This window comes from Fulmarus glacialis, unplaced genomic scaffold (genome assembly GCF_000690835.1).
Source record: "Fulmarus glacialis isolate BGI_N327 unplaced genomic scaffold, ASM69083v1 scaffold1398, whole genome shotgun sequence".
Lineage (NCBI taxonomy): Eukaryota > Metazoa > Chordata > Aves > Procellariiformes > Procellariidae > Fulmarus > Fulmarus glacialis.
In genome coordinates this window covers 1-72,089 of record NW_009227384.1, presented here as the reverse complement: position 1 = coordinate 72,089, position 72,089 = coordinate 1, and the positions used below count along the sequence as shown (strand labels likewise).

The window sequence follows — 72,089 nt, the reverse complement described above, 5'->3', positions numbered from 1 at the left end:
AACAGAATGGTGTGTGAAAGTTCATAATGTCAGCAAATATCCATGACGGTATTGGTTTTCTCACCTTTTATTTTCAGAAAAGCTTCACAGATGTTTCCTCATCCCACAAGAGTCATGTTGCTGATTCATCAGCATCCTTTTACCCCTGCATCCCTCCTGCTGCCTCCTGTGGTGCCACTGTAGAGCCCATGCTAATAAGCCCAGCAGACTTATTAGCCTGGGCTTTGCTACATATCCAGCTTCCTCTGTGGGTGTGTACCACCAGGCTGGCATGCAGTCCCAACTGGGAATGGGTGAACAACACAAAAGTTTGAGTCAGCTCATCAAGTTATTTTTTTCTATGACATCATAACTGAGCCTCCATATTTTCTGACTCTAAACCTCAAAGATTACAGTCATGGTTCTACAACCTTTAATACCACGTCTGCATATTCCCAGTCTACCCAGCAGTACAATTTGCTCTAACTAGAAGAAAAGCATACAATTGTATTTCTCTTGACCTCGCTAAATCACTAAATAGAGTGTTCATGCTGGCATTTCTGTGAATGCTAGGAAGACTGATTATACTCGATCTAGTTGAAAAAGCCTACAAAGGCAAATTAGCCCTTCACGTATCTTAAACAAACATGAACTGGCAGAATGGCTTGACGTCATTTCACTGATTTGCACCATTTACCTGGTGTTTTTCATTTGGTTCTAGATGGTCTTAAAACAAATTTACCGATTTGTGAAACCATTACCTGATGCTCTTTTTTACTTGGTGCTCCCCCTCGAAAGGAACACTTTCGATATTGAAAGATCCCAGTTCAGAAATCACTGAGGTACATGCTCAACATTTTAAAGTCCAACTACAAACTCCAACGAGTGCTTAATATAAGTCCATGCTTTAGTAGCCTGAGGTATAAAAAATAAGTAGTGCCTTATTGAGTCATGCAGAGTCTGCTTCACTAAGAAAATACTATAAAAGCAACTGGCTTTTATTCCTCTACCTCTCAAACATGCTTATGCTAAGTAGAGAATGGGAACACCAGGAACACAAGATACTCCAATGTGAAACTGTTACAGAGCCACAAGATAAGACAACTACAGAGGCAGTGCATACATATCCCTGGTTTCATCTGTTCAATGGAAACGAAAAACGTGAGCTCACACAGACAGAGGTTCAAGTACTTTAGCTCACATACAATTCCAGCAACATACGCAGATCCAAAGGCACCACCTTGCAGCAGGCTGATAGAATGATTTATTGTCTCTCTTGAATTGTCTTGGGAACCTGACTGCTGTCATTGAGAGAGGTACCAAATATATAGTACAGCATATTTCATTTTTTTAAAAACTACATTAAAATTAGTTGGGTTATCTGGTTAAAGCACCCAAAACTAGGGCAACAAAAGATTTGAACTTCAGCTATCAAGACCCCTCTGTTCATAATACTTGGAGCAGTCTTTAAAACCACATTCTGTTTTGTACAGGTGCATTATTATATGAAACATTTCTCTCCACAGCTGTCCTGCAGAGGACAAGGGTGATCAGATCACTGTTCATTTTCTGCATATCAGTTTTACATTGAAGGTAGATCACGACAGCAACTTATTTGACCCTACAGAATTAAATCAGGGGAAGCTGTAAGGTGCAAGAAGCAGGAAACAAAACAGAGTTAAGGTGTTATCAGAAAGAACATCAGGTTCTTTAGCAGAACAAGAGAAAAGAGGAGCTACCTACTGAAGAAATGCCAGTCTCCTCAGATGCGGCTTCTTTTCCTCGACAAATCCAGAATGTAGGATGCAGGGGAAGCCAATGCATGAAAGCCCTCAAGCTAGAGAGAGAGCCAGAGACAAATGGCAGCAGCTGCCTGAGCAAGATCCTAATATCATCACATGAACAGTGCAGCAGCTTGGACTGTGTCTTATGAGTAGGAAGATAAGCCGCTAACTTTAAAAGATTTGCAAGGAAAGGAGATCTCAGTAAGAATACAGTTAGAGACCTTTTGCTGTTTTATCTCCTTTTTTGCTATGTGAATGAACAATATACGTGTTCTTAATGGATACTTCTGGGTCACAGTCAACGTATGCTCACAGTGGGAAGATGCTTCTCTGGTGCCTAATACAACCAAGATGTCCCTCTATCGCAGGCAGCAGCAGCGAGGCCTCGATCCAAGGAGCACCCCTAGGCGGGGTTGAACCATAGGATCCCACCTGGACACAGGTTAATGATGTTTTCCACCATGCTTATGAGTCACCTGACACTGGGCATTTCATGACAGACAACTGCCCTCAGCACCTCTCACTGCAGATTTTAAGTATTATTTTCTTCTTTCCCCCGACTCCAACTCTGCAGTTCCTCCTCTTCTCTAGCACTGACTTTGGTGCTTGCTCAACTCATGCTCACCAGCACACCTAACTAAACCCAGTCAACAGCTTTCTGCTAACACAGCTCAATGCTAAGGCAGCAGCCATTACAAAGAGAAATGAACACAGTACTTTGCACTTCCAACCAACTATTCTGTGATTTCTTTCTTCTTTAAAAGACTCATTACCCTGAAACAAATACAGTTTTTATTATTTATGGCTTGGCTGTTCATGAATTTGTGGGTTTTCTGCAGGCATCTAAAACTAATCTTTGGACACCCTCTGGACATAGAGAAGATTCTTTCCAAACCATCGCTTGACACTGAATCAAATGCTTATTTTGATTATTTCGATGGTGGCTGAAATGGGGTGGTATACGCTGCTGTGCCAACACTGGCACATTGTGGAAGTATTCCATCACCATCTATGGATGGAAAACAGCACAAAGTAGCAGCATGCTGGAATTTTTTTGCCATTTTACGCCTATTCTTTAAAAACTCAGATGACTACTTCAGACATTCCATTCCAGACACTATTTATCCTTACAAATATGACATGTTTTTCACAGTCTTTTTTTTTTTTTTTTTGGGGGGGGGAGGGCAGACATTATATATACATTGAAATATGTCCTTTCTTTGTCAAGAGAATTAGCCATTTTTCTGCAAAGTGACTTCACAAACCAGTCAGGTTTCACTGTCTCGTACTTAGTCGTTTTAGTTTTAAAGATCAAAGGTCACTGACTAAAAACTATGATGACTGCATATGGCATACATACCACCATGGGACATGCAAAGAAGCATGAATCAGTTTCTGCTGTTAATTAAAGTGAAAATTTCAACTTTTTAAGGTATAATTGCAGCTTTCTCTTCAGATGCAATAAAAACAGGTCTAAACATTACCCTTCATCTGTCTTTCTCTTCTTTGCTCCAGAAACCACATTTCTATTGCTCACAAAGTAGTGACAACCCAACCTGATTACTTCATCTTACTGCAGGTTTGTCATGACGTTTAGGGATAAGAAATATTTAACCTGTAACCAGCTTCTCAGTGCCGTTTTCTCCAGCTGACATGACATTTGCAACAGAATTATTAATTAGTTTCATGACCCAGCCAGAACTAGAGGACGCAGTAAGTCTCACACAATTTTTGCAACACTGTTTAGGAATTTAGTTTCCAAAAGTGGTTTCTTATTCCCTTTAAGAAATGGTTACATAAGTAATTTTTGTGTTGGGACTGAAATGGTTGGAGGAGGAAGCCCAGTAAATTACTTTCAAACAAATATCCTGTACAACAAAAGGACAAGCTATCCAGGGTGTTTCGAGCACCATTTAATTTCTTTGCATATCATTCAGACTGGTAAGCCCTGAACCCCCAGCTGTTTCCACTCTGAAATGTTGCTAAAAGAGGCAGCACGAAGTTCCTTTTTCACTGTCTTTCAATTATCCTGAGCAAATTAACCCTGCTTTCAAATTCACAAGATTTTATTCTCCTATTGCCAATCCAAAATGCTCAAGCTGAAAGAAAACTGTGTCCTTTCTGACTCACTTGTTCAGTGCCAAGGGGAGCTCTGGTGTAGGTGAGCTGCCTTGTGCCTCCTGCCTTCGTGCAAAGAATGCATGCACAGCTCTCTGCTTCCTGGAGGAAAACAGGAATGCGTGGGCCAAAGAAACTCTCTCTCCCATGACTTTATGGGTTCTGTAATGCTAATGGGACTTAAAAGTAGTAAAAACATATTTCTTTCTTTACAGCTAATGGCTTTAATTTGGAATACACACAAAGAGCAAGCACTGATAAAGAGGAAGTCCAGCAAGAATATAGTTTGATATAGTTTGTTAATGTAAAGCACAGTCTACCTTACTCATATGGGACAGAGAATCAGCCTGTTGTTACTTAACATGATAAATATATTGATGATGACTTCAAAAATAAGTGACTATCACATATGGCAAACAATAGTACTCTCGAACACAATTGCTGTGCAAATCTGAAACTTGTCATTTGGTGTAAGTTACAATTTTTTAAGACCATCAAAAACTGCAGGCTCCACAATTACAAAAAATTATTGTACATTTGTAAACTGATAGAAAAGGGCCAAACAGCCCTTTTCTACAGTCATCTCCCATTTAGCGACTTGCAAATCTGTTGATTCTGGGAGGAAAAATGACCTTTAAAATAACAAGATGTTTGACTAAATACTCATACTTTGCCTTAATTTTCATTTCAGCTGACTAAACAGCAAGAGCCTCGCCCACAAAACTGGAATTGAGTTCCCAATGTAGCAGAAGACTTAATAGTTTTAGTCTTAATACCAAGCTACTGCATTTTTAAAAAGCAAGGAATGTTCAACCACTCAGCAGTTCTGGCCATGGTTTCTTGCTGCTCAGTAAGTCACCTCCCAGCTGTGAGGGAAGCTCTGCTGAAAGCCATGCTGATACAGATAGCGCTTCCTAGAAGAGTTGTAAAAGTCAGATAGGGGTCTGTCAGTTAGTAGAACAACGATGCACAATTAATGTATTAACAACAAGGGTAGAACTATATAATCATACACAAATAGCACTCCATTTACCATACACTAGCCCACAGGCAGACAGATGGCAATAAATCCATAGCATTTTTCAGATCTTATCTGCAGAACTAGAATGCATACAGGGAGGCCCCAGACGGGTAGTGCAGAGCCATGAATTGGTAAAATTTCATATTTCAACAATAAAAAGATGAATAAATAAATAGCAAACAGATAAGATGACACATCAGCGAAATGCTAAACAAAGTACTATTTATATTTGTACTATTTATATTTAAATACATACACATTCTTTTTTTTCCCTAGACAAAAAAAACACCCTAGGGATGTTAGGGCTGAGATTCTTCAGTGCTGAGCTGATACTAAAACCAGAAGGAAATTAAGAATGACCTTGTACAAGTGAACCAGCAAATGATGCTCATTAACAACCAGCCCTAGTAAGGCAGTGTTGGAGGTAACCTAATGTACAGTGAGTAAGGGTTACCATGGCCACTGGTTCAGGGACATTTAGGAGGAGCATAAGAACAGCAAAGAGAATTGTGTCAACAGCATTAAATACATGTGATGAAAATCATGTATTAAGAAAACACTGAGCTAACATTCATTTAACAGAGAAAGGCACTCCACTAATGCTATTCAGAAACGGTTTGTGCATAAAAGTATTGATTTGATACTACTGATTAGGTAACTCCTTCCCCTCCAGTTGTCAATAAAGATCATAACGCAAAGGCTTTGAGTACAAATGGTGCCAGAAAACTCTGTAGCAGATTGATTTTCTCTCTTTCTCACTGACAGATTATGTCAACTGAAATACCTCTTAATAATTTTAATTAGTTTCTTTCCTTTTTTTAGGTCAATTGAAATTTAATTAAAATTATCTCTGTAAAGGAATGAGGCTTGCCTAATGGTGTTCAGCACCATTTATTCAGAGCAAGCTGCACTCAGATGACTGTCCAGTGGCCCATGACATTGTGTACAATTTGTAATCCAAATGCCAAAAAGAAAAAGAGAGAAAGAAAATAAATTTGATTTTAATAGGAATATGGAGTTAATGAGTACGAATTCTTCTTATGTTATTATCTAAACTACCTTGTCTGGCATCCAGTTAATTATCAGCTATAGCCTCAGAGAGTGTTCTTTTACAATGTTTCTGTGAAGTTAAAGCCTTCTTTCTCTGCAAGTAAAGAAAAACTTATTCCATGTAGGTTAAAACAGAAAGATGAAGCCCTTGGCTAAGAGGTTACCTTATCCAAAGCAGTGCAATATCTGTTGATGTTACTTTAAAAGTGATAAATATCACCTAACAGCTATCAGACACGTTACAAAGAACGTGACCCAGCTTCCATCTTATTAAAGACTTTTATTGGTTTCGGTGGGAACTGGATCACTCTGTAATACCTGTCCACGTACTGCCAAAAATAATCTGTGATATTTGTTCAATTAAAAATTCTGAATTTAGTCTAATAAGTAAACCAAAATTTACTCACTTTTCACAGAAGCAAAATGCATTTGTTCACACCCACGCCCCCAGCATAAGCACATATACCAATATGTAAACCTAAGTTTACTTAATTGCTGAAAGGTTCATGTAAAAGGTGCTTCTGAGTTGATGTTCATCCAGGTCAAAGACCAGAAGTAATGCCTGAACACACTAGCTGGGCTACCACACTAAAGGATGTTTTGCCATTTACAAACTATGAGATTCAAAGATGATTGAATCAGCCTCTTCATCCTGATGATCAAAACTCCAGGATGATAATTCATATGTAATAATGTCTGTGCTTGCACCAGTATACTATGCAGAGAGAAAAGAAATTTTGTCCTAGTTTTTTAATTATCCTGACATCAGAAGTCTAGGGCCACATTCTTGAAATGATTCAAAAACCTTCAAATAAAACCAAAAATAATCAAACAGAAATACTAAAGCCAGTAATACCTTTTTTCTATAAAGAAAACACATTCCCATACTAAACAGTTATTTGTGAAAACGAACTACAATGTGCATTTTTTTTTTTAAATTTCAGCATTTTCATATTTTTTAAGAGTGCAGCTGATACAGCTTTCAGGAATATCTCTATATGCATATGCTACAAAGAGATTAAAAGAAATAGCTTTAGAAGGGCTACACGGCATATTTACTTTTTCAGGTTGAGGTTAGAGTAATATACATTTTTATTGCAACTCTTGAAGTACAGAGCCCAGATGGAACATTTCTGCTCTTTTCTTTCGGAGACAAGTACAGAATACCATTGGACAAACTGCACATTTATTCCAGAGGTACAATTTTGTCCACAGCTATATTTAAAAGACAAAAGCCTTTTACCACAAGTATTAGTTTTCTTGATTTTACTTGGGAAACATTAAGAATGAAGATTTATGATGATTAAAGAAGATTAAAATTGAACCCATGTACAATTTTGAGCTGATTACTGATTATTTTAATTCATTCAGTTGAAAAAGAAGGGACAGATATTGAATAGGCAACTGGGGAGCTGGCGAAATAATCAAAAACATCTCAGAACTGATTGACTAACTTGCATGTTTCACATCCTTTTAAGTTCAGAAAACCTGTCTTTACAGGAGGTTTTCTGAATCATGAACTACTAATAGCAGGGCAACGACGGCAATAATGCAAGACCAGTATGAAGTTCAGCAGCAAGAGAGACACATGCAATTTGGCATGTGAACTGAGGTAATACCAAGGAAGGACTTAATCATTTCATTGACTCCTCATTGATTCCAGCAGCAGAGCCCACAGCGTGGTGAATGAGCCATAATGATAAACTGCATTTTACATCACCTTTCCATTGTTAGATGGCAGTGTCATTAGTCGCCTTGTTTGGCCACAGTACCCTTTTGTAACAATCAGTATTGCTGTTCATGGATTAAGAAACAACAGGCAAACAGGTCTGCCCTCTTGTTAGGTTAAAACTTGACCAGTGAAGCTGATGGCAAAACTCCTATCAATATCAAAATAGGGTAAGATTTTGTCTGCTAATTATTATTATTAATAATTTATAATTGACATCTCCCTTGGCCTCTACTCCACATACTACACACAGTAAGAATTTAGAATAGCTCTGATGTTCTGACACAGGCCCAGTAGCACCCTCTTGCACTTCTGCCGAGGTCATGAGGAGTGTGGAAGGCACTCTGCCAACTGGGTAATGCAGGGAGGGACCAGAGGGAGGCGAAGTGGAGGACAACATTTGGAAACATGAGAGGAGCATAACAGCCTTGCTAAAGATAGGCTTGATACTTCTGAGGTGCTTCAGTTCATTAGATTTATTAAAAACGGAAATGATGAAAGGCTTTGCACCGTTTCTAGGTTCAAAACTGACAAACTGTTTGACAGGCAAATATTTTTCTTTCTGAACCTTTGAATGAGGTTGCTCATATTACAGGTAAGTAGAAGCCATATTTATTACCACAGCGGGGGAAAAAAACATAAACAAAAAATATCCCCCCATCATCCTGAGTGGTGTGGCACTGAGGTGCTGAGCTTGCTAAAAGATGGAGTGTATAGCAGAGAGCGCACCTGGCTGACTCCCCTTCCTCAGAACCTGTTAGTAAAAGGCAATCACAGCTAGCAAAACACTGCAAGCCTATCAATTTGCATTTTAAACATTACAGTTTGTGTTTCAGATTCCTCTTGCCACACTAAGACAGTCTGCAATTTGTGTAGTTCCCAGTCAGTGCAGACCAATTACGCTTGGTTTGTTCTCGGCAGGTCATCTAACTAGCGTCACGCTGATGCAAAGTCAGCATTCAGTACAGGAGACTTCTGTTGGGAAAGCTTTTTTTAAAAAAAAAAAAAAAAAAAAATTATTTTCATCAGATGAGGTAGGCAAGGACTAGAGAGGAAGGTGGAAGAAAGGGATTGTTTCCATTACTGCTTATCCCCTTTGTGTTAGTCGGTGCAACTGAAATGCTTAAGGGATATTAAAACATGATGTTGGAAGTTAGTCAGAAGTAAATTACAAGCTTCTAAATCTGACCTAGAATAAGGGCGTAGAAAGGAAGGAATTGTGCCCTAAAGGAATCTCCATAGCTCTCCCAAGCTCAATTTCACTCAAGTTTATCCTAGGGCAACACTTCTTGTAGCTGTTCTCAAAGTGATGAAGCTTAAATACCATGTCTTACTCAGACCAACGTCTTTCCACAGACTTAAATGGTGCGTTAGTAGTAAAAGGTACTATTTAATGCAAATAAAAAGTGGCAGTAACCAAATATTTAGATATATGATTTTTTCTATTTTTTTAGTGCAACTGGTATGTCCTTGTTCAGCAGAAACTTTCTATACAAATAGCATCACTCAGAAAGAAAGAAAAGAAGTCAAATGGTCAAATATCAAGCACTGTGCATCATGGCAATAGGTGGAAGAGTGCGATCCATAATTTTACAACTGAGAATCTGTGCAATTAAGAGACATTTAGAAAAACATTCTTGCAAACTGAGTATTTCATAAATTTTAACGTAAATGCCTATTCACTGAAAAGCACATACACTGCTCCACTGTTCCTCAGAGTGCACGGCTTCTCAGCTCGGCTCTTTCTCCTGGCCCCATCCCTGACTCACAGTTACAACTTCCTTGCTGCTTCTGCAAGATGCGCCCACCATCCTCTCACCCTCCCCCAGCCTACATTCAGTGCCTCCCCATTTTGAGATCTGCTGGTTTATACACCCAGAAAAGAGCATCATGATCACCACGGTTGCTCTCTCATATAACAGGCCACAGATCTGCATTCCACATTTATAGAAATCACCATTAATAAGCTTTTACCAGTCTTCAGTCTGCAAAGGTTAATTGCCCTCATAGTAAAGATCTTATTTCAACTCTGAGCCTTTCTTTATTTCCCAGCCATTGCCTCTCTTTACACACCCAATAGACTTAAGAGTCCTCAACTACCAAATTTCACATCAATGCAATTATATTTAATCAACTCTACTTGATATTTCTTTTTGATGAGATTACAAGTCATTTTGACAAGAGCTATTTTCCATAAGTTCATGTTGATTGGCATTAATTATATTGCCTTCTTTTAATTCTTTATTAATTAATCTTTATTAATTTCAATATGCTGCTCTGTTTTACAGGGTGCATAACTGGATCTCCATGAGCAACAGTGTGCTTTCAAAATGGTAGAGAAGTTTGAAAAAAACAGCAAAGAACTGCATTGTAGAAGCTGCAGGTCAAAACCAAACATCATCTACCCTTAAGCTCACTGTTCAGTCTGACAAAGCAAGTCAAACCCCCCTGGCAGAGCAGAGAACTTCTTGAAGAAATGGCTGCTGGGTGGACAGAGCTGGGGGGAAGATGCAAAACAGGAGTGACAAGCCTCACAGCACCTGAGGAACAGGCAAGTGTCCCTCACCAAGGTAAGGGTGGTGAATCCCCACCAGCCTGCAGAATGCCTGAAGTGCACCCATGTCCCTGAGGACTCGGGGGCACAACCTGCATTGATGTTCCCTGGCCGCGTCCCTGCAGAAAAAACTCCACCAGAATACTGAGCACATGCACAATTTGACCTGAAGGACTCCATTGCCATATACGTCCACCTTCTTAGCAAGCTTTGCTATTGCTGGATAGAACCCTACTGAATTTGAGGAGGAAGGGAAAAAGAAAAAAAAAAAAAATCAGAAAGAAGGAAAAGACTCTTTTCTGGTGCTAAATGATAGGAAAATTGATCCCACAGAACACTCAGTGCCACTCTGAACACCTCCTGTGGCTACCTAGGCTTATCACAGGAATCATTTCAAATACTGCTTTTTCAGCAACAATCAGGGTAACACTGTCTTGACTGGTGAATTAAAAAACTCAAAACTCAACGTTTGACATATATACAATTTATAATGACTAATTCAATAAGCTCCATGAACATTTGTATGAAGGTATTAGCTCACTCTTCTCTCTCACCAGCCATCATTTAGAGACTTGTTTGCTAACCATAATTTGCACATATTTAGAAACCTTAAATTGTAACAAGACCATGAGAATTTACATATGACTGAAAGCACCAGTTCTCAAGCTTTTACTGTTTACAGTGGTTTACAAATTCTTTTGAACAGAGCCAAGATAGCCTTTCTGTACAGATACACAAATTATCAGGTATTGTGGGATTCAAATCTCAGTTACTTTATGATCTAGACAAACCCAAATCTTAAACTGGAGGTTGGCAATTGGCTAACATCCTTTCTTGTGCAGCTTGCATCAACAATTTAACAACAAGTGATTTTTTTTTATTACAGTTCAGTACTTAAACAAGTAGCATTTATGTTTTGAGACATACAAATAGCCACCCAAATGTTTGTGTTGCTTTTACGAAACAATACATGTTTTGGCATGCGGTACCTCTCCATCTTCATGCCTTAGAAGGTAAAACAGTATAACTCAGGATGGAGTTAGAGATAACACCCCTTCTTTTCTCCTACAAGATTCTCATTTTAGCCCCTACCACAACCTTTTGCCCCTTTCAGCTGTACTGAAACAACCATTTGTAGTACAGTGCTGTAAACAAAATCACTGGATGATTCAGGTTAAAAAAAACCTTAACATTGCTGGAGGGCTATTTTTAACGTTGGTCATTCAATAGTGTAGCATGTTGGGCCGGCCCACAGTTTCATCAGCACAATCAAAGGGAAGGTGTAGAGCCAAGCCAAGGCAAGAGTAAGCATCTGGGGAAGATGAGGGATAGGAATCTCTTAACTTGATCACACAGCAAAAATGGATTCTCAGTGTCCTAAAGTTAATGAACTAAGAGCCATATGGAAATAAATACCAATGGAGAAGGAGCCAAGAACAGTAACAGCAGAACACGAGCAAATAGTAAGATGAGTTGGGAGACATCACTGGGGAACCACAAAAGGTTGAAAAATCCCCACAGGCCATAAGAAACCTTCAGAGGTGGGAAATCCTTTCCGAGGAGGAAGATTTATGTAATGAGAGCATCATATGAATCAGAAAAGGTCAAACTGTTAGACATCTGTACTGGGCTCTAATGAAATGCTGTTGGCCATATCACTACGAACACTATGAACTTCAAGTCACTGTACTGAAAGTGGTGCAGAAGCACCAACGAAAACATCATTCTCTGCCTATCAAAGCACAGAGGAAAGAGTTGGAGACAAAAGAGCTCTTTTGCCCTTGAATCCCCAAGACCTAGCTTATATAGGGGAGCACAAAATATCACATCCTCTGTTTGCTGCTAAGGATGTTTAAAGCTGTCCTTTACTTGACCATGCTTTGTTCTTCTATTAGACTTTTTAGTAAAATACAGGGAATATCATGGCCAGAAGACTACAATTTCTCAGGAGCTGTATCGACACTGGTGGGAAGGGAGTGAGAATCAGAACATCCCCTGCACATTTCCAGAGAATACTTACATTACAGGATACCGGACTCTAGTCCTCGCACAGCTGAGCACAGCTCCTCTGCTGATTCACCTGGCCGCCAAGCCAGGTAGCTCTCACTAACTCAGCAGTTCATCTCTCCAACTGTCTCAGCCCTTTGTGCTGGCATCCAGACCAGGGGCCTGGTGGGAGCACTCTGTGTTCCTTTCTTCCTGAGAAACCAGGGCATAGGGAGTAGGTGGTGCCAGCCAGGTCTCATGGGCACATGTACAACTTACCAGGTGCTGCAACATCAACTTTGAAGCAACAGACTGAAGAGAGAGAAGACAACTTTTTCCCTTCACGGAAAAATTCTAAATAATAACATTATCCCCACTATTGTCCATAGTAAAATTCCAGCTCAAGGTGGGGCACTGACTAAAGACTTGTGAGCTCATAAAGATGTAAAAGCAAGTGCCAGAAGACAGCAGCCTCCCCAAAGTAGGGAAGAAGAGAATTGAGGGTGAACAGGGATGCTCTGTGAGCACTGTACCACTTTGCATTTATTTTCCTGTGCTTGCCAGGCCAGAATGTATCGGGTAAAACTAGGCAGATCCAGCTAGTCAAAAGAGACCCACTGAGCAAGTTAAACAACCTCCTATTCTGTTACCCATCCTAAGGAGGAAAGTCTGAAGTCAATTTATAGACAAGTATGTATTTGCATGCTCCAATATCATCTCTGTGTCTCCAACTATGTGGGTGTGGAGGGAATTTGCTGTTTGCAAACAGACACATAAAGAGGAAATGCTCAACTTAAAAACCATAATTAGCACTTGCTGCTGTTTTTCTGTGGCTTGTGTGCAAAATGAATTGTGCCTGGGCTGAATTTCCTGACTCTTCTCTATTCCCCCTTTCACTAGTACTGAAGCAATAAGAAGACTAGAGTGGTACTAGTTAGTTGCCAATGCAGTAAGGTTCATGGAGATGAATGTCACTCCTGTATTCATCTCTGCTTTGGCTCCACAGTGGGAGTCAAAGAAGTTTGAAATTATACTAGTTCCAGTGTAAAAAGTAAAAGAGTGCTGAACAAACTAAGCAGCCCAACAAAAATTACAGTTCAGACAGGTCTAATTATTGGCCTGTTTCTCATATGCTACAGACACAGGATTGAGATCTGCCCTGAGAATCTTATAGATGCTTACAGTCTGGTAATTTTTGCAGGCAATGAAGCAATTCCTCCCCTTCCCTGTATTAATTGGATTCTCAGCCAAATTTTTCTGCTAATCACGGAGGGAGAAATCTTTTTGCAGGCTGCTCTGTGATTTTGCAGCCCCTTTTCAGCCCCATGCCAGATGCAGCCCTAGGCTTTCGCCTTCTAACCCTAATCCTAGGCCTTGGCTAAGCTTTAGCTCCCCCAGTGCCGTGACCCACATGAACAAGCTCACAGGGGATAAACCTTTTCACAGCTTGCACTGTTGTTTCGCACCCCCTTGCCAGCCTCACACCCACTGCAGGTCTGGGCTTTGCCCTTCTCCTAACCCCAGCCCCAACTCTAGGTCTGTCAGGGCCCTGAGGGCACCCACAGGCCTTACAGGTCCTGCCCAGCCCCCTTGGAGCTCCCCCCCTGCCCACGGCCCAAGACCCCATGTCAGCCATCACTCCCTGCCCCGGCAATGCCACAGCAGGGCCAGCCTCCAGCTCTCCACAGCCCTGTCCTGCCGGGGGCCCTGCTGAGCTGGGCCTACCCATGGGCCCACGCCCTGGCCTGGCCTCAGCCTGTCCCCAGGGAGAAGCCCAATGCACAGGGCTGCCTTGGTGTCCCTGGCTGCTCCTGGCTGGGCGGTGGGACAGGCCCTGGCTGCCCGGCCCTGCCCTGCCACCCGCCAGGGGAGCCCCTGACAAGACCCTGGCATTGGCTGAGCCTCATCCCCCCCTTAGCCCTCAGCAGCAGCCCGCACAAAAAAGCTCTCCAGGGAGAAACTCTTTTGCAGCCTGCACAATCATCTGGTGCCCAAATTGGCACAGTCCGCGATGATGGCTTTTTCCATGAAACATCAATGTTTAATAGTTCCTGAGTATGTGAAACAGAGGCTCGGGCTGTCAATGCTCTTTGACTCCCAGCCAAAGACTTTGCAAAGCAAATACGAATGAACCGCCATGGGTGTTCCACAGTATTACCCATATTCACTACAAGAAGAGAGGAGAAAACATCAGCTATAGAAATTACTACATCTAAAATCTGAAATCACACATCTTCGTACCAATTACATGATCAGTTCAGTCTCTCCTGACTATTATTGCTCAGGTAAAAACAATGGAAAATATAGTTAGCATCAGAGATTAAAACCTGAATCTTAAAGTTCAGATTTTGAGCATGACCTCTAAGTCCAGTCCCAGCAAAAGCTGAATTGCGCAATAATCAGATTTCCTATATAAGCAGTTTATATTTCTAGAACAGTATCTCACTGAAGGCGTATCTCCATGATCTTCTCTCCAGTGAGACAATGATCTCTTTGTCCACTGAGATGAACACCCAGGATGGTCAGGGGCTGGAGCATGTAATGTATAAGGAGACGCTGAGACAACTGGATTTATTTAGCCTTGGGTAGATGAAGGGGAGCTCTTAGTGCTGTCTACAACTGATGAAAGGATTTAGAGAAGATAGGGCCACACTCACTCTTGGAGATGCACAGGGACAGAGGAGAGGCAAAAGACACAAATTGCAACATGGGAAATTCCAATTACACATAAAGATTTTTTTCCATCATGAGCATGGCCAACCATTGGAACAGGGAGTCAGAAGTTGTAGAAGCTCCATCCAGAGATATTCAAAGCTCCATGAGACACAGCCCTGAGCAACCTGATGTAACTGGACCTGCTCTGAGCAGGGAGTTGGACTAGATGACCTCCAGGTGTTTCTTCCAATCTGAATTATTCTGTGATTTTACAAACATCAGCTTTTAAGAGGCATGCAAAATACTACCGTAGCATATCTGCGTATAAGACTTTAAACATTTGTGTGTTTGACAAATACAAAGCCAGCAAGGGATAAAACCAGATTCTGCTGTAAATTAAAGAGGAATTTTGTTTCCATGAACATCTGGGATATGTGTGTGCAATTGCCATACTGCTAAACAAAGAGCTGGCATGAAAAAAAAGAAAAGGATCTGTTTTCATTTAGGATATTGTCCCTTGGAGCTAACATTGTATAATGTGTTTGGGGTTTAAGTGTAGTTATTTGTTAGGAATTAAATAATAAACTTAACTTTCAAAATTGAAGAATAGTGCTTTACGGCAGAACCAGAGATAATTCTGAATCAGAACACAGCTATAAAATCTGCCTCCTGGAAGTTCTGAAAAAGTACTGAAAAATCACTTCAGAGGTACAATTTCAGAAGCTACCTAGATGTGCAGGAATCTAGATTCCAGTGGTAGTCACTGTTATTTAAGCTCGTAAGCACTTCAATAATTTCTGAAAATGGGACCTAGGCTCCTGAATCATTCCCATCTCAGTGCTCTTGGAAAACTGGTCTCTTCAGCAATTTTGAATTTTTTATTCTAGGAATATTGTTCTTGTATTCACAATGTACTTGTTATTTTTAATGCAAATTAAACCTGAAACTTTTAGTCTGAACATACCCTGCAGATTCAGCTGTAAACTTCAGTCTAGATCCATGCTATCCTTAGGCATGGCAATTTCTTAGCAACTCTATTAACGGGGAAGTCAAAACCTCCGGTTAGGTACCAAATTTCTATACACAGAGTATAGTAAGATTGAGGCACTTGGCTCAACATCAGCCCAGCTTGGCATGCTGCAAACATATAAGCTAAACCATAGGAAGTGCTGAAGACAGACATTTCTGAAATAATGTCTCTTTCCTAGACCACAGCACTTTTGTAGCACAGAGCTAGGCACCTGTGTGGATAAGGGAGTCACAGCCCCAAATTTCTTTCTGGGTGTAGTCATAAAGTCACGCATAATGACTGGCATCTCTCTTTTCTTTTAGATATCGCTGCTGGAGGAAGAGAACGACAGCTACACCACCTGCCCAGCCCTGCTCTCCAGGGAAGGGCTTGCTTGCTCCCTTGATCATCTTGCCAGTGGCCCTGAGGATCCCACACTCCTCCCTACACAGTGGAGCATCCTCAGATGACATTATTGGAGCGAGGATCTATTCCACCCTCACATATTATTTAGAGACATTCCTTTGGGTTGCATGAGCTGTCATTTTTTATTCTTTTTAGGTTCAGGGATGCCTAGAACCCAGTTCTCCAGTTTCCTGGAGAAATGCACTGACCTCTAGGTTATTATACAAAAGTCAAGCATATTCACACAGTACAATGGTGGTTCTCTGAGGCACAAAGGATATCCGCTATCACCTCTTCTGTATATATATGTGCATAAGCAGGTGTTCTGGCATGAAGGTAAGCTTCATTCAAGCACAGAGTTGTACTTAAATGCATTTCGGTTTTGACTCTTATTGAGGTTGAGTCCATCTCCAGCCATAAGAGAAGCAAAATTTTTATATGTCCTTTCTATTTGCTCTATCATACTACCCTTTAAGCAAAAACAATGTGCTGAGCACAAAATAAGCCAAAAAATCAGTGCTGCGCCCATGTTCAAGGCATCCTGAAGATTTTGCTTTCTGTGGTACCAGATGTCAATAATGTGTAACAAACCTTACCATGATGTAATATAATTTCACATAAGATAGCAATGTGACTACTTCTTACACACAAATCCTGTTTATAGAAAGGATAAGGCATTAGAACAACAAATGTGATGAGCCAGAAATAACTGAGACAAATTCTGCTTTCCTTTGTCATTCAACAGTTACTAAATCCAATGTGATTGTTCATAAAAGGCCCTTTATATTTCCTGCTCAAATTTGTTGACAATTGTTTACCAATCCCATTGTTTGAACCCTCTGTGAGGGATATAGCCTCTGTGAAAACCCACGGACTCCTCTTGCCTTAGGTATGCCTTACTTACCTTCTCTGACTGATTAATCCTATTGACTCAGGTGTTGCTAGCTTATCAGTCCACTCTTCACAGGTGAACAAAGGAAATTTTATGCAAGGGCTGCTCCTATTGCTTATGTTAATCAAACTTTACTGATTTAGATTTTGCCTTCTCCCAGCAAACCCCGACATCTTTCCAGCTTGCAGACAATTACATTACGTACTGCACACTTGTCTGAAGCGTTTATCTGCGTTGTAAAACTTCTCTGCAGCAGACAGCATGTCGGTGCCTGTGGATTCTCTGAATTCCCAGAGATGGGAACCAGATGCTACCATAACTACACATACAAAAAATAGTCTCTCCCTATAAAAAAAGCCCTTGAAGGACTTTATTCAGATTTTATGAGCCATCAAGTGGAACAGCTAGGATTTTTTTTGGTTGGTTGTTTTTTTGGGGTTTGTTTTTTGTTTTTGCTTTTTGCATTGGTTTCATCAATTCAGTAATTTTAAAGCACAGACATTTGCCCCAAAGCCTTTGCCTTCAGATACAATATGTTTTTTATTTCAGCTTTGGCTGCTAAATTCTCCTCTTAATTTATATGTCAAAATATTAGGATGCTCTTTTCCCACTCATATGATTTTTACTGATCTACTTGTGTCAGCCCACCACCTTTGCTGACTGACATCCTCAACCCAAGAGGCAAAGGAAAAAGTAAAGCATTTATAACTTTAGGAAGGCTTTTTTGGTTTTGGTTTTTTTTTTTTTTAATGATATATACTGATGTACTTTCTGAAACCGACAAGAAATGGATGGAATCTCAAAAGAACAAGAAAACAATGTACCAGTACAGCAGATGTGTGCCCAGAGAAGCTATGAAAAAAACAAAAATTCCCACATCTTGTTGCATAAAGAAGCAAAAATGAAAATTCCAGATACTGGCAGTTTAAAAACAAACAAACCAACCAATCCAAAAACCTCAGAAGTTCATCTGCAAAAAACACATCAATTAAAAGACTTACTTGGTAATCACTCCTAGCTAAATTAAGAAAATGAATAGTTTACTTCTTTCTTCATGGCAAGTTTTTCTTGTGCTTTGTTACAGCATTGCTGTCTGAAAGAGGAGCAGAAATACTGTTCCTTGTTGCTGCACCTTCACACACGAGTATATCTTCCCAGATTGTTAAGTGAGACTATTATGACTCTCTAATGTAACTTCCAACATAGCAAAAGCAATGGATCTTCCCTATATTAAATCTCTTAAAGCCCCCCAAACTGTGGTTAACTACAGCCTTTTTTGTTCAAATATCAATTTTAACTTAAAAAACATACACTAAAAGAGAACTCTCTGCTACTCTTGTTCATTTCAGCAGGTCATTGCCCTTTCCTAAACATGCTTCCTAACCATGCACATTTCATTACAATTCTGAGCTTGTCTAGATTTAACTTCCTGCCATTACATCTTGACATGCTTTTGTCTGCTAGACTGGAGTCCTCTAGTATCACGTTTCTGTTCCCTGCAGAGGTTCCCTGCACACTGTCAACACATCTCTCTCTAAATCTGTTTGATAAACTAAAGTCAAGCTGTTGGAAGGAATGTTTTCCAAGCTTTTAATCATCTTAATGTCTCTTCTCTGAGGCTTCTTATTTTTTCAGCATCTTTCTTGACTGTGGACATCAGAACTAGACAGAGTATTCTAGCAGTGGCCATATCTATTCCTAATGCAGAGTTAAAGCAAATTGCCAGTCTCTCTTCATATGTTATTTTTCTTGCAGATATTCAAGAGTTGCATTTGCCCTCCTGGCCACAGTGTCCCACTGTGTGCTCATATGCAACTAATTAACCATGACACACAGATCCTTTCCAGTAAGCGCTTCTCAGTACATAGGCCCCTATTCTGTGGTCTACATTCCTTACTATTGGATTTATGATATTACATTTGACACGGATGTAACACCTATTGTTGGCCCAGATGACTAAGCAATCTGTTACTAACAACGTTCCCAACCCCACCTGAAAGGTTTAACAATATTTTTCCAGTTAGTGCCCTATGGCATTCTGTATCTCTACAGAATCCCAACAGGCACAGAGTTATTTAACATAATACATAATTTCATCTAGTTTAGTCTATTTAATGCATTTCCAATTTGTTTCGCATTACTGTAAAGTATTAATCAAGAATTCACAGGGTGTTAACCCAAATAGCTCAGTGAAATCCACAGATATTGTATTGTATCAGTTGTATTTTATTAACTAAACATGTAATCACCTCAGGAAAAACACTTCAAGCCAGTATGACCAACACCTGTTTTCCATAATCCTAAACTCACTGGCAATATTTTAATTTTTTTTTTTTAATTGTATCCCATCACAGGTATTTTCCTGTTTGCCCTGGATCAGTGTCATGTCCAATATTGTTCCTGGAGACCTGGATTGTTCCACTAAACCCTTAAATAGTGGCATATTAGCTCACTGATGCTCCCAGAATTTCATGACTTAGTGAAATACTTCTATTTCCTTTTCAGAGTTTTATTTTGTTTTCCTTCCTTCTAGTCCCATTCCCATGCATAGCTTGATTCAGAAGATATACGTATTCCTCATTCCTATCAGTTCTCAACATTATTTCCTGAGTTCTGTAATACAAAATGTTTCTCTTCAACTTGTAGAATCATACGACTATTCTTCTCAGCTTTCATTATGGAAGTCCACTTCTGACCTTCATGCATGCAGAGAGGAAAAAAAACCACCAACCAAGAATCTGAGTATGTGAAACCTAAAGATTCTTACAACTCAAAGATCCAAGAAATTATCTTTTGTTTTATCTCATGATGGTTTGTGTCTCACTCGTGACAGGTAATAGTTGGGGCCGACAGAAATGCCAGCTTTGGAGCACACACCCTATTGCGTAGTGTCCTATGGAGACAACCAAAACAAATCAGAATAAGCAGGGTTCAAACAGGAAGTCCAAGGCTAATTAACTGACCTGAACTAAAGGCCATGGGGCTCTTGGGAATCTCTGAACAGTGCTATCTTGGCACATTTTAGAACTACATAGTTGGACATAACTCACGACATCTTTCACCTTGCACAACTAGTCAGATATTTTCACAGCATCACATAGCAGAATTAAATTAGTTCTGCCTTAATAAAAGGTTGATGCTGCTGTGGGAAGGGACAAACATGATGGACGAGGAGAGCTGGAAAAGAAACAGCTATTGCAATGAGAAAGCTTAGATTCACATTAATTTGTTTCTCTTTCAGTAATAAAAAGCAAGAGGAGGAATAGGCAACTTTGAACTTTCATACAGTGCTGATATGCTCCATCCTGGACAGGTTAGTAACTCAGTTTGCTTACAGATGGCTTGAACAAGAGACATAATGCTGTCCAATTTCTCTCTGTGTACTTTTTCCTTTCTAATGAACGGCTGACTGATTTCTCCCTGTATTTGCATACAAAGAGGTATTCAGAAAAGAAACAGAAAAAATTTCTGCTAATATTGTCTTTTCTGTCTTTGCCTAGATCTCCACAGTTTTCACTTATTCAGCATTCTTTCTTAGATTCAAAGAGATTATTGCTGTAATTCTCACAACAGAGTAACTAGCTTGGTTCCTTTCTCTCATGACTGTTGGGATAGTAAAACCAAAGATTGCTTCACTAGTTATCAGCAATAGTTTTTAGCCTGGTTATTCAAAGAAATGAGGATGACTAATATACAATCTATGAGAATCTCTCTGACTATACCCTAGAAGGACATTTGAATCCATTGACCAATTTTAACCAGAAGAATAGAGATCTTAAAGAAATGAAGTCTCTATTGATTTCCTGAAAATAGACAGCTGAATAGAAGAGGCAGACCCTGTCAACACTTTGACTGAAGAAATCGCTGCCAATTCTTTATTAAACAACAGAAAATGCACTTGAGGAAAAAGCCTCTAGAACTCCCCAATCATAAGAAAACTTCTAAAGCCATACCCCAAAGTCATGAAATCTCAAGAAATGCATTCACAGGGAAAATTGTCTCTGTTAGCTGCAATGTTCCTGTAATTACTTATTTCCTAAATGTGTACATTCATTTCTTGTTTTATCATTTAACAGGTCTGTCTCCTGAAAGGCAACTAGTAGAGTCAAATCAAGATGCGTGGTAGAAAGCTCTGGAGCCCCTGTCCTGCATGCAATGCATGCATGTAATCCTGAACTTGAGTTACTTGGAAGAGACCAAACCAATAGTTTGACTGAAATATGCCAATGGACAGCAGCTCTAAGATGGGCATCATGTTCGATCTACAGCTGAGCAAAGAGGTGAGGATCTAAATCTCTATTTGCTACAGTCCACCTAGTCATGCGTACAGGTGTACCGTGGTCTTATCATATTTTATAACCACATCACAGGGATGCATATATAAAAGCTCAACTGGCAGTTGTCTACCTAATGTTAAATTATTTGGCAAAAAACCAAATACTTCAACATTTCAACCCATTTTCTTGTTGGAGTTTTGATTCTATAAGCAAGGAAAACTGAAATGGTCTGTATTCATTGGTAATTGTAAGGAAAAGCCATTCAGCGGTTGAATAGATAGCTCTCAAGGTTAAGAAAACACTGACTCTCTGAGCAGGCGGTGGAGAACTCTACAGACAGGGTAAATCACAGCTGGAATTTCAAGGCTGCTGGGGCAGCACTGTAACAGTACTTCTTGTAATAGGAAAGCAGAATAAAAAGTTTGCCATTCTGAACTTCCAGGTGTTTAGGAAAAAGTCTTGTTACAATGGATTTATGATCTCTTTGAGCGAAGGTTAGTTTGATGGTGTTAAAAACAGAGGCGAAAAAACAACTGGTGGTGCACATAATTTTCTGCTATAGACAGTGCAACTACATCAATTCATCTTTCTCTCTCCGCAAGCCAAGATAGAGACACTATAAATCAGAACTCTTATGTCAAGGTTTAAGGGAAGAAAGAAGTATGCAAAACAGTAAATCAACATGAGGTTTGCTATACTATAGTTAGCAGTCACAACTATACTAGAAGTCAGAAGATTAATGCTGACCATTTTTATTTCCACTGCCCTAACAGTAAAAGGCAAGATTAAACACCAGGAGTCTTTGGTAACAGGTGCTGAGGGATTACTGCATATGCTGCTAGCAATTTTTCTCAATGTACATGTCAGGTGCAGGGAAAGGCAGTGCCGAGGGAAGGAAATAGCCTCAGTTCCTTTTAAGTTTTCCTAAATCAGTGGGGAGCAGGTGTTCATGTAGCAAGTACTCTGGCACCTCAAAAGCCCTCTTAGAAATTAGAAGGCCAAAGCTACCTTTAGTTAGCCTCCCCCTTTGCGATCTATTGAAAACAGCAGGAAATCACAAGATGTGGCGAGAAGTAAAGAAGTTACCTCTGGTTTAGCATAGTGTATGGAGAGCAGCAGGAGTTCAGCTTCCATACACCTAGGTACTTTTACACTGAATGCTTGAAATCACTTAGGAGAATTAGGAATACAAATCCATGAAAAATTGCCTCCTTCCTTAGCAAACCACCAAAATAATCAGTGCGTCAGTGCCATATCATCAGCATCCAATATTCTTCCCAGCAATGCAAAGCATTTATCAGTACACAACATCTAAGACATGAAAGTTGCAGCAAGAATAGGGCCAGCAGAGTCATTTACAGGTCTAAAGCTTCTTATCTGTAATAGCAGCAATCAGTGAGGTACAAACAGAGAAAGCAAACTTTAAGCTAAGGTAACATCTCAGAAATGTCGGACAAAGGCCATTGCTAACTACCGAAGACAGGAAGTGTCTTGGTTACCTCCTTCTGCCTTGACAGAGGCTACGTAACACTTAGAGCTTCTACAAAGCATGTACATTGCATGAAGTAGATTAAGTAAGTGTTTGCATTACTGGCCCTTTTCATTGTAATATAATCAGTTATTGACTCTAGGATCTGAGAGAGATGACAGTGTTTGCTTACTAGCTAATGGAGTCTCTGGTTACCATAAATTTTCATGGAGTTGTACTTGAGAAAATAAGCAGACAGAAAAAAGGCGGGAAAAGCATATATAAATGTATTGTATTCCCAGATGATTTTTTTTAATTTAAAAATTGAACACAACTGATCATGTAAAAATTAATAGGGCAAATGAATTCTAGACACAAGTTCACAAACTTGTGTACATAAAAAAGTAAAAATGAAAATGATGCAAAGCACTCACATTTACAGAAACAAAAAATTGTAACTAAACATCACAGATTCTTACAGGAATCAAAAACTTTCAGATTCTGATTTTCAGACAATATATATTAGAAACAATTAATATAATGAGACAAGACATCCATTTTAAAATAATCTCTTAAGCAGAAAAACTTTCATGGTATGTGTCCTTTGCTTTACAGAACCAGATATTCGTAAGATGGAATTGGGGATTGCATCACAGAAAAACAACACAGTATCTCAAAACTTGCCAAAGAAAAAGGGAGGAAAGGGGACCTTTACTTAGAAAATTATCAAGATTTCTCAAGACTGTGAAAGGCTAGTTACACAGGAAACTCCAAATCTTGATGACCATTTCAATAATGACATTATTCAGTGATTGCCATTACCGTCAATACAAAACATACCATATGTGCGGCAAATGCAGATCAGAAAACACTCGCCTTGTGCAGTGCATGGAAGCAGGTGTAGCATATTTCAATACAGACATAACATCAAAGTAGCATACCTTTCGTGGATTGGAATTTTAATTTCTCTGTTCAATGGTCAATAAATTGTTCCTGGATAGTAATCTTTTACTTTAGATTGTTCTAAATAATTAGTTTTCAAACATGCTTAGTCCAGAAAACTGTATTTCTTAACTTAAGGTAAGCGCCCCTTACATCTAAAGTGGATTATTTTGATACTAGGAACATGAGGAGGATTTACATCCTTTTTATCAGTTATGTGCTTTGAGGCTAAGCAGATGGCATGCCCCTGCAAGTATAGTATTCTACGATAATCTAAGGGTAATTTTAGCTTATTTCTTTTAATAGCTCCATGGATCACTCCCAAAATCCTGTTTAGAAATCAAGGTCCATTATCTGTATTTTAAGCTGTGAATGAAAGCTATTAATCTGCAGCCAACATATAGTGGATCTAATTGGCGTGAAGGTTCAAATTATTTCTGTTTACAGCCCAATGCCAAATTAAACATATCACAACTAGTTTTCCAACCCAGGTCTAAAAGTGCATACATTTTCTTAAGTTTTTGTTTAAATAACGGCAGCATGCAAGTACCCAAAGATTCAGACACCATGGATTCGGACATGTACCCTACACACTTCCTGTTAGAAATGGACCTAGTCTGGAATCTTGTTGCTAAACTTTTTTGTAATCAAAAGATATGAACTGATTCAAACAAAAGTGCCACGGGGAATGTGTCAGCTCTGGGAAAAAAAAAAACATCACTGGAAATTGTTTGGGACCCAAGATAGAACTACCATGCAAAATCAGAAATCATTCAAATACCTTTGCTTTCCCTCATCCAGATGTGGCACTTAAGTCCTAATTTTTTTATTGCATATCAGATCATTGTGTCCACTACTAGGCACTGGCTATTCTTGCATGTAGGTCACACAGCCTTTCCTGCCAGCACATTTTTATTTTGTTTACATTGAACCATAGAAAAGAGTATTCTTTATACCCCCACTGCCAGCCACCTTTGGCTCAGGAGAGTCAAGATTCCCTTTTGATTGGCATTTACTTTATACACATGAAATAACACCAATAACAGGAAGTAGAAACGGCCTTTTATTTAGGGCTTTCACAGCAATGGGGAGCACAGAAAAGCAGTGACTATGAACATAGATCTCCTACATTTCTGATGAATGTTGAGCAAGTATGAAAAACAGCCCCTGAAGTTGTGCACTCAAACCTAGGTGCCAATTTTAAATATTTGTTTCATGGTCTTTCAGGTTGACTGAGATCATTGTGATTGAAGTTTCCCCTACTAATCAGCCCCAAGACAGGCTTTGAAGGTACAAATATTTGTGAAAATGATTTACAGATGTTTTAAAACTTGCTGCCAGCATTCCTATTGAAAGACAGTCTATGGATGTTTTATCTTAACATTCTTCTTTTTACGTATTTCTTATGCAGTATATGATAAGGATGAGGGAAAAGAGTAGAAATTCTGATCAGAGTTGTTAATATACAGTTCTTCAAAATGTCTGAGAGACTGACCACAATTTAACCATTAAATTTAGTTTGTTCAGCTAATGAAAGAAAATCCTGTTAGGTTCTGCATAGTTTAGACAGCAAGAAACCAAAAATATGTTTTCACCTAAGTCTCATAAAATAATTTTCTCTTAGGGATGTTGAGGTCACCACAATTTGACATCAAGGACTTCTCAAGCAGTCCCTAAACTAGGGAACCACTGCATGGCTTGAAAGAGCAGTTGCATCCACCACTCTTCAGTATGAAGAAACACTGTCATGTGAGTCACCTGCAGTTCAGACCATTTAAAAACATTCAAAACTTCAACAGAACTTTCTTCAGAAAGGCACAGAGCGTGGGACAAGCAACTTTTGCTCTCTGACAATGTTCACAGGCTCTTTCCTAAGAGGTGTCTCAGGCCTTGGCAGCACCGATGCCCGGGGTATGTCTACACAGCCTGCTGTGCACCTGCACAAAGAGATTCCTGACCTGGCTACACAACTGCTAGTGTAATGCTTCAGCTACGCCAGTTACAGCCGGACTACTGACACAAATTAAATGTCTCTCCCGTGGAGCTTCCCAAGCCAAAGCTAGGCTCTGTGGCACAGGAATACCCACTCCAACCCATTTCCTTCTCTACTAGCTGCTGCCTCTGTTTCTTACCTGTTTTTGCTGTGCATGTTCTGACAAACCCTCTGTTGCAATGCTAGGAAAAGTTTGTTTTTGTGAACTTCCCCCAGACCTCCAAAAAATTCAAGCCAGGACCTCCACATGGTATGATTAATTTAAAACAATACACAGTCTTTAAGGAAAAGTCCTAGTGTTCCTGGATTCTAAGCCTTTGGGCTTTAAAAATTTTCCCCATAAGCAGAAAGATTGTGCAGACTAGCTCCTTACTTTAAGTTTCAACAAAAGTCACATAATATTGCACCTATAAGGAAAAACAGCAAACATCAAAAAGTTGTGCGATAAGCTGATAGTTTATCACGTGTCTGCAAAAAACAGCGAGGTATGAGATCCTGGGGTCTCTGGCGTGCTAAGTCATCGAAACAGCACAGTGGCTTTAACAAAAGGGTCCCACAAATAGTGTCCTCATATAAGCTTTGTAGTTCATGCAATATGTACCAGAATTTTTAAAAAGATTCAAAAAGGATTCTCAGGAGTGGAAGGGAAATGTGTGGAGCATTCAGCAGCGTTTTGAACACAACACTCACAATACCTCTCGGTAGTAAGGTACTGCCTCATCTCTTCCTCCCCCAACTGCCAAACTACACAGGGATGGTGAATGAGCATGGAAAGGGTCATCAGCAGTTTTTCCAAGAATGGAGGTAACTGTAACTAGAGCTTATCCCATGCTGAGTAGCTGCATGTCAGTTATACGTGAAGCTAAGGTTTTCTATTTTTAGTTTGTCTCAAAATAAGAAGTTTTTTAAAAATCTGGACATTTCTGCATTTCATTTGAAAAACATGCCTCGCTACATCTACAAAGTAGCATTGTGTGGCCCTGCTTAGTATTTAAGCTGTATAAATACAGGGAAAATGATCCCTAGAACAGATTTTTCAGCCTAATTTCAAGATTATCTATATTCCCATTAGGCTCAATTAATCCAAATACAACTATGTCTGATTTCAGACTGAGGTGGGCTTTTGTTCAAGATACACTGTTACACTCCCTGACCAGCAACAGGAAACAACTTTCAAGACTACCATTTAAAAATATCTCTTCCTCAAAAATTTTTACCTTTTTTGAGGTCCAAAGTGAAATGGGCTTTTATGTTTCTCCTTTGTTCTGATGCAATAAAAGTTTTTCTTCTCAAGAAAGCAAGCTTACTGTGACAGGGCAAACAAGGAACAGTATCAAGATCCCAAAGACCTCTAGGTATTGTAAGGACAACTGAAAGGCTCTGGTCCAGTTTTGACTTCTAGTTCGTGCACCGTGCTATCACCCTTTGAGAGACTATTGAAACTCTACAACCCAGTCACAACAGAGCAGTTTTATTCAGAAGAGCAGGTTTATTTATGGAGTCATCAGGCCAAAGCTGAAGTCAGGAGTCCCAGAAATTTTCTCCATGTAGAAACCAACATAGATAGGAACAAGGTTCAGTACAATGCCCCTTGACCTGCTAGAGCTTCACAGAGACACCAGGGAGACAAGCAACAGAAGGTCCTTCCCTCAGTTCTTTGGCAGCATCAGCATCGGTATATACTTCTCCCTTAACTGGAGGTGGCACACTCCTACATTGTGCTTGGAGGACACAAGGCAAGAGGCTAATACACCTTAGACTGTGATGGCCCAAAAATGGAGTGCTTTTTATGACAAAGATCCAAACTGGAGGCAAAAGTTCTGTCCCATGGGAATCCTGACATATCATAGGTTCTCTTGCAGCGATATCCTGACAAATGACAATTCACAGAAGTTGCAGCCCTTTTAGCTGGCTTTGAAATCTGTCAGTTATAGATCATGAAACAGAACAGTCAAGTATTGAGACAACTGATAAGTCTCCTGGCTTTTCAAAAGATTGAGAGTCACCATGGCCTTCAGACACTTCTCCGTGGCTCAATGCCAGCTGTAGGCCAGTCAAGTGAGTATCCCTGTTGGACTAATAGTGCCTGAGAACAGAAAAATTATGAGCTCCCAGTATTCCACTCCTGATGTTTCTCAAGTAATTACAACCAAAAGTTCCCATAGATGCCTTGACATTTCCTCCATACTATAGTATTTTATTTAATTGGGGTTTTTTCCTGATGATGGATGACTTTTATATCTGAGCCTCATCCGAGGTTTGCTTTGCTTGTTAGGGAACTTAGAGTGAAATACTGTGGGATATTATTCAAATTCCAAAAGAATATTTTCTACTTTTCTACTTCCAACTTCAGCTTCACATTAGCAAATTTCCCTGGCTGTGTAATAATTTCTTACTTACTGACCATGAAAACATCGTATGTGACACACGTTCAAAAAAAAAAAACAGGCACAGCTGGTAGTCACCACTCCGTGTGCCACTTACAATCAGAAAAAGCAAGTTTAGAATTCATATGCCTGATACGAATGACTGTTTCATATTGTAAACAGTGCACCATGTTAATGAGTTTGACAACCACTGCCGCCTTCTTCGTACTTTGTAATACGCATACATGTGGGTTCTTACGCTTCTTACCCCAACTTTACAAAAACGCAAATAGACACATAAGATGCAAAACACAAATTAATAAGAGATCCGCATTTTGAAAACAAGTTGTGGATTTTCTTGTTAAAAGGTCAAGCAGTGAACAACTGACTTGGATTTGCTGCTTAAACTGTCAGCAGATGATAAAACTCGAAGTGCAAAACTGACTTATATAAGTGATATTAATCTAATTATGTAAAACCCCAAACTAAATCAGGCATTTTTGTCTTGCTAAATACAGTTTAAAAATAAACAGCCTAAACATGAGATCTCTGCTGGGCCAAGCATACCCAAGAATTCACACCATCAGCTAGAAACTAACAGAGTTCTAGTTAAAATGCTGTGATTTACACTAGGGATTTTGAGTAAATTTAATTAGTTTCCTACATTTGAACAGAGTATATTAAGAGCAAATGAATTCTTTCAGCCTAAACAGTGAAACAATGAAGAACAAATGAATTAAGCCAGCTTCATAAATCAATACATGCTAAAATATGTGCTAATCCCAATCTGCACTCCGGTTAGATATTACCATATGAGTACATTCAGCAATTTTAATTTAAACTGCCTGCAGTTAAACGGAAAAGGGCAGCAAATCAAGACCACTGTCATCATTCACATTTGCTATTGCAGCATCACATCTGTAAAGAAAAAGTGGCAGAGCTGCCCCAAACAATGTTCACTGGGTCTTCTGAAATGCTACCATTAATCCTCTTACACGATTCACTTATTGTGTGACACTGAACATATGCAGTCCTCATGTTTGTGAGGAGAAATAGAGAGGAAAATCTTCTTTCCAGATTTACAGAGTCCAACAACTTTGTAAGTTTTCCATTTACCTTTAAAATAAAACAGAATCATGTGGAATTCCTAATAGTTGGCTCTCTAAAGGGCAGGAAGTTAATATGAATATGCCTGAGGCGTTCACTCAAAAGTTCACTCCATGTTTTGAAATTCAGATCTCTCACTAGAGTGGATTGCAAGTGCTGTAAAAACAGCTTATTCTCTTGCTATTTCATTACTTTCACAACTCTTCCCAAGTCAATCTTCTAATTATTGAAAAGCATTAAAAGACAAGGATTATTTCAACTTCTTCAGTTACATAAGGATTCAAGTGGGCTAAAAAGATTATGTTCTGCAAAAAGCATATTTCTGCACAAAAAAATATTTCTGTTGTTGATAATGGATATTTCACTTATTAGCTGCTATGCCCATTTAACAAACCATTTTTACTAAGAAATTAATAAAGATAGCCAGAAGATTTTTTTAATGAAACTTTATCTCATTGAGATTTTTTGAAACATTGGCTGAATATTCAACAGAAAGGGTGTTCTAAGGCTGAGTTTAGACCCTCAGGTCAATTCAACGGCATGACAGGGCCAGAAACTGAAATGAGAAACCTTAACTTTTCAGTCTGAAAGTGGAAATCTTGATAATTTCCTTAGATGGAAGTACAATTCAATTAAGAAGCCTGAAGGTTGCCTGCCAAACAGAACTATCCACCTCCAGTTAGCTCTACTATCTCAGAAAATTACTTGGATGGGCCCTTCTCGTTCAGGGATACACCCCTCTAAAAATGTCACTAAATCAGGTATTATTCTGGGAGCGCAATCACATTTTAACCCAAATCAAGAGTTAAAGAGATATTTTACAGAAGAGGGTAGAAGTATCATCCCCATCTTACAGACAAATGCATACAGGTGGATTAAACAACATTTTCATGGCAACTCAGCAAGTTTGTGATAGATCTGTATCTATAGCCATGTTTTGACATGTGCTGTAGACTGTCAACCCCACTTCTTCGCTACAGAATCATCTCCTTTGAAAGAAATTATGTTTCCAGAGAAGGAAAATCTGAGAAATCTCTCTTACCTGGCAAAAAATGATGCTGCCACCGAGGTGCCTGTGGATACTTCACTGGCAACATATGTGCTCTGGGAAGCAGGGAAGCTGTACAAGGAGGGTTTATCTGCATTGTAGCGGTTCAATGCTGCTTCAGTCAGGCCCTCTCGACTAGTCTCTGTCATAAGCTGAGATATCTGAAGACAGAAAAGAACAAAAGTGTCATCAGCTAAAGCTCACTAGCTGACCCCTCCTCATCCAGAAGTGCCTCTGGGTTGCAGATGGAGTAAGAGAGGCATTTCATTCACTACATCTTTGCTGCTCTGTGAACAAGTTTATTGCTTCTGTCATGCTAATCTACAGTACTTTGGCTCAGCTCTAACCTTGTCTGCATTAAAACTAATGGGATAAATTCATCCTGTCACTAGAAATGTCAATAGTGTCTATGGCTTTCCATCCATATGGAAAAGAAAAAGTAAACCATAATCCTTGCTCGGTTTTACCTCAGGGTACAAGAGAGACAGCTTAGATATGTACAAGATACTTATATTTTACTTCAGGGAAAAAAAATACATTTGTTTGCCTTTGTAAAATAATACAGCACTAGTATATTAAGCATTTTTGTTGACCTTTCTCCAGAAAAGCCAGCACGCAGCACAGGAAGGAGTCCTTTGGGATCCTAGACTATTTATCATCTCTCTGGAAAACTGGAATCATTACCGCTCACTTTCATTGGCTTTCTTAAAAGGTTTTAAACATCCTGTGATTTCATTCTTCTGATGGCCCATTTAACATTTTTTCCCCTGTTAGAAAGCCTCATCTCAGCCTTTCATTGTCTGGGAAAAGAAATGGAGTTCAATCAGATTTGACCCAGCCCTCCTCAAATTAACTGAAAGATCTTGATTGACTTCGGAGAAAGCTGGGTCAGCCCTATCGAAGCACCTCCTCAAAACTTTGATTTCAGTTCCTTGACTATTACTTCAGCATGAATTTACAATGGTGTGATGTCATCTATTGTACTTCATGCAATTCCTAACAACTTCCCTTTCCTCCTTCCTTCATTTCAACCTCAAATAGCTTTTGTTCACCAATGCGTTGTCACAAAATTGCAACAGATGCTAAAAAGAACCCTCCCAAATTATTGCTAGCAATCGTCCAAGGCATTGCTTCCTTCCCTCTGCAAAAAGTTTGCAAGAACCCGTCTCTCACCTGTTCGATTTCAGTTCTCATGCTTATCCTTATCACCACAGTAACAACAGAACATCCTTGTGAGGCACACAAGAAAAGTACTTGAGATCATCCTGCAGTTCTTTTTCCACTTAGGCTTGCTTTTTTCCAGCTGTTAAACATTTCAGTTATTAAAGGCAAAGTTGAAGAACTGTGATTTGTGTTTGGGAGGGGAAAAGACATGTGATATGGCAACATTTTTTAGATGAACTATCAAGCCACCTCTGTTTCTTTTACAGAGGATTGCTACCCATTCTACTATGGCTGAGAAGACAATCTAACAGTTTATCCTTATTTTACCTATTTTTTAGGCCAATCAACTGTAATACTTCAAGAACAGGAATGCTAAACTAGCCACTTTATGCTACGAGGAACCAGTAAAAATTGCTGAAAATGCCCCTATCATGTCAGTCACACACTGAGCCCTTCTAATTCATGATATTGAATATATGTTAAATATATATTGAATTCACTATATTGAATGAGCAGTGCTCTCAGAAGGCTATAGCTGAAATCTTGGACTTAAATCATCTCATACTACTGTTAAAACACAAGAATTTAGGCTGGCTGCCAGGATACCTCCCTACATTTCCAGCATGCAGGCAAACAGACATTTGTTCTTCAGTGTTCTGCTAACCCATGTATGTCCACTTGGGGCATCCAATACACTTGAATGCACTAAACAATAATTTCCTCAAATTTTACATAATTTTTGCTAACTCAGCTATTTATATTTGCAGTGAACTAGCACAAGATTCTTCCCTATCCCCTCAAATTATCCTGAAACCAATTTGATCATCTACCACATTGGGAACTGCTAAGCAGACAGATTTAAAAAGCTCTCCCTTCAGAGCAAAGTACACTTACGAACCTAAGCTCATCTTAGTCCATCCAATTCATATATCTGAAATCAGGGATGGACCATCATTAACCAATTGCCATTGCTGACAGCATCACCAGGAAGTGCTATTCACTTCCATGGCAACCTGACAGCAGTTACGAAGTTGATGAGTTGACTTATCTCAATTGCAATCATAACCTTCCCATCTTCTGCCAAAAAAAGATCTGCAGCTCCAAATATGAATTTCCACAGCTAGAGCAGCACGTTTCTATTGGTGTCAGATACGCTGAAGTTGCAAGATGGTAAGGCTTGAGAGCGGCATTTCAGCCGCTGCAAAACAGGAACGGATTTGTGCATCTCAGTGTTTGGGACACCCAGAAAACATCCATCATGACGTGGGCATAAAAGCAGTAACTAAATGGTTTCTGCGATTATAGGGACTTTCAGGGGATCCATGCCCATATCCACAAGTCCTATTAATGTGAACAGCACAGAGCAAACAGCAATAAAAAGCCTCAAACTGATTGTGGACACTTCCTGAAAGGTATTACTCTCAAGCTTCCTCAAAAGCTGATGAGATGCTTGGTTCGTGAGCTTCGAAATAACTAGTTCTTAAATACAAACACTCCAAAATAATCCAGTACTTACTCACCAGAGAGAGATGAGGTTCTTTTAGAAAGATACAAATATAGACCACTCCCCCTCACCTATGCACTCAGAGAGAAATAGATATCAGAGGGAAATAGATATTAGTCAGCAAATGGAATGTTAATGCTTTTTAATAAATGGGGATGAAGATCTTATAAAGCTTGTATTTAGGTCACGTTTTCTTATAGTAAAATGCAAAGGAACTGAGTAAGAAGCTGGAAATAATCAAGCATATTTACAAATTCTGTATTTGAGGAGTACCACACTAACCATAGGACAGAGAGAGAAGAGAGATAAATAAAACTCATTTTAGAAATTGCATATACTATGGACAATTGCAGAATGGGATTGTTTCTATATAAATGTAGGCTTTTCAGTAGTACTGCTATGGTATCATGTGTCCTACACAACAGTCCAAGTACTACAGGGACGGTCAGCTGCTCGAACTGCGAGCTGCAAAACATCTGTGTGGTACTGACCACCAGAGCTTGCTGGAGAGGCAGCAGCTCTCCTTCCTGTTGGTTCACACAGCTTGCTTTGTTGCAGAAAACAGGAAGCTACTGTTGACATTGATATTGATGTATTATCTGTGAAAAGCAGCATTCCAGTGTAAACAGCCCTGTCAGAGAGCCCTCCCACAGCTGCCCTGGATGGACACTCATAATGGGGCATGTTGGGCTTGTTGAGCACCTTCTCGGTCCTAAGGGTCCAGCACTACCACCTGGTTTCCTTATCCAAGCTGGCACACTTCCTGGGCAAAAATCCATTTCCCAGCGTGAGCTCTCTCAGAACTAAACTCCCAAATGCACATACTGTCTGTCCTTGCAATCCATTGATTTACTGTTTGCCCTCAGCAGGGGCACTTCTTAGCTGACAGTGTATTACAAGGATACCAAAATGGAAACATACTTTATTTTACCTAACACAAGACACAGACAAATTAAGACAAAATAAGAACTGGCTTAAGCCACGGTCCAGGAATGGTTTCCAGTTTTTGCACTTGATTACTTTGTCTGCCAGAGTGGGATTTTCAACAGTGAAATGTCTCCAGAAGCAATGAAAGCTGAAATATTTCCCTGAATTTCAAACATTCTGCCGCTCCTTATATGGGAAGCCTGCAACACCACTTGACGTTATACAGATCAAAGCCCACAGAAGTACCTTGTGATACTGATGTTCTGCTTGAGGTTTGAGTGTTGCAGTTATCACAAGGTACTTCTGTGGGCTCACTCTCACTCTGTTGCTATCTTTTCCTTACATCAAAGCAAGAACAGGACAACAAACTAGAACTTGATATTTAATTATGGAATTGTTCCTTTGGTCATGCAGCCAGTGGAGATGAAGGGCAAAGACAGTGTTATGCCAAATTCCGGGCCAGGCTTGGAGCCTTTTTTGTGTCCAGTACTTATCAGAGTATTGTTTATACTGCACAAATTTGTACATCTGGGTCAATCCACAGGCTGAGTACCTCACTAGACACCTAGACATGTGCCCACAATATTTGACTAATAAATCCTCATTTACTCCCAGAGTTCAAAACATACACATAAAGTAGTGGGCAGAAAGAAGTCCAGATAATTCATATATCCAGAGACTATTGACTTCGAGTCAGTTCTATTGCATTTGTTTCTTTTGCCTCATAGATTGGAGAGTATAGAAATCATTTAAACTATTATACCGAACTGAAGAGTGGGCTTTGGAGGTAATCTTACCATCTCATTTACTCTGTCCTCAGGTCACAGTACCAAATTATCCCTTTCTCCTCTGACATTGCTCACTGAAGTTCACACATACACAACTTGAGTAAATGCACCCAGCATATATCAAGCATTTAAGGAAAAACACTCATAGAACAGACATTTCCAAAGCTCTCAGAGAACTACTTTTTTTTCTCCATCCCAGTTCAAAAGACAGTTGAAAAATCACACTTTGAACATTAACAAACTCGGGCTCTTCCCCTCCCCCCCAATAATATATGCCTGACAAGTACAGTTCACGTAATTCTGCCTCTTCAATGTCACTGTCTCGCTCACTAGATACTGTTTCTGGATTTAATGGGGAAGAGAAGATTTTTTTTTCTTGTCTTCTGTGAGTACCCACATACCATATACATGAGGTTTAAGGTAAGTTAATAGGATATATTTTGAGAAATTCCTTTATTGAATTGTTGGCAGCACATCACTGCCTGGATAGGCAACAAAAAGACAAAGCATGGAACAACGCAACCTTTCATGCCTCAATAAAAACCTTTTAAGTGCACACGGAACAAGACAGATGTCCTTCCCAAGGCCCCATTTTTTTCTCCTGTCTCATAAAAGCAAGGCATCCATTAACCTCCTCTTTCACTGCTTTCTGACAGTATACAGCAAGAGCTGGAGATAAGTCATGATTAAAATTCTCTACTTCATAGGAAAAAGATGGCTCTGCAGTTAAACCCCAGGTGTCAGCCAGGCTAGATTCTCTTCCTTTTCCAATTAGAGTCATTCGGTGCATGAGACTTGCCGTCATGCAGTATGAGGTTAATTATATTTACGTAAGGGCATTTTACAGCCAAGATTGTTAATGTTTCTAATGCTCTTAACTGAGGACTCCCAACTGAAATTACTGTACAAATGGAAGTTAGCATTTATGAAAGATTTGAAACACTCTTTGCTCTGGAGGTAGTGAAGCATTCAGGAACATCCCCAAAAACTAGTTAACGTCAGTGACTGATGAATGAACTGGATGCAGATATGTATGAAATGTATCCATGCCTGAAGCCAAATTCAAGATACAAATCTGTGTCCAAATTCACTATAAAGCAATCCTTAGTGTCCAGAGATCTTAAATCTCAGGAGAGAAGCTCATTAGGAACAAGAAACTGAAGGTAGAAAGCTCTCTTTCATAAACACACACACACTCATGAATGATTTCTTTGGCAGTCCACTCTCGATTCAGAGCAGCATTGAATTTTCCGCCCTATAAATACTGATGAAATTACTTCCTGACTTATTTTAGACAGCAAACGTCTACCTTAACCAAGAAAAAGCTTCTTCTGAAAGACACCTCCCCCTTTAAAGGATGAGTTGAGGGAAGCTGTAAAGGATACCTCTCTCAAAGCTTTAGCACACCAAAACCATCATAAATTCTTATAAACCTGCTTCGAACACAAACTTAGCAGCTTAATTTCAAGTTTTCCATTACGCACAATCAGGTGTTCCGGCTCTTCTAAAATACTAATCTTTTACTTTCTGTCCAACTCCTTTTGGCTCCTCAGTTTACTCTCAGTCATAACAAGATAAAGTTATTCTTCCTGTTTCGCTCAAGGACCCTAGTTTCTGGTCTATGGGAGTGATGAAACAAGCATCTCACAATATATCATTCACATGTGTCTTTCTTCTGACACATGTATAGAACACCAAATCCTTCCTGAAAACTAAGCGACCCTATTTTTCCTGGGCTTGACCTGCTCTTACCAATTCTTACAGGTTGAGGCAAGAACTCTAATTTACAAATTAATTTTGAAAACTCAAAGAATTCTTCCACTTTCTTTAGTGTATAAGAGTTCACTGTCTGATGTGATAGTGTGGTAGATTGCAGAACAAGATAAAAATCTTAAGTCTTCACAACCTTGCCAGCCACTACAAATTTCAGACGAATTACAGTAACTTGCCAATAGGAAGCCGCATCAGAAAACAAACGAAGCAAGAGCTGACACTTCTTGAGTCTCTTCAGCAGAAGAGAGTTTAATGAAGGGAATATCAAAGTCCTACTTCACTTAGAGAAGGCATCTCTCAACAAGAGAATGTATCAATAAGTCCTCTTCCTGTAACTTGGCTATTTTATCTAAGCCCCTTTGGAAGTACTGACTTTATCCCTTTTGCCTAAATGCAAGTTATGCGTTAAGTTCTCTGCAGTAACAAAAAAGCGCAGCAAAAATTTACCTATGGTAGCATTCAAAGGACAAGGTGACAGCTCAGATCCACTGTGCTGAGTGCCAAAGATAAAAAGAGAAATGTGGATAATTTGACATCTACTATATTTCATTTTCATAATTTTGGAGTGTTGTTGGGAGAGGTTAGCATATGAAAATAGGAAAGGGAAATACTTAAGAGTCAGTTTCAAATGTCATTGTTAAATACAGCTTCAAATGCTTTGAAATAAATCTGGTAGAGAGTTTACTGAACTGCCAGTAAACTGAAGTAGGGTTTTGGGTGCAGAGGGGTAGAGGGAAAGATGAATCTCATGCTGCCCACACAACTATCAAATGAATTTTAACGCATCCTTCATAGGGCAAAAAGGAACAATTACACCATTCAATCAGAGCAACTTGAAAGTGGTGAGGATTTGCTAAGTCAGTCATCTTTAATATACCACAAAGCACCAAGGACATACTCTGCATCTGTCACAAATCAGTCACTGCAGCAGAGGTGACATTTAAGGAATTATTCAGGACAAAATCCACCTTTAGAAGAAATAATTTTGGAAGGGTAGCAAGTTCTTGTAGCTAAGGGCACTTAGCATCTTGCCATTTGATTATGACCTTTTCTCTCATAGCAGAATACTAAGCTGCTATAGGTCGAGATCACTGCAACTGCTGATACAGACACTGTGTGAGCAAGAGCAACACAGCAATTCCTGATAGTCCTTTCCTGTCAAAAGAATATGTTCTGCAAGGAACAGGCTGCAAAAGGACATGCATAATGTCTGCTGCATTCAGTCTCTTTCTTGGAGGTAGACATACCGAATACTGCTTAGCAAAGGCAACTCACTATTCTTTGCGAATACTGAAACTCTAGGGAGGGTCCCTGAGCATGCTTTGCTCCTGCTTTATTCAAATCTGCAAATTTGAAACAAAATCTGAAATATTGATCTAGCAGAAGGGGCTACCGTAATACAGATTTTGTATTGAAACAAAAAACAGTCCACCTTTAGAGTAAGTGAGGTTTTTCAAAGGGATAATCACTGGGATGGCAAGAATGCTGATTATGCTTTGCATTTAACAAGGAAGAGTCAGACTGTATAAACTACTTTTACTTAAACATTATTTAGTCACCATCACAGCACCTAGAGCTTAATTACCACCTCCAGCTTCCTACTGTCCAAAAGAAAGATGACCTTTGACTGTTGCAGACACATCCCATGTCCCTCTATAAACAAGATAGCTGTCTAACACTGATCCAGTGCAATCCTCAGCACAGATGAAATCCCAATTTGCACAGACATGGGCACATCAAAACTGCTATGATACAGTTAGTTCCATTTCACAATCAAGAGCCCATACCATTAAATGAAATATTTTACAGCAAATCGCTTAATCTTAAGAACAGCTACTGAGAAGCTGATCCAACAGCTGATCAGAGATCCAAATAGTGATGGATTTCTCTACTGTAAGATATTTTCCTCTGATTCTTCCTCCTGAGTTCTGCCTTATGAAACAGTATTTTTGAAATTTATGTTGTATTTTCCATTGTGAATAATGACACTATTTTCTCAGCCATCCAGTATCCTCCCTCTTACTTTCACCTATTCACTCAGTGCACGTTCTTGCCTTAGCTTTTGAACTGAAAAGCAAAGCAAAACAAGCAAAAAAACCCAAAAACATACAAAGCAACAGTATTGCCTGAAAATCTCTGAGTTACTTATCGAGTACACTCTCCTCAAAAACAATACCAAATAAGAATTGCATTGGCAACAATGAAAGCTTTATTATAAAACAGGAAATCTGCTCTATTAAGCCTGTGACAATGGTTCATTTGCGTGATCAGCAAATTCCCATACAGACCATAACTTGGTAAACATAAATTGATGCACGTTCCCAAGCAACCTCCACCACCGAGACGCGAAGGATATAGGCTCATTTTGATCTGGCTTAGCAATGAATTCACTTTTCTCAGTTTGCCAACGCCCTCCTGAACTAAGTAATCCATGGAAGGAATAGTTAGTACTCTATCTACATCGAAAGGAATCAGTATATTGAGTCTGAAATGGTATTGACCAAGCCTGCTTCTTGCTCGCTCGTTTTGTGCTGATATATTTATTAAGCAGAAAGGCAAACAAAGAGGGGGAAAAATACTAGAGGAGCAGAAATTACGTGATCCGAAGCATTCAGGACAGCAAATACCTACCTAGAGTGAACTTATCATTGTATAGAAGTTGTAGATTGTAGTCTGCAGCGCTCCTTCAGCCTGAGTGACATAGCCCGCAAATTTTATTTATTGGAGACTACTTCATTATCAAACTATTTTCTGAAAGGTAAAGGCCCTACCTCATTACAGAAACACAATAGCTATCATAACTCAATACCCTCAATGTTTTCTCATGTCCATTCAGGGTCATGCCAGCCTCTCCTGTTCCTCCCCAAGGATGCCACAGGCAGCACAGCTGCCCTGAGGTGCAGGTCTGCTCACCCTCCATACCCCAGAGCTCTCCCAGTAAAGCAGACTCCCCATGGGCAGGCCCCTGCAATGCTGTGAGCTATTCCTTGTGAGTAAACCAGTAAAGCACCATCAGCTAGACCCAAATATGCCTCTCATTCATGAAGCTCCACCAGCCAAGTCTCTGCGGGCAGAACAGCAATGTAAGGTTTCCCAGCTGACATATTCCCATGCAAATGAAAAATAGGAACAGCAGCTAGCAAAGAGGTTCTAGTCTCAATTTTGTGCCTCTAGGCATTTCAGCAATGCAAAAAGATACTGTGCAGCAACACAATAAAACTGCTTCCTTTCTCGTCAAGAAGACAACAACATGGCAATCTGTGGGAAAGCTGAGGCTGCCTCTAGCTTTCAGAAGTTTTTTTAAATCTACTTTAATAAAGTTGTTAATTCTCTTAATTACCTGTATATCCTGCTGCTACATTATAAAGCTGTGCAGCTGGAAATGAATTGGATCTTTTTCTACTCTGACTTTTATTTGCTATCAGATTAGTAACATTTTACAAGAGAAAAGGCCTTTCTTTTGTGTGGCTCGCTTAAAGTTGATTTCATACATCCAGATTCAGCGACCACACTGTAATCCCCTGTTGAATCAGCTACCTTTTAAGACCTCACTGGCCAGGCTAATTGTACTCAAATAACTAATGCAGCAATGAAAAGTGTGTTCAGACTATGATTCTATGAGCACGTCTGACTTCTGCCTGTCTGTACACATGGGGCAGCAGCTAAATGAAGTGGCTGTACTGTTGAAGCTGAGGCACAAGTCTCTCTAGTTCACTGTCTGCAGGAGTAATACATTTGTTATGAAAACAAACTTTCATTTCTCTGATCAGTTACCAACCTGCCAGCAACGTCAAGACATCATAAGAAGTTCAAATCTTACTGTAGCTGTTTCCCTATCACAAACAACAATCTGTAAGCCGTTGACCTTTCACTTGTCAGTTGACAAGAACAGCTTTAGAAGCTACCAGAGTGTGTCAGCATGTGGGCTTAACTTGAATGGCATTATTGACCCAGAAAGCAACCTCTTTCTATAGCTAGAAAGAGAGTAAGCAATAAAAAACACCATTAGTTTTTCCACACATGGGTGTATGAACCGGATCATTAGTCTTTATTTAAAAGACATATGATCAAGTTCTACCATGAAAACATGAGGAGAAGGAGAGAGGGGGACAGAGAGGGAAAGCTACTTCATTTCCAGTATGAAAAAAATCTGACAGGCTTAGAGATTCCTGCAATGATTATTGCTTAAGAATGTGGCATAACGCAAATTCAGCCCACACACATAATCACTTCAAGAGCTGACCTTTTTGGGGGTAAGATCAGTACACGTCTGACGCGTCTCTTACCCAGCTGCTCATGGAAAGGTACATGGGTTTGACCCCCAGGGATCTAGCAAATACCTTGAATCTATTTAGAAACTGGTACCATTCCAGTAGCTTACCCATCAGAAAGAAATTACGAATATCGGCTTTTCTATAAACTGCTGCCAAAGGTTTAATTATATTAGTGCTGGCAGATACCACAATAATACAAATTGTTTTCTCTATGTGTTAGGTCGTAAGACTATCAGTAATGTACCTTATAAAGGGAAGAACCAGAGGACTTGAATCTTGCATGAGGCATGAACTTCTGAACAAACAGAAAAGAGGTGCTTGCAGGGCAGAGTCAACTCATGTAGAAGCCAGGCACATTTGGGACCAAGCAATATAGAAACCTGGGAAATTTAAGCTGAGAGAGACTGAGAAATCTTTCTTAACTCATCAAATATTCTAAGTTTGAAGATTTATTCTGTAGTATCCTTTTCCATACACGTTCCTAAATCATCTTCACATACAAGTACATTTTTAAGAACTGATTAAATAAAAATTAACCTCTGACACCAATGATTGTTAATACTGCTTACGCAGCTTTCTCTTTTGCTGCCTCAATAAAATATTAACAACTCATCATCTGAAAGGACTCTGAGGAGTCCTTTAATGGAATAAAACTTAAGGCGGACATTTGAATGCTGTGTTAAATTTGCATCTCTCAAGACAAGTCTAAGGCTCCAAGTACTCAGCTCTTCAGAAAATCTACTGAAACCTGCAGGCAGCAAAGAAATCTTTAAAAAAGAAATACTGTGTTCAGATCTTAGTGTCTAGTCATTAAGTTGATGTGTCCCTTCCCTCCATTTCAGTTTAGCTTAACCAATGCTACAACACATCTTCCACTGTATTCCCTGCATTCCAGTAAGATCTCTCATCTTAAAAAGAGCAATTTGTCTCATTCCTGAAGAAGAAAGCATCTTTTCTGCTTCCTCTGTTTGGGCTCAATTCCACAGCAAGCGTTTAGAACTGCAAAGTACCCAGTCTTCTGCAGGAAATTTAGTTCTTAAAATGTTGATATCAGCTTAAATGCTCACAATGAAATTAATATCATTGAAGTTGCACATATTCAGGTGAACATTCAACTCATCATTTGTAATGCTGTCTAGGAGCCAGTTTGCTTTCTGAATGCTGACTAACTGACATTGTTATGAAGGCTCAGGCACAGAAATAAGTTGCTGTGCTGAGTCGTAACGGCTGTCCACATGCACATACTTGGCCTGTGGCAAATGCAAGGTAATAATGATTTCTCTTACAATCACTTTTCTAGACCTAAGTCAAAGAAACCAAGTCAAATTATCTTGAATTTGCTGTGAACTATGAACATGCATTCACAGTTACCATGTATTAGTAGCTTGCTAAAAAGTAAAATCAAGCTCATCGTGTGTCTGAGTCCTAAGACTTCGATTAGGCTAGGATAGCCAAAATAGGAGCCATTATACAAGGCTGAATGCAGATCTGCTCAGAAGTTACACTGTTCAGAAGGGTTCAGTGGGGCTAAATGTAAGCACAAGAGATTAGCTATTACTTGGTCCAAAAATGCACTGAAGATGTGCAGAAGTGAAAACAAGAGAAGTACCAGCAGAGCGGTGTTGCAAGAAAGGCACTTTTAGGGGGTTGAATTCCGGCTGCGAGCCTTGCACTTACCTAGGAAACGCTCTTATTTCATTCCCACAAGCAGAGATGTTGATACATTCTTCAGAAGTCAACAGCATATTCTTTCAATGCTAATACCTTGCAAGACCTCGACACCAGACAACCTCTCAAGTCAAAAAGCATAACAATATTGTGTTTCTCTTTTCACCACAGGGAAACAGCATTTAGCCTCAACTTCCATGCCGAAAACTTCCACCTTTGCACCATCTCACAATGTAACAGTCATGCTGAATTGCACTGCCCTCTGGCTTTGTGTAGCTGCCTTCCCCTTTTCTGTCCCTCCGATTAATAGTCCCTTGCAGGTGTTCCTTCTTTCATGGTACCAACATGGAGATGTGGCAATAGCTAATTTCACAGTTATCGGTGCTAATGGGAGCTGCCATGAAACTGTCTAATTTCCAGAGGAGGCAGTATGCAGCTGCTAAAGGAAAAAAAAAAAAAACAAAAAACAACACACCACACCAAAACAGACAGTTCTGCAGAAGCTATGCATCAGTGGGAGTGACCTCTCTATAAATTTAACAAGGTTGGTCTTTCTAACCTCTGTCACAATACACAAACACCAGTCTTACTTTCATGTTAATAATAAAAATGTCCTGCTGAGGTTTTAAAATTATTTTATGACAGCAACCACCATAATTTTTAACAGGAATACATGAAAAGAATTCAAAAGGTGCCAGAAGAGCCTTCAAATGAGACGACTAGCTGGACAGAAACAGTTCCTTCCTGGCCCTGAAGGTGAATGCCTTAAGGCGTAGGTTTGATTGCCTTATTACCTTAGTTTGCATAGCTACAGCTGTTATTAGCAGTCATAAAAATCACTCAACTATAAGCGTTTGACTTGGAGGCTACTTCCTGCAGTGAATTCTATAGGTTGAAGAGGTGCCAAGTTATGTTGTCTTCTGTTTGCTCTAAATTTACTGCCCTCTCAGCTAATGAAAGCAAAAAGAGAAGCAGATCCTTAACTGAACACCAAATTAAGCTCTGTTGGTGCATACTGTAAACGGTTAGGAACTGGGCCTCTCTGTGTTCTGGTCACCTTTCAATGGCACAGCAAAGAGGTCAGCTTGTGAGCATCAGGCTACGCACTTGCTACGGTACTCTTCTGAATGGGATGGATATTTCTTGCACAGCACTAAACATATTCTCAGCTTTTTACATATACTCCTAGTCTACTTCTGTTTTCCAAGCTAAATGTGGCTTTGCATCATCTCATTTGCTGCAACTTCTGTCACATTTTCAGTCCAAATTGTTTGTTTCAGTCCGCCATTTTCAATCTGCAAGTCTTGAAGGGATCCAAACCGAGCATGGGTTTCCAGGAGCTAGATGAACATCACATTAGCTGAAGCTGATCTAGCATTTAATTCAAGTGCACACAATGATCTTTCCCCACTATATGTAATCTGGATTTTGGTCTGCAGGAACCATCATAACCCATCTTCACTACGAGTGCTTTACCATATGAAGATCATACTCCCACTTTTCACCTCAGGACCCTTGTACACTGAGAACTTTAAGCATGCTGACTGTCCATTCTCAGCTGGAATTTAGTGCACATTCACTTGCAGACTGAGTAATTAATACCCATCCGCATGTCTCCTGACCAGCTAAATAAGGTCAGATGAAAAACACTATTTTCTCCTCACCACTGATTTTAGATGACTCTTCTTTTTAGACAACACTGAGACACATAACTGCTTTATTTTTCTCAGGTGGCATTAAAAAAAAAAAATCAGTGATCAGTTTGGAAGATATGAACTACAGCCATGCATCTTTTCAAAATGGCACAGTTCTGAAAAGTGAATAATAGATCAGAAGAGGCACTGGCTCTAGTCTAGCTGTGCTCTTCAGCCCTTTCTGAAAAGGCAGGAGAGGGAACAATTGAACATCCATAACCTGCAGCATTAGCAAATGGCAACCATTCCTCAAAAGAGGATATTCTTTCAATTTCCATCACTATAACCTATGATGAGAATTTTGGGTGAACAAATAAATAGCCACTTGATTCATCAAGGATTATTTTCCAGTAAAACAGAACTTAGATCAAACCAAGGGTAGATACCATACAGCTTTAATGATCTTGTATCAGCCATTTCCTGTCTAGAAGAAGGGCTGTAAAAGACAAATAAATGACAGTCATATGCAAAGTCTTATGCATCTTACTACCTAATGTGTTTAACTTCAGAATGCAGTGCGCACAGTAAATACTGCCAATTATTTACACTTTACTCACAGATACACTTTGTGTATATTTTCAAAGCAAAATTTGTTCACAGTACATATACAGCACGTTCTTCCAGTTTTTGTTATAAATTATTGCGTGTCTCTGTAATACATTAATCTCAGGTAGACCTGTACTTTGTGAATCATCTAAGGCCCTTGTAATTTTCTCAAGTTCTGCCTCCTTGTAGCCTTACTATTTCCTAATTTTTACCACTAATATTTGCTAATTTTTCTTCTTGTTCCTTTACATACCCTGATCACTTTTCCTGTTGGCAGACTAAGTGACAGGAGAGAACAACAAAACAAACTACTTGGAAAACTTAAAAGATCTTAACAGTCAAAAGCCAGAAGGTTAAGAGAGAATATCAGCTTAAGAAAATTGTCTGAAAGTATACAGTCAAGCCTTATAGCTACATTTATTACTTCCTCATAAAAGTCAGTGTAAATAACCTTCAAATGACACTTCTCTACTTATTTTTTTCTTCTCCCCCACCCCCCCGGTTTTTTTTTGGTTTTTTTTGGGTTTTTTTGTTTTTTTTTGTTTTTTTTTTTACACACAGCAACAACGGATATATACTTTCTTCTACATAGGACACAAACAAAGACAAAAAGTCATTGCCCCAAGGAGTCTGCACAATAAACTAAATAAACTGACAAAACACACTTCACTAGGGTCTAAAAATAAATAGTGATTAAATTTAGTGCAGGAACTGTTGGTTGATATTTTTGATAAACAAACAGCAAGATTACATTAACTGGCCCCTTGGGAATAAAACAGATTTACAATAGATTTAATTAAATGCATTTAATGAAGTCCAAATATAAGAACAACAAACAGGCTCATCATCTGAAATGGTGCCTAAACTCTAGTAAACCATTCTGAACTGTAATAAATACCTCATGGTTATCTTCAGTTTTCATTTTGGCTTTCAGCACTCCACAGAGAATTTTTATTTGCACATGAAATTTTTTGGATTTTTCCCCTTCAACTTGTTTACTGGGTTGGTAATGTAAATGTTTCAGAAGTTACTTTTAAATCAATTTTTGAAAGGAAGTCTTTATTCTATTTTAATTCATTTTTAATACAGCATCATGGACTGATTTTCTGCTCCACAGTGACATGCCAAAAGAAGGATCACGACAGGTCAGTTGAAGCGCAGTATTGTAATCTGTATAACTGAAGAAAAAGGTCTCACGTATCTCTTCACAAGGTATACTGTAGGCATTTACTAAGTCATCTTGTGCATTTACATTAAGACAAAGGGAATACAAGACGGGCATGAACTAGCTCCAAAATGTAGAGCACTATTCCATACGTAGGATAATAACGAACCAAGCCTGAAAGACTTCTAGAACTGCTGCTTAGTGTGTATTCTTAAGAGGGGCTGAAACACTCCCCCTCTACAACATTAGCTTTCAGAACGCAGCGTACTCTGATTCTTTGATTTTATTACTATCAGCAGAATGGCACACAGTTACAAAAAGCAGAAGGCATGATGATGCTCTGTCACCAGTGGAGTGAACTTGATTTCAGATCAGAATCTATCCTGAAGTTTATTAATTTCCTTTGGAAAAGCAACATAGGAATCTTTCCTAAAGGAAATGCAGTGGAAGAAAAAGATGTATTTGTGTGTGTATATACATAAATACATGCACACACAAATAAAGAACCAGACCAAGCATGCCCAAAAAAATCGTAAGTGGACTGAATATATTTATGCATTAAACCATTACATTCTCCATACTACTTATGCATTAAACCAAAAATTCAGGGATAATTCTCCAAATACTTCCCACCACTAAGTTGCTCTGCTCACAATGACGACAGAAGCCACATGAAACGGGTGCATTTTATCCTGTGACCAACCCGGAGGACTAGCACTGTGAAGTACCCATTCCTGCATAGGTCCCCTACAGACAGTGGGTTTCATGCACACAGGGTTCAGTCCTATCCAACAGAAATAGATGATTATGAAAGTTCAAGAAAAAAGTTTACAGTTTCAAAGCTCGATTTTGCAGCAGAATAGTATTACAGAAGGTTCCCTAGGAGGAAACAGAGCACTGTACAAGGATGACAGGATTTTAGTATTTGCTGGAACTATTTTTATTAGGAATTAAGGCAAACAACAAGGGAGATATATCCTAGACTCAGAAGGTTTTTGAAAGAATAAGTTTCAGTGATGCTAAAACCTAAAAAACTTCAGAGGTCAATTTAAAACTTCTATAGTCTTGTTCTTTCCCAAGGGCATGCTTTCAAGTGAATCCCTCTAAAGCAAAGCCCTTGTTTTTAAGTTTTTTCTTTTCAGAAAGCACAGTAGCAGCTTGTTGTAAATGGTAAAGTGTATGAACTCTGAACAAAAATTCCAGCTTAAACCATATTTGAAGATAAAAAACAATCAACCAGCAAGATATTTTCAGTCAGTCTCTTCTGTTTCCAAAGTTTTTCCAAATTATTGTGAACCCTTATAATTTCTTTGTTTCATAATCCACTCTGATATTGATTTTTCCAGGCAGGCACAGGGTGGGAGGGGGAGGAGAAAAAAGAAAAATCTAACTTCCACATATGAAATTACAAGATGGACCTTTTTGTCCTGACTGTAACAGAAGAAAAGGTTATTTTCTCAACTCTTTGCAAACTGTAGAGCACCCAGCTCAGGCATATCCTTCCACTTTCCTGTACATCTGCTTCTTAACACATAAAGCATGGGACAATAAAGTTTGTTTCCTTCAAGTGTATGGCCAAGGTTTAGTTTTGATGCTCAAAGTATTTTGGATCCTTTTACAGGAATGGACTTGAAAGTCTGCAAAATATTACACAGTTACTGCTCCAGCTCTCTTTCAACTGAGTGCACATTACATTTCCTGGTAGAATTTCATTTTTCCCCAGTCCGTGTCCATGCAACATTTAAAAAGTCTTGAGAACAAATTCTCTAATCACCTAAGCACAAACCATTCTCTTGCTCTAGTAGAGTTGTGGCTACTGACAGATCCTTTGGCTTTCTGTGGTACCATCTATGGATTCTCCAAGAAATTACAAAGAGACATTTCTAGTCAATGTATTCAAATTGGGCACAAGAATACTAGCAGCAATAGCATTAACAGAGATCTTTTTTTCTCATGAATGATATAAAATTGTCCAGCAGATAAAATGGGATACTGAGGAGCAATCAGTTGTTTTCCAGTATTTCTGTTAAGTATTTGTACGTCATAGGTGCCCTCCCACTCTCTCACACTCAAAAGGAAACCAAGCAGTAATAAGCCTCCATTGCCACACTTGAAACCACCTTTTACTGGAGAACATATGAGGAAAAAGGTGCTGTATTATTCATATTCATTATATCATAAAACGCCTAGAGGCCCCAGAACTAATGGCCCCTTGCACCAGTGCCAACTCTCCCTGCTTCAGAGACAAAGCATAGAGGGGGCAGGGAGAAGAGGCAAATACTCACAATATATGATTAAAGTCATTGAGCAGTTAATGGAAAAGGATGCAGAGAAATCCACATCACTGAGCTTGGAAAAAATCTTATAACCTACATAACTTGCACATACATAACCCCTGTCTCAAGCCCCTTTCCAGAAACCTTGATCTAGCCCTAGCTATCATCACGCCAGGTGTCTGCATTTCACCTACTTGTATAGAAGTGGGAATAAACCTTGATAAGCTGGTCTCTGGCAGTGTTTAAAAGGATCTTTACAAAGGCTCTGAAGTGCAACACACCACTCAGGAGATAATCAGCATCACTACTAAATCCTGGTTGCAAATGGCACTTCCAAGCATTTAGGATTACAGAGGTGAAGACCCTTGTGATGACTGACTAGAGCAGACAATAATGAAAAGCTGGTAACATGAGAACTACATTTTTCCCTCCAAAGCACGCACTTACATGAAAACAACTTGATTGTTTATTTACAGAATCATAGAATCATTTAGGTTGCAAAGGACCTTTAAGATCATCGAGTCCAAACTGTTTAGCATTTACACCTAAAAATAAAATAAAATAGACAAGCTTTAGGACACCCTCTGATGCTCTTGTAATTTGTCAGAGAGGCCTGGTGGCCAGGAACCCTTAGCTAAGTTCTCCTAAGTCACCTGAATAGTAGCTGGTTGTATTATTTGCTGAACAGGACAAAGAATGATAGTGTTGGTTTACATTACATCAAAGCAAAAAAATCAGAAATATTCCATAAGCTTTCAAACTAAGCCTCAGCTAAACCTGCCTAACATTGCAAGACTCTTCACAATGACTTTTATAGAAGCTGGCCCAAACGTAGACAAAGCTTTCTGAGCACATTTGCCCTGTCAGTCCTGTCTGTGATCGCTGCCGTGATATACCTGTATGGTACAATTGAGAATCGTGTCACATCCATTTTTACTTCCTGCACGTTGGCAATGAGCTTCAGACAAAGTCTTCAGGGATCAGAGAGACCGATCAATTAAGAACTGATGATATCTCATTACTATACATTTTCTTCTGATGCATTCTGTATAATTCTTTAATAATGCTTGAGTTAATTTTCCATCTTTTATGTTGCACTGCAGTAACTGAGAAAATGTACAAGAATAAAATGTACAAGAAAATGTACAAGAATAAAGAGATGATTGGGCTTATGGTTTGTGTTTACATCCAGCAACACTGTCTAGCTCCAGCAGCCTAAAACCTGTAAGGAAGAAAAGCAATAATAAACCCTATCTATCAGCTATCTGTCTCTTACAGGAAAGAAAATACCACTCTCTATGCTTTAAAATAGAAATCTTTTTCAAAACTAGGCCTAAACTCTGCTTTTAGTAATAGCCTTGACTTTCTTGCAAAGTAATAGATAGTGCAGTGAAAGGTGTAAAGAAATTACAGAATTCACATCACAGATGTGTTTTATAATTATCCAGGGACACCAAGCTGCACTCATTGTAGATCAATGCAGCCACAATGGAGGTAGGAGAAGCAGAAGTTATTTCATCAAGCATAGTTCCAACCTTTAATTCTTTTTCTGTCTTTCCCATTAGCCAAAAGCCTGTGCATAAATTTAGCCGCTATTTTATAAACACATATATATTCCACTTTCACAAATTCAAAAAAGAATCAAACAATTTGAAGTAAAGCATGACAGACATATGTATTTGGTTCAAAGAGCTATCACAACAGAAACGCTTCACTTGCGCTCCCACCCGTACAACTGTTCCCTTGCACTGGTTGCAACTTAGTCACTTGATGTTCACATCTACCAATCAGACCTGAGACTTTTTTGGCTTATAAAACCGAAGTCCTCAGATACCTTAATGGCATAAGCGATGGTGACTTGTGCTCCCATACAAGGAAGAGCTACAGATGCTCCTGCTGAGATTTGCTGGTGACATTAAGCAAAATGAGCACCAACCCCTTGGAAGATAAGAGCTCATTACCTTCCCTTCCCCTTCAACCTTTGGAGCAGTTCTGAATTCAGCTAGAGAGGTTAGGTGGGAGTGAAAGGTGGAGTGCAATTTCATTTCTCCTCAGAGCAGTTTGTAGATTTAAAAGATGGTTTCATTAGCTGGAGGAACTTTTTCTTATCCCTGTAAGAACTGTAGAAACGTTACAGATGTAATCCTTCCTTATTCTTCATAAAATACAGCTAGGCACATTCAAAGTTCAAAGGCTGCTGGACAATCAGACTTCTGCTTTCATTTGTGAAGAGACGCAGTTCCAACAGACTCTTCAGCGTGGGGTCAGACCAGAGGTGTATGGAAAAAGAAAGCTTCCCACCAGCCCAAAGGGCAGTTGAGCCCACTTGGAGTGCAAGACACCATATTCACTCCCATCACCACAGCTGTTCTCACACTCTGGCTGGTCAGATCTTATAGGGTTGATGTCGGTCTCATTATTTTCTTTATTACACCGATGTAGCCATGTCAACTGTAAAGCAATTATCCTGGAGTGAGACAGAAGAGAATCTGGCCTCGAATATATTTTATCTAACAACACCCAACTTCTCAAGTTCGCAATACTCTGGAATATAAGGGAACAACCAACCACTTTAAGTCAGATCCACCTGAATTAAAGAGAGCTGTCCCAACAGAGAATTTGATGCTCCATTTCTGATGCCATTTCAGAAACACTTTAGAGGAAAGAAAACAATGGTTTTACATGATAGCTGTGTGGAATCACATTTCAGAGTTACATCAGCCTCTAGCTGTTTATTCCTTGCTTCCCAAAAGCACAGCATAGCATCAAAGAAAAAGGCTTTGTCAATTTATTTTTTGCACATTAATATAATTCTTCATATTTAAAAGCCCAAATCTTTTTCTAAGCAAAATCAAAGGTTAGAACAGGATTTTACAAAAAGCAAACAAAGAAAATATTTATGATGATGTTCCTAAATCTACTCTTAATTCTATGTCCCATTTATGTAAAACGATGTGAGAAATAAATGTCTCAGTCAAGGAGACAATACGTTGATTTGTATCTTCTTTGAGTGGCACCCTTTAGGAATCTAAAGGGAAATTCCTAAAAATTTGCTTTCTAATTCTTTTGTCATCCCCTCCTTCCCTTCCACATCTCAGTTAGAATGAGTTACCCTTGTTTTCCTACATTTCTGTTTTCTTTCTTCTCGCAACAGATGTTGAACAATAGCAGGATACAGGAGGAATATCAGCCACAGGACTGAATCTTTATGCAGCTTTAAAGACCAACATGTTGCTCATATAAATGATTCGACCCAAGAGAGTTTTTACAAGCCATGAATCTTCACACACTTGAGTAAGAAATAAAAAAAAAAATTAAAATAATTCTGAAATGTACAACACTTACATTGAACTCTGGCAATGTTGTTGAACCTGTTGGAAAAGCTCTCTTCACTAATCTGTTCATCACAGGCCTCCATCCAAAACACAGCACCAGTCATCTGGTGTCATCTGGTGTTTATCCTTCACCAGGTTCAGCCTCTAATCCAGGCTCTGTCTCCAGCTGCCACACAAGGGCCACTTTCAGAATAGAGGGACAGAGTCTAAGACCTGACTAAGTACATCAGTACCCTTCTCCAAGTCAGCCCAGTTACACCTGTTCTGGAAAGCTTCAGTGGTAGTTTCAGGAATTCTAGTCCTTAGCTATATATTGGATGTATTTAAAGGAAGCCTTCTCCATAGAATAGAAGATACCAATCGCCTTATGCTATATGGAAATTTATCTTTTACTTTTTTTTTATCCTAATATCAGAAAGAAGGGATTTTTTTATTGCTCACATAAGCATTAATCCTTTTATGAATTTTCCTAAGCTCTTGGCCTCAATACTATTTCCACAGCAATAAGTTCCACAGAACTATACATTGCATGAAAACCATATTTCCTCTCCTCACTTCCAAATTGGCTGTCTTTTAACTTAACTCTCTATGTTCTTGAACTATGAAATAAAGCAGAAGCTGAACATTTTTCTGATTCTGTGCGACCTTACTTACAGAGTGGGAAACAAAGGGACAATTTTGTGTCGATGTATCAGTTTGTCTTCTCCCTCTCCCCATCCCATCTCTACATCATTTCTCCCACTGTTAAAACATCTCCCCTCCTCTGAGTTTATACTTTTGTTCAATGATGCAAGCAATCAGCACAGCTATTATTTCAGAAAAGAAATTAGTCTCACACGTGGACAAAATCCTTAAGCTACAGAGTAGGGGAGGAAACCAAGACTCCAAATCCTCACTAATTGTGATCTTCTGGCTTTTGCTAATTTACAGGATTAACTCACTCCTCTAATAGTCCACAGATTTCTTCCTCACATCACAGTTGAGTCATGGGGTTTTCATACTCATAGGATAAGCCTACTTAGCTCTTTTCAGTCCATGGGATACCCCTTACCTCTTTCTTCCCTTTGTCACCCCAGTATCATGAAGGGGAAAAGTAATGATTCTAAGGTCATTAAGCCATGCATAAAAATGCCGTAAGAGATCAAATCACACCAGAGTAATGCAAAAAAGAAACCCCTCCTACAGTTCACATAGACTTCATTTTCCCCTCTTGATGTTATTAGAGAATCAGTATACAACTGGGCTGTTAGTTGAGAGGGTGGACAGGAGGAATGAAATACAAATAGCCAACTCCTGTAATATACAAATCGAATGATCAAACAATCATGGCAAAATGTCAGCTGATGACATACGCTGACTTTAGTAGGGTCATATCTAATTATTAGTGATGTGGTTTAAAAAGGCTTTTAGTCAGAGGAAAGCTACTTCAGAGATAACAACTAATGCATGGGGGATGAGAGCAACAGAGATAATTAAGCAGGGATATAATTTCAGTGCCAATGAATTTGTTTGACAATCTGTTTCTTAGCCCAGTCAAACAAACTTTGAAAATAAAATTCCTGCACTTTCAGCCTACAGTCTTGCACTTTCCGCCTACAGTCTCACTAAAGAGTTACTTCGTTGTTAGAGTCCAGGTCACAGAATGAAAAAAAGACACCAGTGCAAGAGTTTGCACACATTTGTTCAGCATCATCATTCATGAGCTCGCAGTAATAGGAACAAAGTTTTCTACTATGTTCAGGGAGCCATCACACTCAAATGTGGATCTCATACATTCAGTGACTGAACTGCTATTGAAACATAAGCCATCCAAAAAATTCTGGACCAAAACCTAACTGCATAAAGGCAAAATACCTCCTGCACTAGGTATCTCGTACTGAATTGTGTGTGGTCACAAAAGAACATGGTACTAGAAGAGACAGTATAGAAATCTCCTTTTCTTTTGTTGCTAAGATGCTTTGGCAAAATAGGTCTGGCTCTCAGAAGCATGGAATAATTACAGAAGACACCTGTTAGTCTACAGATGGAGCAAGTAACTTGATTTCTGTACCTTGCATTATATGCTTTAGAAGCTACTTAAATTACCCTGGCACTGCTGTAGCAATCATTAACATTTTAGCTTTATACTGCTGAACACTTTAAGAAGCGACAGAAGCAGCAGCAAGTGGAAGAGAAATAAATTGGACAGCAGAGACTTGGGAAAAAAGCTTGGAATCAAAATCCTGGATGAGAATACCCCCCACACAGGCGTTGGCTTTGTATCTGTACTATCCATCTTGTGCCCAACTCTAATCATTACCAGTTTCTTTTTAAAAGCCTGTGCCTGAAAGAACTGATGTGTTATGAGACAGCCATGACCTAAGTAAACTCCAAACAAATCATTCATCACTGCAAAACTCCAGAATAAGCTGGTACTTTCTCAGAGAACAGTGTTCTTCTAAACACACATTATACATAAAGAGGAAACAGAAAGCACATATTGTAGGCTTTCATGAATTGTACACAAACAAAGCCTTTGATAACTCTCTGAATAGGCTTGAGATCATTACGCCTGGGGCCAAGAGGCTCTCAGTAGTTTAAGATCTCATTTTCCAAGCTTTTGGTCAAAAGGGTCTTTTTAAGTGCAGGGGAGAAAGGAACACTTTTTCTTTGAGTATCGTTATGTTCATAATACCCCTACTCAAATCCTTAGATGCATCTTTTTCCTTACCAAAATCAAACTTCATAACCTCAAGGTCTGGAGCAGGAGGTGTTCACCCACATCAACAGCCATGTTTTCTGTGACCCATCCTTCCCTTTCACGGCCCACATTGTTCCTGGAACAGTTGGCCTTTTCCAGTTCTCTGCTTCTTTCTTACTTTTCTGTCACTCAAATCCACCAAACACGCTGTGTTAAATTTTTTTTGTTTGCCTTTTTAAATAATCTATTTAAAGACATGGGAAGATTCTTATGCAGATCCAGGAAAGCAGTAACTAGGGGACCGAGGAAATGCCCACCGTTTTATGTTCTGCATCTCACACCACAATGCAGTTAATGCCGTGCTTTTGGTTTAGAGGCACACCAACATGCGAGAACCATCCAGTTAATTTAGGTTAAAAGAGGGTGCCCATTCTAAAGACGAACAACTACTTCTAAATAATGGAGCGCTTTTACTCCAGAAGAAGTGATTTAGTGTAACCAGCTTAATCTAGTCACTATTTTCAACTCCTTTCCCTTTGAAAGCAAACCCTAAATCAGTCTGAACTACTAAGGACTCAAATCTATCTTAATCTATCTTATTCTTTAATGTGGTGTTTTTGTTTTAGCTACTTTAGCAGCTTTGGATAATAAAGTAATAAAAATGTTATGCATTCAATTTATTATCACATTCTGTATAAAAACTACAAGAAGCAAACATTTCATCAAGGTATTTGGACTTTTGGCTCCTACATTAGTACCCCAGACTCAAAGGTTTCTTTTTCTTTAGAAGTGTTACATAAAAACCAGTAAGCAAGAGAAATGTACTTAACACTGTGGTATCCTGTAATTCACATTAGCAGCTGCACAAATAATCACAGCTCTTCTCAGGTAAAACCTCACCAATTTAAATGAGTTTTCTCTGAGCAGGGAAGGACTAAAATCCCTTCGAGTGATAGGGAGATCAACAGAAGCCTTTACAAGTGTTAAAACAAGGTCTGATCCTGTGCTGGTTTTGGCTGGGATAGAGTTAATTTTCTTCATAGTAGCTAGTATGGGGCTGGTTTGGATTTGTGCTGAAAACAGTGTTGATAACACAGGGATGTTTTCGTTACTGCTTACACAGAGTCAAGGCCTCTTCTGCTTCTCACCCCACCCCACCAGCGAGCAGGCTGGGGGTGCACAAGGAGCTGGGAGGGGACACAGCCGGGACAGCTGACCCCAACTGACCAAAGGGATATTCCATACCATATGACGCCATGCTCAGCATATAAAGCTGGGGGAAAAAGAAGGAAGGGGGGACGTTCGGAGTGATGGCGTTTGTCTTCCTGAGCAACCGTTACACGTGATGGAGCCCTGCTTTCCTGGAGATGGCTGAACACCTGCCTGCCGATGGGAAGTAGTGAATGAATTCCTTGTTTTGCTTTGCTTGCGTGCGCGGCTTTTGCTTTACCCTTTGAACTGTCTTTATCTCAACCCACGAGTTTTCTCACTTTTACTCTTCTGATTCTCTCCCCCATCCCACCTGGGGGAGTGAGAAAGCAGCTGTGTGGGGCTTAGTTACCAGCTGGGGTTAAACCATGACAGATTCCCAGGGAATACAAATGCTACCTGCTGATGACTGAAAGAGCACAATTTTCAGACACTCGATCAAATTCTATTGAAATTTTGGCTGATATTTTCCTACATGTATTCCACAGAAAGGGTCACTTTTACTCTAACCAGGTAACCATTTCAGCATTCCAGTGTTTGTAGGAGGGTTTTAACAGGCCATGCTTTTTATTTAAGCTCAGTCAATCCCCTTTCCCTGCCTCTGATTCCCTGTTTTGCAAGAGGACCACTTACCAGCAAAATTTGATTCAGCCCCTTACAGAAAACAGCATCGGCTGTTCATTTGTGAGCCAGGCCTAGGGGATATCACAGGATTTTGGAACTAGATCTTTGTTTCTGTCTAGTGAAGGAGTGGCTAAACATGGAATCACATAAAACAGGGCCGGTGGGGACTGATGGGGTCATCTACACCATCTCCTAATCTCCAGTGGGACCAGTTTTGCCTAAACAATTCGTAGCAGCTATTTCTCTGACTTATCCTTAGGAGACTCCATTGATGACTTCCCATAATGCCTCCATGAAATTATTAGAAAGGTTCTGTTACATCTGACATGCATCTCCAGTTAAAGATATTATTACTACTTCTATTTTTCAGGCTGTAAACATAAAATAAATTACTAAATCTGGTAGTATATAAATTCACATTTGTTTTACTTACTCCTGATAGCAATTATGCTTTCTGCAAAAGTAGTTGAATAGTGGCATGTAATTTAAGACTTGCCCTACACTACTGCAGCAGCTAAGCCCTACAATATCACAACACTCATTTTATTTTTTTATGTTTATTTTTTTCTGCCAGAATCGAAACAAAAGTTGTCATTCATTCTCCATAATAGCGTTCTAATTTTAGGCAGTCTGGAGGGGAAGATCCTAGGAAAGGAGCAACATCCTTGAACTTACAACAGTAGGAATACTTCTTGGGGGCGGCGAATCTGCTACCAGACTCCAGGTGCTATCTTTTCACTTTTCTATTTCAAGGTTATTGAAAGGAGAGGGAAATGGTAGGGAACAGCCCTTAATCTAACTAGAGCCAAATTACAGGATCAGTCTGGAAAGTTTTGAATATTAGATTCTCCTTAGTGAATAATTTTAAGACAAAATGAACCATTATTAAAAAGTAAACAAAACACATTTTCATAGAAGATGAACCTAAAAGATTGTGAATGCAATAAAACTGAACTAATTTTCCTAATACAAGTAATAATTATTCGGTTTTCTTAATGTGCATTCTTTGTTTAGGCTTTTTTCTTAGATCAAACTTAGATCAGATTTTTTTTTCTTAGATCAAACTATGATCACATACTGACCTGCTCAAATGTGATTCAGGTTCATTAGAGCATAGATCCACAAAACTATAAAGTCACATATTTTCCAGATAAAATAACTGTAAGTTCACTTCTGGTTTTACCAAGTCTTCTTTGGTGCATGACAATATCTTAATGTTTATGAATACCATTGCTTTTTTCTGGCTGCAATGTCAATTGCTCTCATACTGATAAATGTTAAATATTAATTTAGGGATCTGTCTTGCAATCTGTTCATAACTCAGTAGAAAGACCAACTTCCAAACATATTTATGTGCCTAAGGAAGCCAGCAGGGATGGCTGGGAGAACTCAAAAGAATAGGCTTGTGTTGCAATCTGCCAGTGCTTGGGCACTCGGAAAATTCCACCACCTGCAGCTAAGTGCCTCAGAAAGCCTGCCTCCTGTCATAAAAGCCCCTTCTGTGCAAGCTGGTGTGGATGGATTCTACAGGTATTTATGGGTGTGGTGTACCAGAAAACAGCAGGCCGAAGAGGAAGAAAAGAACATGCTAAGAAGTACGTGAAAATCTCCCCAGAACTGCTAAGCTCTGGAGACTAGTGGACCTGCTGAATCCATGAGAACCGATAAAAACCAAAACACTAAGAATCAGCCGAATCTGCAGAAGGCCACCAGCACACATTAGCATCGATAAGAATGTATGTAACAGAACACATCAACGAAGGTAATGCCTCCTATAATTAGACAAAGACTATAGGATCATATGCACACATGATGAACCAAAGGACCCTCTGTGTACTTCCTGAACACTCACCCAGAAGTCACTGGTGCACCAGTGATGCTTTCCACTTGTGAGTAAACAGGCATGGTTGGCCTCCCAGCTGTTGCTCCAACCAACTATTATGAGCAAGAGTGAGTGTGAACCATGCAAGGGAATAATTGCATATATAGTGTGAACAGTTATCTGCTATCAAAAACAACAGTTTGGTTCTATTATTAATAGAGCAGCTGAATTAATAAAAGGTGTTCTAATTAATGCTGGTTGTAATCTGTGTTTTCCCCAGCTCAATCCCCTATCAGGGAAAACGGAATTTATAGCACTCCTTGTTCTGGCGCTCCCTATGTGAATGGCTCTACTTCTCCCCAAGAGGAGCAAGCAGTGTTAGCATGCCAATGCAAACTTTGATGGGAAGAAAATGAACATGTTTTGTTATTTTAATATACTTACTTGGTAGGGATATAGAGTGACGCCATTCGTTCTTGACAAAGACCAGGTGCCATCAAGATACTGATGAGCCTGGATAGCCACAGAGTTGAGAACGTTACCGTTGCTGGGGCTGGTGGCCATTTGAAAGCTGACCTTGGCTTGGTGTCCAGGAGAGCCATTTTTCTTCTCCACCCCATTGACAATTCCTAGACTGTTGGGTTTTCCACTGTGTTTGTTGGCAACAAAGCCTGTATAATTAGATGTAGCATAAGGAGCAGGCATGTATGCCCAGTCCCTGGGCTGCAGGCTGCCCATGTGCCGGGGACTCACCAGCGTGGGGATATTGGAAAGAGGTGGGGGAGAGCCTGGAGAGGCATCGTACTGTTCTGAGTTGGCAGCCTGCTCTAAGGTCAGCACCATCTGAATGGCCTCTTGCTTCAACTGGTTCAGGTGTGTGGCACAAACATCACATCTGTTGTCCTTCTCATTCCATGCCTTACGAATGGTATTGGGAACTTGGAGTTTGTCATGAATCACCGAAGAGAAACCTGGGTCCTAAAAATCAAATAGAGAAGGGATGGGGGGAACAGGAGAGAAATGTTTAACCATGGTCACCACAGTGAAACGTTATTACTGCTGATTGTGCATTTCAAAAGCCAATTTATGAGATAAGCTTAGAATGCAAACAAAGGCCATTAGATACAGTCAACATATGCCAGCAGCAGAGCTGAACAAAAATGAGAAACTAGACTGTGTTGGAAAGAAAAAATTCTTTTACTGATAAATGGCAAATATTATAATTCCACTGCAAGCTTCAATGCATGGCAGAGAGAATGCATTAACCTGCTTCACACCACTGCACCTAATTTCTGGCTTGAATGAAATCTACTCTTAGTTACACAGGTGAGATCAAGAGCAACTCCACTAAAACCAGTGGGCTTGTAGCAAGGTTCACAAATCCATCTACTCATCAATACCAGCTTTTGGTACTCAGAAAATCCAGGAAATACTCTGCAATAAAAATCCAAAATTTCAAAGCCTGCCTATAAAGAAAAAATGAAAAAAACAGAAGTACCATCATTCTCCCAAAAGCCTTTTCAGAATTCAAAACAGATGGATATTTAATAAAGTTTTCAAGAGCTTTTCAGCATTTCATTTACCAAGAATACACATTTCAGCCAGGAAAAAACCTTTTCTGTTAATGAAATGTTCTACCACTATTTTGTGTATCTACTGATAATGTAAAATAAAACAGTAATTTTATTTAGAAAATAGAACATGTACAGGGTCAATAATTTGTAATGAATAAAGTTCTTCATGGAAAGCATAGTTTTGGTGCACACCATGTGATCAGGTTTAAAAACCTCTTGCCTTACATCCTTACTTCACAGGTAGATCTTTGAATGTCAGTGGTGCTCTCCACAGAGCAATATGCCACCCTGATCTGACAACAGTCATTGAATGCTGGCCTAAATTGCAAAGTGCTTCAGTAAGCTGTGAAGCCAAACAGCAGTCTTAGCAGGGACTAATTACCAAACTTGCCTAGTTCTTACAGTATCATGCAGTTTTAGAAACGCACAGCAATGATGTGTGTGTTACACAGAACAAACAATTGACAGCTATGTGATGGAAATATTTCTTGGAAATTTCACACCACATTTTTGTGGTTTTACAGACCAGGCAGGGCAGACCTCACCTTCCCCTCCTTAAGTTTTGGAGACTTATTAGTGGATTTTCTTATGACTGCTCAAAAAGATTTACAGTCAGCAGTATCAAAATCTCCCCTCCCCCCCCTTCATCTTTGTGGCTTTATCAGCTTTAGCAGCAAACTGAAATCAGACTGGAAGAGTGTGTGTGTGTAGGTGGAAATCACACAAATAGACACCACCCTTATCAAGTAATTTGATGAACCCCCCATGCTATCCAAGATAGACAAATTTCATGTCTTGATAGTTTGGCTGTGCTGGGAAAGAATGGGTAGGGGGTGTAATATAGGGAGGGAGAGAATTCATTGGTAGAGGGTCATATTCATTATGATCCGTCTTTATTACATACTCACGCATTTTATTTTCACTGTTTAACTACCGTGAACAGCTCCTCAGCATGCAGTGATTAATTGATTCATAAATCATGGTGCCTCTTTATGCACAGCAGCAAAAGAGCAGCTCTAGCCCTAGAAGCCCAAGAGAGTCATATAAGCTGATGGGAAACAACAGGAGGCTGAGATCTGATCAAGCCTCAAGCTGGTCATTTCTATTCTATGCACAAAGAGGGTCAGAGCATCAAAGGAAGGCAGGAACTGGATTCTGTACCAACCCTCCCCCATTAATCTTCGGGAAGGGGACTGGTGGAAATCAAGGGGAAAAAACAGGATGTAAAAAATGTCAAATCTTATTTTCCATCCCAGACCATAACTAGGTCAACAGATCACATCAGATATAGGCACCCCATCCATAATGCCAGGTACGCAGGGAAAGGACTCTGCACTTTTACCATAATGAGCTAGACAAAGCTACCTATATAGCTGAAGTGAGGTGTTGTGAGGCATCTTCTTTCCAGGCTGCTCCACATCAGTCCAGGAAAAATCCTTGCCAGCTCTTCCTTCAGCTAGCTAATGCCACAGAGCTAGCTGCTGTTCCATGGAAGTTAACTGCCCTTAGGCAACTGGGCTTGAACCCAGGTAATTATACACAATATTCAGATCCAGCAGCAGTTCAACATGGAAATTCCTGGATACTATGATAAATACTCCAAGGAAATAAAGCCTTCTCTAAAGTAAGCAAATGTCAGCATGATATAAATATTCAAGTAGCACACCAACTTTAAAGAGCACTGGACAGCAGTGAATTCAGCTTCATCTCGGTGTTAAAACAAACATCAGATCATTCTCTGATACAACAATAAACAGAGAGAGAGAGGAAAGGAAAACTGTTCCTCCTCAGGAGCAGAAAGGAAGAAAACAGGCATAACCTGAATTGATTACTCCCAAGACTGGCCCTACTAATCTATCAGACTCTGCTAGATGGATAGCTCAACACTGGATCCAAGCCTGGAACATGAAACAGAAAAGCCTACAGGACAGCAAATAAATTTAGAGAAACTCAGGTTCCAGAAACACATTAGTCACATTTTGTTCTCAAAACAAAACTGATAGAGCCTAAAAGAGAGTTTACTTTCTTATTCTGCACTGGGCAGCTCCACTATAATTTCACAGAAGAATCAGCTAACAGGCTTGCAACACATTTAGCAGGAAGGAGGCCAAAGCTGGACAGTCACTACACTCTTGCTTCAATAGCAGGGAAATGCAGCTACACTGCACTTTGTTTCAGTATTTCATCTGCAAGCAATCATCTGCACACATTCCCCTAGGAATGCTTATTAGTTCAATAAACAGTATCTTGTCCCATAGGCATACGACAGTATCTTGTCCCATATGAAATAGCGATGGGCAAACCTCACTGGATAAGCGCTTTGAGGTAGGTGCACTAAGCAGCGGGAGTTGGAAAGGTTATACTCGCTACCGAAACTTGTGAGGTCTAAGAAACTCCACACTCCCTGGCATGAGAGCAGATTTGCTTGTGAAATCTGAGGTTGACACTGGAAATACCATTTATATTTTGGCACTCATTTGCAGTCCTGACAGAACAAAGTACAGGACACTGAAAACTGAAAAAGAACTTTAAAAATCGCAAAAGAGTTTGGTTTGAGTTCAGGGCAAAGGTTCACGATGGTTTCTCTTATTGCAGTAGTGGTTCACCCATCTTTAGTATAAACAGCATTACTATAAACTCCTATTCCTATAATAAACAAATGAAGGCATGTAAGAGGTCTGAAAGCTTCAGGAGATCAGTCACAACACAGACCATAGCATAAATGCACAAGGCAAGCAGTGAACTAAACAGAGTGCACTCCAAGCTTTGTTGCAAGGAGCCTTTTCACACTACCTCTGCGTTTTCAAGCTCAAGTAAACGCCAATTCCAGCTATGTTTGGTTGTTCATCTTCTCCACTGTAACCAGCTAGTAATTAATCCCTCATCTTTGGTCCTGAACTAAAAGCCCACATGGGAAAGACAGAAGAGGGAAGGAAGTTTTGCTTTTTAGAGACCTGTCAGACAGGTATGCTGAGGAATTCTTGCTTTACCCAGTGAAAATGTACCCAGCAAACAGGCACTAGTTAAGAAACACTGAAGAACACAGAGCTGTACCAGGGTGAATGCCGTCCTGACCTCATGGAGGAGAGGGAACAGCACTATTATATGATCATGTAAGGTAATGCAGAAGCATCCTCCTCTCTTTCGTCTCCCTTCGTGAATCTGTACCTTGCTGTATAGTTTTCATGACATTTTCACTCCATCACTAAGAAAGCAGACTACAAACAGAATAATCCTTTCCTTCCTTCTACCCAGCTTGGTGCCCATCTTCCTCAACAGAGGAGGCAAACAACCAACTTTCAGCACGAAGCACAGTCTGTTTCACACATACATTTGCACAAAGCTCACAAGGAGACATGATGCAAGCAGGCAGAGCTCAACTGGTGGACAGAGAGGCGGGCAAGAAATAGGATGAGCAATTTGCACTTTTACACATTTGTCCTGGTTTCAGCTGGGATGGAGTTGATTTTCTTCCTATTAACTGGTATAGTGCTGTATTTTGGATGTAGTATGAGAACGCTGATAACACACTGATGTTTTAGTTGTTGCTAAGTAATGTTTACGCTAGTCAAGGACTTTTCATCTTCCCATGTCCTGCCAGGCGTGCGGGGGGCTGGGAGGGAGCGTGGCCGGGTCGGCTGGCCCAAACTGGCCAATGGGCTATTCCATACCATATGATGTCATGCTCAGCATATAAGGCTGGGCAAAGAAGAAGGAAGGGGGGACATTCAGAGTGATGGCGTTTGTCTTCCCAAGTAAACGTTACATGTGATGGAGCCCTGCTTTCCTGGAGATGGCTGAACACCTGCCTGCCAATGGGAAGTAGTGAATGAATTCCCTGTTTTGCTTTGCTTGCGTGCGCAGCTTTTGCTTTCCCTATTAAACTGTCTTTATCTCAACCCACGAGTTTTCTCACTTTTACCCTTTCGATTCTATCCCCCATCCCACCTGGGGGAGTGAGAGAGCGGCTGTGTGGTGCTTAGTTGCCGGCTGGGGTTAAACCACAACAACGTTACATGGAACCTAGCTGATTATAGATTCATATACAAATACCTCATACGCATACTACTTTTTTGCAAACATTATAGCAGGCAGACACTAATGTAGGACATACTCTCTAAGATTCTGTGCACAACTGTATTTGATTTGGTCGACTACAGCCTACGCAAGTTAGACGTTGTAACCCTATGTCATTACCTCAGAGAAAACCGAACTATATAGTGGATCTCAAGAAGGTCTTATCAAATTGTGTTCTTCAACACCAATATTATTCATAGCTCTTCAGGGAGAAACAAAGCAGTCAATACCAACTAAATCACAGAGGTCAGCTTCCACTTGAAGATGCCCACAGAAGACTCATGGAGTTCTTTTGTTTCTGAAAGGGTCCAGACAGCAATGACTGCTGGTATGCAATCCATCACATAAGGTGAGGGGAGAAGCAGGGGAAAGCAACTATCAAAGTTCTGCCCAGGAAGAAGTGTGTTTTCCAGATTCTCACTCTCTACAGTAAAAGAACTAATTAAGAAACGTAAGTAGGAGGGAAGCTTTAACCCTGATAAAAAACACATGTTTTTCCATGACTGTGCAAACATCTCTGCTCTGAACACAATCCTGTTAGTCTACGGTTGATCTCTATTTAGAAAAAACAAACAAACAACAACAACAGCAAACCTTCTCTGTTCTCCTTTCTCTCTTGAGGGTGTACTGTCCAGCCCAATAAAGGGACTATACTTGTAAATTTACTTTCCAGAGGCACTTGGACTATTTTCCAAGTGACTCTGCACCCTAACTTAAACATATCCCTATCATCTTCTAGGCTACATTTCAGAGATTTGCTGTTTTCAGCATCCCAGAGCCCCAACAGTTGAAAAACAGCTCCTCACTGTTACAATGGCACCACTTCTGTTAAAGTAAAAGTATGTTCAAATAAACTGAAGTCAATGGGAGTTTTTCCTCAAATAAGCATGACAGGATACATATTAGGACTATAAATTAGTAGCACTGTACCATCAAACTGAGCTGGGAACCCTTGGATAAAAATCAGTTAGCTTTCCTAAGTAAATACTGAATCATCTAAATTATCTAAGGATCTCCGCTAGCACAAGCAGTGTTTTGGTAAGTGAAAGCAAAAATTGCACATGAGCAAGACCAAGGGGGCAGTGAGGTGGCCTCCCTTTTTCTATTGCTCTGACATAGCAATTGACACCTTCTCTGGGCAAGACCACACTGCCTTACTCTCTCTGCCATTTCCCTCACGCCAAACATGTCTTCTTCATATAAGCCATCCATTACCACTCCCAGCTGAGCAAGTGAAACTATCCCATCTCCTTTACCAGAAAAGGAGAACGTATTTCCCTCTTGTCCTTCTGAATAGGAATGTCCCCCCATAAGCAATGTTACTACATGGGGGAGAGGAGAGAGAAGGCAGTCCTGAACTGGAGAGCTGTAAGTAGGGAACTTGGGCAAAAGAAGAGACAGAGGTCATGACGAAAGCATAGTGGAATAAGAAAGAGGCTTTTTACATTAGCCTGTTTCTAGCAAGCCCTTGCAAAGAGACTGTCTTACCAACTGCAGTAAAAACCTCTGCAGTGTTATCATATCCCACCTCTTTAACTATTACCATTTTTGTTCCTCAAACTTGAAGAACTGCTTTCTGCTGCTGACTTGAGCCTTCAACTTTCAAAAAGGCCATGAGAGTGCTCCTTGTCCTACAGTCAGTATTTCCAGAACATGTATAGGGGACCAGTTCTTTTCAGGGAGCGGGGGAAAGGAAAAAACAAATCTTAATCCTGTCTGGTGTAGCTCTCACAACATTACTATTTTCAAGGTGTTTTTCTTGAGCTGGCACATACTACTGACATTTGGACTTCTATAATTTAACGTTTGTCAGTAAAACCAGCCACTCTGCAGCCAGAAAAATGTGCTCCTTTGGTTTAGGCTCTCTGTTTTCTTATCTGAAAGAGGCAGAAAGTCTGAGCAAGGCTCACCTTACAAACTTGCAGCAGCAGGAAGCAGAAGAGAGAAAACCCTGAAGAAATAGGAGGATTAAAAATGGGGAGGAGGGACAGAAGAAGGGGAAAGACAAAAAGTGTTTTCTAATTGCTCCATGGATTGGCTTATGGCTCTGATGATGGATCAGCATTGACGGACTTACAGCTGTACACATCTGGCACACAGGTGTTTGTGTTAGCATTTGATAGCTAGACAGCAGCCAGATTTTTAATTGGGTTGGGAAGAAGAGATGAAATAGCAGCAGGAAAATCTAAATATACATTCAGTGGTGCAAATCCAAGCCTTTCCCAATGAGCTCTGCTATGCAGTGGTCTAGAGCTCTGCAACCCAGACTGAATCTGTGGCCACAGCATGTATAGGGTATCCTGGAGGGAAGCTTCTACAGCTATGTGGTAGACAAACTCAGCTGTTGCCAACGGGGCAGAATTTGTCAGCACCCTTTTTATAGCACAAAGAATAGAAACAAATACAGAATTGCAGAAGCCTCGCCTCTTGTGCTCTAAAAAGCAGCAGCTCCATTCTCTCCTCCTTGCTTTGTATTTTCCTGCCTGAATGTTGAAGGATTGCATTTGCTTTCTTAGCCACCAGAGCACACTATGAGCTTGTGTTCAACTGATTATTCACCTTAGCCCCCTAGTACTTTCTGCATCATTGCTATAAGCAGTCTTGTGTCATGCATGCAACCCAGATGTATCATAGATGCATTTTTGCTCAAGTTTCCAGTCACCACACAGAATTCAGTTGCTATTGCTGCCTCTTCAGTCAACTAGGGGCCGGCTACAAATTTGACCTAACTATTGTTAGAATGAGATGCTTTCAAGAATTTATGAAGAGTTAGCTTTATCAACCAAATGTTTAGTCTCACTCCTCACCAACATGGCAAATGTGACGCTATCTTTTTTTCATAAAATCCTTCTGATTGCCATTCACAAAGAAAATGTTCTTTATTGTTGATATCCTGTTACCCACCCTTTCAAACCCATCTGGGATAAGCATGAAGCATGACTGACCTATGATTACATGGGCCAGACCTGTTAAAATACTGAAATAACGTTAGTTTTTCTTTGGTCCTTTCAAACTTCCCCATTATTCCAAGCTTTGATAAGCACCAAAGCAACAGATCACTTGAACCCCTTTGAGTAACCGGGCTACAGCAGCAATTACTGTTCTGACACACCTCCACATTTTCAAAGTCTAGCTTGCTTTTCCTGTGAGAAGAGCATTACAGTTCTTTGATCAATGCCAGCACTGAGCTACTATTGACACTGTAACCAGTGATTTCTCAAACAGCTGTCATACCTGAAGAATGGTAACTAAACATCACAAACGTGAAGGTCAGGACAGTATTTGTGACACCTATATACTAACTGTTCTACTGATTTACAAAGGGGTTTGTAGCAAGATGAAACCTCATGTAACTGCTTTTCAAACACGAGAATCATATCCCTTTTATTTTAGTCAAACAATCATTAGAAAAATTATTGTTTTTTATTTCATAACTTAGCATTCTCAAAAGAGCTATTCAGTATGTAACATTTTTTATCAAATCTGTTCAGCTTCAGCTCATCTACAATTGACATGCAACAGAGAATGAAAAATTTTCTGTCCTATTCAGCTTGCTTTTTCAAAACATTTCTGCATGCTTACTCTTACTCTTTTCTCTCCACTCTAAGAAACATCAGTATCTTTAAATTGCATGCAAGATCACTGTTTTGGAGGGGGAAAAAAAAAAAAAAAAAAATCAATAGATTGATATGAGTTATTGGTGGCTTTTACAATGGGTAAAGCACTTTGCCTTTGCATGTCCAATCTTCCTTTTGTTTTGGGTTTTTTTTGTTTGGTTTTTTGGGTTTTTTTTTGTTTTGGTTTGGGGTTTTTTTGTTTGTTTGATTTTTTTTGTTTGTTTTGTTTTTTTGTTTTTAATTCACTCAGCTTTTGGAAACAATTTTACCAATTTCTCCACTTCACACTGAGGTTCCAACTTTTTCAGCAGAGCTACCTTTCATTCATCTTGGGTATGCTGTCCTTAAGCAACACTCATTCAGGGTCTCTTCTCTAGTTTCTTTTCTGCCACTATCAGATTTCCACCCTTCTCAACTTGACTGAAGAGGAGTTGGGGAGGTCAAGGATATAGATTGACTAGAATTAGAGCATTGCAAGCCTTAGTATAGCACTAATTATGGTCAGTTAAAACCTGAAGAGTTCTACTGCAGTTTAACAAAGCTATTTGAAATTCACACTTTAAGTTGACTTTCTTTCACGTCCTTGAATATGAAAACACCAGGCAACCCAAGTAATCTTAATCTTGCAAAACTGCAAGTAAAAGTAAAATCCTGCCCACTTTATTCAAATCAGATGGAGCTTATCTGGGTGACATCTAGGAAACAGAGAATTAATTTTGCTCCTAACCACTGGGAAAGTATATCACAAAGACAACAGTTACTTAACAGTAATAATGAAGTCTTTCCCATATACATTCACAGTCAGAGGCACATGAAAAACTGAAATGTATTTGCCTCCTCTCTGGTGTTTCCATTTTGCATTAGGTAGATAACATTGTTAAAAATGTAATTTGGAAACAGGATCAAGTCTCCCCTCTGCACTGATTCTCAAATCTTTGTACATGTGGAGCATTCCAAGCTGCATACAAACCTGCTCTTATCACTCAGCAGCAGTCACATCTCACACTAGTATTGACAGGGGATTTCCACCAGCTTTTTATCCTGACTGAACTAAAGACAACACCTGCAGAGCTGTCACATGCCTTGTTTAGGAGCCATTTCCTTCATGTGAATGCACCCAGGATCAAGCAAGTGGGCAGTGTGAAAGCTGAAGGGTTAGTTAAGACCGTGGAGAACAGTCCCAGATCACTGTGCAACCCTTGAAGTTGCAGGGAGAGATGAGATACCTACTTGAAGCTGATGATGCGAACTGGAGGGAACAAAGGAGCGGGAGAGGAGAAATCAAAGCAATGATCTATGAAAGAATTATTTTTTTTCCAACTAATTTCTGATACAAATAATTTGAAGGTCTATGGATGGGGTCAGCAAAGATATGGAATTACTGACCTAGAAGGAAGATCACAACATTTCTATTAATGTATTGTATGCCACCCTGCTTTCCCAAACGACTTTATGCTGTGTTTTGGGTGGTCAGAAGTTGCGTAAGAGCATCCTATAAGCAGCTTTGAGGTTTGACAGCACCTGTCTGAAACATCCTCCTTGACACATACCAGGCCTGCAGTGGGCTGCTGCTTTAAATAGTAGCCACATACCAGGTGCCGACAGCCACTTGCTCCACAGGCAGCTAATGTCCCGTGCTGTCTAGCCAAACAGGCTCTTGCAGTCTCACTTCTATCTGCTGAATCTTTCCCCCTCAGTAAGATCTGGCCTGTTACCATTTACCACCTCTTTCGCACCCCAAGCCATTCACCCACAGAGGGGCTGCCCTGCTTGCTCGTGCCTCAGGATTCTTCAAACTCCCATCGTATCCAAGATCGAACTACATTTCAGTGACTCAGTCTCTTGGAAATACCCTTTATTCCTCAGAGAGGGAAAAGAACTACCATCCTGTTCCTTTCCTGCCAGCAATACAATGCCCATGCTCCCTCCCCTGGTTTGCGCAGCCTTTTACAGTCCAGCCTCAGGCTCACCAGGCTTATCAGGTGCACAGCTCCCAAACCCAGCAGATACCCTTCGACCCTTCTCCTGCCCCTCAGCTGTGATGCTCCACCTCACTCCGTGCACTAATCCCAGCTTCAGGTTAATTGATACCATACTTACCACTTTGGATGTGCATGACATGACTCATTATTTTTATTAGCACTTGGTTGTGTCTTTATTAATAATGTGAACTGAGAAAAGAAAAATGCCAGCGCAACCCATTGAAATTTTATTCTAGCAGTTTTACATTATCTCAGGGTGGGTTACGCTTGCATGTGAAAGCTCCTCAGCTTTGATTTAATAGCAGACGGTAACCAGATATAGTTTTGTATTTATAACTGTTTCCATTAACACAGTTATATTAAGAGCTTGTTAATGATCTCATTATCAAATTGTCTAATTATGGTTTTGCTTAATTTCTTTTGTGCGCATGGAATCACTTGTAATTACTATCTGTGATCCCTGGAACCCTTAAAATGAGATGTAACATAAAGGTTTTTCTTTGGAAGAGAAATTTGTATATGTAAATACACTTCTCTCTAGAATTTTGTCACTTCTGATGCCCCCATATTCCACACATTTCTCATGTACAATAGTGTAGATATATTGATACCATTTTTATGTTTGTACAAAAATATTACAGACATGAAAACAAACAAAAAAGCACCACAGAAGTTAAAGTTTTTATCTTAGAGTGTGCTGAGTGCCCCCAACCTCCATGCCATCAAAGAAATTTAAGGGCATTAGAGCAGCCACAAAAGAACGTTTATTCCACCTGGTATACAGGGCAGGAAGCAGGAGCACACCTCAGCTTTTCAGCCCAGAACAATTTCAGGAGCAAAGTTGTTTGCAGGTTTCTACTCCAGTTGCAAGATCAGCTTATGTTTGGTTAGCATGGTATAACTATTTGGAGTATGCAAAGGGGAGGAAGAAGAAAAAACAAGATCCTGAAAAAACTAATGAAAGTAACAAGAATCTGCCAACTCTCACTGGGAACAGAATTACACTGCCATGGCTGTCTCACATACAGTATGAGGATAAACTGCAGTGCATGGGACACCTTTTCGCCAGGCAAAGCTCTGTTCTGCAGCCTTGGGGCAGCTGCACTGTTTACTATGCCAACACAGTTCAAGTGGTAGAATGTGCATTATGACAAGCTCGTAACACACAGCCTTTTTCTCTTAAGTCTGCTAAATTTCATTAAACTGTGTCTATATGCGACTTTCTACACAAACTATAAACAAATCTGTATATCAGCATACGCTTCAGCTCCAATTCAACAGACTCTGTCTGCATCTGCTGAAGCAGGGATTGCAGCGGATTTGGTATTTTGTGCCAAGGATAGGTGACAGAGACTGGGTTTTAGGGGCTGGTGAGTGCAGGAAGATGCGTGGGGAAGATAAGAAGCTGTGGTCAGGATGGAAGCTGTCAGGCTGCTGAGTGTGGCTTTACATGAGAAGAGAGCTCTAACTCCACTCACTGTAGCTTTTGCAGATGCCAAAGGACCTGCTTTTGGCTGCTCCCTTACAAGGTGATCCAGAAGGCATCTACCACACCAGCAGTGACTCAAGCCGACACAGCTGCATGGTGCAAGGCTGCTCTGAGGGAAGGTACTGCCTTGGGTCCAGAGGCTGATGGGTCACACTTGGCTGCCAGGCATCTGGTGATGTGGGCATAGCAGAAACCTTCATGGATCTGAAGCCAACTGAAATTGGTATAGAGTACAATACGATTCTGTGGGCCTTGGTCAGCCCGCTGGGAACACTGCTCCTTCTGAACACTTACAGCCAAGAGCAAGCAACATGGTCTAACATTTACCATGATACTTCTCCAGGATGGTAAATGCTCTGTTTCAATACATATCTTTACAGTCAGATTTGTGACATTAGGGGAGCTTTGGAGTATAGCTAATAACCTCTTTGTTGTTGTCACCTATTAGAAAAGAACATTCCCAAACTCAAAAAGTAGGCATCGTTTCAGTTCAGGACTATTGGGTTTGTTCAAAAGAACTCACACTGTGCAACCCCAGGCTGCCACAGCCTCCCCAGCCTGTATCCCGTCCTCCACAGCCTCACAAATTCCCAAGCAATTCAAATGGTGGAGGATGCGACAGGGCTCAGTTGGAAAACATTTTCACCACGGTCTCAATGAAAGTATTCAGAGCTGAAGGAGGCCAAGCACTCCCCTCCCCGCATCCATTCACCATGAACAGAAGCCTCAAGCCCTTGCTGTGGGACCACAGGGGACAGGCACATAATGAGCCCTCACTGCCAAACAGCACAGTGTTGCTGCCCCCCCATGACACCAATCTACAAGTGTGGGCTAAAAACATGCCTCCCCCACTCTCACCACAGCTCACGTTCTATCCTAAATAAGCTGACTGCTGACAAGCCCAAGAGGGGATCAGCCTCTTGACTTGTGTGGTCTGATGAAGGCTAAGATTACAAATCTTTTTCCAAATAGTCCCCAAGTGAGCCATGCAAAATTAAGAAGAAAAAAAAAAAAAAAAAAAAAAGAAGGGGGAGGGGAGAGAAAAAGCTTCCAGTAGAGCCTAGTAACATTAGCCAGCCTCAAACCAAAATACAATGTTCCTCAGGTTACAGTGTCAGCTGAAAAGCTCTCTAACCAGGGGGAGGAGAATGGATTTCCAACCTTTGCAAAGATTAAAGACACTGATCATGACTTCAGACTAATACAGGGCTCCTTGTGTACCCAGTCATAGCACAATCAATAGGGAAATGGGAATGGCATCTGAAAGGATGAAGCTGTTATTTCTAGAGGTAGCTGACACTATGGCACTGCTCTTGAAATACAGTGAATAAGGCTACCCACCCTCTCTCCCTACCTAAGGGCACCTCCTGCAATTAATTTACAGAGCAACCCTCTGTAAACTCAGGCTCCAGGTTCTCCCCTACTGATTCAGCTCTATAGATTCAGAAATCAAACCCAATTTAAGAAAACTTAGATATACTTCCTTAAACAAAAATTATCCGGGGAACTACAGGCAGG

General features: G+C 39.9%; 1 protein-coding gene across 1 annotated transcript; it reads right to left on the bottom strand.

The window, feature by feature from the left end:
- Positions 1–28,346: 28,346 nt before the first annotated feature.
- On the bottom strand, positions 28,347–59,298 carry LOC104080642 (kinesin-like protein KIF26B; the record flags this gene model as incomplete). The annotated part of the gene is made up of 4 exons (XM_009583113.1): positions 28,347–28,501; positions 30,378–30,544; positions 58,277–58,810; positions 59,233–59,298. Coding segments are annotated over 4 exons (922 nt in total), but the record flags the coding sequence as incomplete, so codon positions are not given.
- Between the last annotated feature and the right edge of the window lie 12,791 nt (positions 59,299–72,089).